At 40.1% G+C, this 70226-nt stretch overlaps 8 protein-coding genes across 14 annotated transcripts in view; all 8 read left to right on the forward strand.

Moving 5' to 3' along the window:
- The window catches only part of LOC137032286 (polymeric immunoglobulin receptor-like), a 4416-nt gene extending 2724 nt beyond the window's left edge, over window positions 1-1692 (forward strand). The window contains exons 6-7 of the mRNA XM_067404002.1: window positions 1-27; window positions 686-1692. The exon at window positions 1-27 is cut by the window's left edge and continues 8 nt beyond it. Of these exons, the coding sequence (XP_067260103.1) occupies window positions 1-27; window positions 686-793 (135 nt within the window). The 3' untranslated portion in view covers window positions 794-1692. The remainder of the gene's footprint in view (window positions 28-685) is intronic.
- An 8532-nt stretch (window positions 1693-10224) lies between these two features.
- Window positions 10225-13274, forward strand: LOC137032617 (polymeric immunoglobulin receptor-like). Its single transcript, XM_067404452.1, has 7 exons — window positions 10225-10445; window positions 10612-10932; window positions 11053-11376; window positions 11489-11515; window positions 11859-11954; window positions 12137-12171; window positions 12852-13274. The coding sequence occupies exons 1-7, from the start codon at window positions 10406-10408 to the stop codon at window positions 12957-12959; spliced, it is 951 nt and encodes a 316-aa protein (XP_067260553.1). The 5' UTR covers window positions 10225-10405; the 3' UTR covers window positions 12960-13274.
- Window positions 13275-17257: 3983 nt separating this feature from the next.
- Window positions 17258-25544, forward strand: LOC137032074 (polymeric immunoglobulin receptor). 3 transcript variants are annotated; one of them, XM_067403591.1, is made up of 7 exons: window positions 17258-17474; window positions 17593-17961; window positions 18092-18415; window positions 18537-18554; window positions 23768-23866; window positions 23972-24015; window positions 24179-25544. In XM_067403591.1, the coding sequence occupies exons 2-7, from the start codon at window positions 17646-17648 to the stop codon at window positions 24329-24331; spliced, it is 954 nt and encodes a 317-aa protein (XP_067259692.1). In that variant the 5' UTR covers window positions 17258-17474; window positions 17593-17645; the 3' UTR covers window positions 24332-25544. The 3 variants fall into 3 exon arrangements, with proteins under 3 accessions (XP_067259692.1, XP_067259690.1, XP_067259691.1); XM_067403589.1 differs by having other exon boundaries at window positions 17641-17961; XM_067403590.1 differs by lacking the exon at window positions 18537-18554 and having other exon boundaries at window positions 17641-17961.
- An 8538-nt stretch (window positions 25545-34082) lies between these two features.
- Window positions 34083-36172, forward strand: LOC137032460 (uncharacterized). The gene is made up of 5 exons (XM_067404224.1): window positions 34083-34140; window positions 34230-34559; window positions 35582-35680; window positions 35787-35842; window positions 35978-36172. The coding sequence occupies exons 1-5, from the start codon at window positions 34083-34085 to the stop codon at window positions 36170-36172; spliced, it is 738 nt and encodes a 245-aa protein (XP_067260325.1).
- A 1377-nt stretch (window positions 36173-37549) lies between these two features.
- Window positions 37550-41908, forward strand: LOC137032268 (CMRF35-like molecule 6). 2 transcript variants are annotated; one of them, XM_067403977.1, is made up of 7 exons: window positions 37550-37688; window positions 37778-38107; window positions 38559-38687; window positions 38836-39057; window positions 39179-39274; window positions 39410-39483; window positions 39567-41908. In XM_067403977.1, the coding sequence occupies exons 1-7, from the start codon at window positions 37631-37633 to the stop codon at window positions 39789-39791; spliced, it is 1134 nt and encodes a 377-aa protein (XP_067260078.1). In that variant the 5' UTR covers window positions 37550-37630; the 3' UTR covers window positions 39792-41908. The 2 variants fall into 2 exon arrangements, with proteins under 2 accessions (XP_067260078.1, XP_067260079.1); XM_067403978.1 differs by lacking the exon at window positions 38559-38687.
- A 145-nt stretch (window positions 41909-42053) lies between these two features.
- Window positions 42054-45193, forward strand: LOC137032965 (CMRF35-like molecule 1). Its single transcript, XM_067405015.1, has 7 exons — window positions 42054-42277; window positions 42367-42705; window positions 43482-43799; window positions 44081-44329; window positions 44453-44548; window positions 44686-44759; window positions 44854-45193. The coding sequence occupies exons 1-7, from the start codon at window positions 42220-42222 to the stop codon at window positions 45076-45078; spliced, it is 1359 nt and encodes a 452-aa protein (XP_067261116.1). The 5' UTR covers window positions 42054-42219; the 3' UTR covers window positions 45079-45193.
- Window positions 45194-46749: 1556 nt separating this feature from the next.
- Window positions 46750-57097, forward strand: nlrp3 (NLR family pyrin domain containing 3). Of its 4 annotated transcripts, XM_067403613.1 has the most exons (11): window positions 46750-46787; window positions 47506-47661; window positions 50479-50755; window positions 50917-50958; window positions 51127-52912; window positions 54134-54307; window positions 54384-54555; window positions 54741-54913; window positions 54983-55156; window positions 55650-55696; window positions 55768-57097. In XM_067403613.1, exons 3-11 carry the CDS (start codon window positions 50488-50490, stop codon window positions 56313-56315), a joined length of 3384 nt encoding a protein of 1127 aa, XP_067259714.1. In that variant the 5' UTR covers window positions 46750-46787; window positions 47506-47661; window positions 50479-50487; the 3' UTR covers window positions 56316-57097. The 4 variants fall into 4 exon arrangements, with proteins under 4 accessions (XP_067259714.1, XP_067259715.1, XP_067259713.1 ...); XM_067403614.1 differs by lacking the exon at window positions 47506-47661 and having other exon boundaries at window positions 46751-46787; XM_067403612.1 differs by lacking the exons at window positions 46750-46787; window positions 47506-47661 and adding an exon at window positions 49282-49399.
- Window positions 57098-63609: 6512 nt separating this feature from the next.
- Window positions 63610-70226, forward strand: part of LOC137032461 (nucleoredoxin-like protein 1) — a 7356-nt gene continuing 739 nt past the window's right edge. The window contains exons 1-2 of the mRNA XM_067404225.1: window positions 63610-63655; window positions 68943-69126. Of these exons, the coding sequence (XP_067260326.1) occupies window positions 63610-63655; window positions 68943-69126 (230 nt within the window). The remainder of the gene's footprint in view (window positions 63656-68942; window positions 69127-70226) is intronic.

Here is a 70226-nt window from a genome sequence, read left to right on the forward strand (position 1 = left end):
TCGTTTAATCCAGTGTTTTATGAACAGGTGAGTGATCAGAAACTGATTGTGATCATTAGTGGACCGTTTGTTTCATGAATTTATTCAGAGTTTTATTTCTTGCTTGACTCTGTAATGATGTTGAAACAGGATTTTCAGTACTTTGGTATGAATCTCCAGTAGCTGGTGTGTGAATGATCATATCCATGTGTTTAGCCCTGTGAACCTGAAAAATAGATTGAGATCTTTGAAGAGTCTGTTAAATCAAGCGTAGCGCCAGTTCTGTCAGGTCATGTCAGTCAAGCTCGCATCAGCTGACTCTCAGGTGACCGACGTCTACCTATAGGAATACGACGCCTATCATGGCATCCATATATAAGCTCTTCAGTATTATCAGCAGCTATCACATTTCTCAGGAGCAAATTACCCTCCTCCATCCCCAGCTCCTCCTCTCGTCAGTCAGGATTTGGCCTTCTGATTCCTGTATCAGACTAATTCTTGAATTTCATGTAGATGTTAAATTATTGACATTAATGATATCTGCATATGTTGGTTTTGTTCTGGTTACCCTCTTTGCATGAATCCACAGGGAGTTCTTGCCCAGAACAGAACCATACCGCCAATCCAAACCCTATGCAGTTATCAATCATATTTGACGATAGTTGTCCTGACAGAACTAACTAACTCTTGTTTCCTGTGACTGTAGATCAAAGACACTGGACTTCCCTGTAATCCAGAGGACAGAGACACAATAACAACTGTGGTTTACAGCTGTGTTGACTCAAGTGCTCTATCAACACCACAACACAAATGAGTTCATTTCAACTAATGTAATATGTATTCATAAACATTTTAAGAACCAAATCATCTTTATTCTTCTCATAATTTTCATTGTTTTACTGAAAATGAGTACTGCACTGTGTCATATTTGATCCTGATATGTTTACAGCTGACATACAGAAACATGGATCATTGAAATATTTTAAATGTATTCATTTTTAAAGCTGAACATCAGCAAACATGCATGTGCAACTGGAATTAACTACGAGATTCGCACAGCATCAGTAACTACACAGTTACTTCAGCCTTTAAATAAAGCAACATAACATCAGTGTTTCTCAGCTCATCACTGACTGAAGCACAGGCTCTCTTCAGCACAATGGTGACCCATTGATTTCTTCTATATCATTATGTGCAAAAAAAAAGTCATAAACCCAGTTTCAAAGACAGGGCTTAGACTAAGCCAGGATTAGGCCTTAGTACATTTAGGACATTGTTGATGTTTTATTGAGAATATTTGGTCACCATTATGGTGATCAGTGTTTAACAGTATATTAGCACAGTGTTTCCACTGTTGACCAACACCTCCTGCGAGGACTTCAGAAGATGCAATCATCTGGATCAACATGCACATTGCCCAATTTCTATATCCTAATTATTGTTAATGTAATTCATTTTTCCAGGAGCTCATTTCTTCTACCTTCAGTTAAACTGCTAACAGTGATTGTAAATTAATTGCCTAAATTATTACATTATTTGCTAACTGCATTCTTTAAATTATAATGTTGACATGCATTCTCTGTAAAGCTGCTTTGAAACGATATGTATCGTGAAAAGCGCTATACAAATAAATGTGAATTGAATTGAAAAAATTGTTTCCCAACCCTGTTCCTGGAGGCATACCAACACTGCACATTTTGCATGTCTCTCTAATCAAACACACCTGATTCAAGTCATCAGCTCATTAGTAGAGACTCCAAGACCTGAAATGGGTGTCAGACAAAGGAAACATGCAAAATGTGCAGTGTTGGTGTGCCTCCAGGAACAGGGTTGGTAAACACTGCATTAGCAACATGCTAACACATTCAGAAACACAATTTGCAAACATCACAAAATATATTCAAAATTGGATCATGAACAGTCGTATCGATGCATCTTTGAGAATCAACTTTTGTGCAAATCCTGTGTTTTACTGACCCTTGTGTGTAAAGCAGTGTAAAATGACTTGCACATACTGGTATATGAATTTATTTGGACACAATTCCTTCATAAATAAAGTTACACCACCGTGTGTCACAGACACGTCAGGTTCCTACGTCACCCAACCACAATGCTCACAGTCTCCTGAGTACTAATCACCGCCACCTGCACCTCATCACCTCACTCATCAACAGCACTACAAAGCACACACGCACACAGCACTCTATGTCCGGTCTTGTTCGCATATACTCCATGTGATGCTTACCTTAAGGACTCCTCTTCGTATAATTACCTGTCTCCAGCGTCTCTCCTTCCCTTCGTGTGCCTCGTCTGCTGTGTGGGTGTGTGTCAGCCAGCTCCAGATAACTCCAGCGATCTCTCAGCTCCAGCGTATCTCAACCTGCAAAAGAAAGGACAGTAACTATTCCTCATATCATCTGCTTATATCCATATATCATCAGTTCACTCACCTGTCTGTTGTTGCAAGCTCTACTGTGGTCAATAAAACTACCAATACCTGTTACTACTGTGTTCGTCTCCTGTATCCCGTAACAGAAGACCGGACCAACACCGTGACCCAGTATGAGCCAACCGGACCCATTCCAGGAACTGGTGGATGCGTTGCGACGCACACTTACCATCAATCCACCACCGCCAGCTCCAGTTACTGTCCCCTCACCTGCACCAGCTAACTCCAACACCGATGTCAACAGTTCTCCTTCACTACCGCCGTACGCCAGTCCCATGGCCAAACCGGCGCCCTTCTCAGGATCGGCGGAGGATTGCAGCAGATTCCTGCTGCAATGCACACTGGTCCTGGAGATGCAGCCGCACATGTACCCGAGTAATACTTCCAAGATTGCTTTCATCATTTCTCAGCTCAGCGGCAAAGCATTGAAGTGGGCCGATTCCATCTGGTCCCAGCGGGGCGCTGTAACCCAATCCTAATCGGCGTTTATTTCCCACTTCCGGGAAGTGTTCGGGAAATCGATCACGGATTCTTCAACTGGTGAGAAACTCTATAATTTGAAACAAGGATCAATGTCTATTTACGACTATGCTTTGCACTTCAGAACGCTTGCAGCACTCAGCGGATGGAATGAACAAGCACTTATAGCAACCTATCGTCAAGGACTAGAACCTCGGGTACGGCTGCATCTCGCTGCATGCGAGGACTCCATCGGCCTCGAGAAATTCATCCAGCTCTCCATTCGCTGCGCCACTCGCATGCAGGCGTGCATTCAAGAGCACCAGGACCTGGTACTTTCCAACACGCTCCTCTGTCGATCTGAACCCGTCAGCACTCCAGAACCAGCCCAAGATCCCATGGAAATAGAAAATTCACATCTTTCCTCCGAAGAACGCAGCCGTCGGCTGACCCTGCATCTCTGCCTGTATTGTGGAAACCCCGGGCATGTGATAGCAGCATGCCCCACACGACCACCGTGGCCCCTGGTGAGTGCTACAATTCCTGCTACTCATAAAATGAAACCACTCACTACTGTCGTCAATCTTACTGCCGCTACTGTCTCCCTTTCAGTGGTCGCGCTCCTCGACTCAGGGTCAGCCGGCAACTTCGTCTCCGGCACCATCTGTCGTCAGCTACGCATCAAAACCACACCGTCTCCGACCATCTACAAGATCAACTCAATAACCGGCAAACCCCTGAGTCGTAAGCGCGTCCGTACTGTGGCTGGACCTGTTACACTCCGTGTGGGTCTCTTGCATCAAGAGGAAATCCATCTGCTGGTTCTGGAGGATTCCACCGCTGACGTGGTTCTAGGGCGCCCCAGGTTGGAGCAGCACAACCCAACCATCTCCTGGAAGACGGGCGAAATCCTGAAGTGGGGCGACACATGCTTCTCTCACTGTTTGACTGCACTTCCGGTTCCACCGTCTCCTTCGCCTGACCTCTCTCTCAACGCCACGTCCATCGAAAGTCCAGTGGAACAACGCTCCATCGATATCCCCAAGTGTTACGCCCCCTTCAGCGATGTCTTCTGCCCGCAACGGGCTTCCAAGCTGCCTCCACACCGGCCATGGGACTGCGCCATCGACCTGCTTCCGGGTGAACCAGTGCCAAAAGGTAAGATATACCCACTTTCCATCCCGGAGGAGAAAGCCATGGAGGATTACATGAAGGAAGCCCTCGCCCAAGGTTACATCAGGCCGTCTACTTCCCCTGCTGCTTCCAGTTTCTTCTTTGTGGCAAAAAAGGATGGAGGCTTGCGGCCATGCATTGACTATCGCTCACTTAATAAAATTACTGTCAAGTTCCGATATCCCCTTCCTCTCGTCCCAGCGGCCCTGGAACATCTCCGTGGTGCCACTGTGTTTACGAAGCTGGACCTCCGCAGCGCGTACAACCTCATCCGGATACGTGAGGGGGACGAGTGGAAGACCGCCTTCATCACCCCTACAGGCCACTACAAATATCTTGTCATGCCGTATGGTCTGGTCAACGCCCCCTCCGTATTCCAGGATTTCATCCATGAGGTGCTCCGGGAGTTTCTCCATCGCTTCATTCTGGTGTACATCGACGATATACTCATCTACTCCCGGAGCCAGGCCGAACATCACCGACACGTTGCGGAGGTCCTCACCCGACTTCGTCAGCACAACCTGTTCCTCAAAGCAGAGAAGTGTTCTTTCCACCAACCTTCTGTCTCGTTCCTGGGTTACAACATGAACCACAGTGGCATCCGGATGGACGAGAGGAAGGTGGAATCCATCTCCAGCTGGCCAGAACCCACCACCATCAAGGAACTACAGCGCTTTCTCGGATTCTCCAACTTCTACAGACGGTTCATCAAGGATTACAGTTCTATTGCCCATCCACTCACCAGCCTACTCCGTAATAAGCCCAAGTCTCTGTCCTGGAACCCAGCAGCCACCAACGCCTTCAATCGTCTAAAAGAAGCCTTCACCACCGCTCCCTTACTCGTCCATCCAGACCCCGAGAAACAGTTCATCGTCGAAGTGGATGCCTCGACTACGGGAGTGGGAGCGGTGTTGTCACAGCAGCAGGGGACGCCAAGTAGACTCCATCCATGCGCCTTCTTCTCCCGCAAGCTCAGCCCGGCGGAAGTCAACTACTCCATCGGTGACAGGGAACTTCTAGCAGTTAAGCTTGCCTTGGAAGAGTGGAGGCATTGGCTGGAGGGAGCCAAACATGCGTTCCTGGTGCTGACAGATCATAAAAACCTTGAATATCTTCGGTCTGCTAAGAGATTAAACCCAAGACAAGCTCGTTGGGCCATGTTCTTCTCCCGATTTAATTACACCATCTCCTATCGCCCAGGTACAAAGAACGTCAAAGCAGACGCCCTCTCCCGTCTTCATGCTCCAGACGAAAAGACCGAAGAACCCGAACCCATCATTCTGAGCTCTCTCATCGTGATTCCTATTACCTGGTCAGAAGAGACCATCCCCTCCTCCAATGCCTCCACGAACCCTCCGCCAGGCTGTCCACCGGCTTGCTCTACATCCCACGGACACGACGCACTCCCACGATTCACTCAGCTCACACGTCACTTGGCACTGGTCACCCGGGGGTCAATGAGACCCTCTTGTTGCTAAAAGAACGCTTCTGGTGGCCAGGAATGGCTTCGGATGTCAGAAGGTACGTGCAGGGCTGTTGGGAGTATGCCATCTCCAAAAGTCCTCGTCATCTGCCATCTGGGAAACTCCTTCCGCTGCCCGTTCCAGATCGCCCTTGGTCACACCTAGGAGTGGATTTCATCACTGATCTCCCTGTCTCAGAAGGAAATACCACCATCCTAGTCGTTGTGGATCATTTCTCAAAGTCCTGCCGCCTAATTCCTCTCCCAGGATTACCCACTGCCATGGAGACCGCCGAAATACTCTTTAACCAAGTCTTCAGATATTTCGGAATACCAGAAGACATTGTCTCTGACCGAGGACCTCAGTTCATATCCAGAGTGTGGAAATCGTTCTACTCCCTCCTAGGTGTGGCCGTCAGCCTGACTTCCGGATATCACCCGCAGTCGAACGGGCAGACGGAAAGGAAAGTACAGGAGATTGGCTGCTTCCTCCGTACCTTCTGTCATGACCACCAGGACTCTTGGAACCAGTTCCTGGGTTGGGCCGAGTACGCCCAAAACTCTCTCCGTCAGTCAACTACTGGGCTCACACCGTTCCAATGCGTACTCGGCTACCAACCCCCACTGTTCCCCTGGGATGGGGAACCCTCCAACGTACCAGCAGTGGATTACTGGTTCCGAGAGAGCGAGAGGGTCTGGGACACCATCAACTGCAACGAGCCCTGCGCAGACGCAGGATGACAGCCGACCTCCGACGCTCCAACACTCCCGTCTTCCAGCCTGGTCAGTTGGTTTGGCTGTCCACTCGGGATATCAGACTGCGTCTGCCCTGCAGAAAGCTGAGTCCCAGGTTCATTGGCCCATTCCCCATCATCAAGCAGGTCAACCCAGTCACCTATCAACTCCGACTTCCACAAGGGTATCGTATACACCCCACTTTCCACGTGTCACTACTGAAAGCTCACCACCCTTCTGTTCTTCCCACAGGACCTGACGTGGCTCCCGCCGAGCCCCCCCTTCACTCATCCTGGAGGACGGAGCTGCGTATGAGGTTCATGAGATTTTGGACTCCCGACGTCGTGGTGGTCAGCTGGAATACTTAGTGGACTGGGAAGGATACGGCCCCGAAGAACGCTCCTGGGTCCCAAAAAACGACATTCTGGATCCCAGCCTACTCCAGACGTTCCACGACAGTCACCCTGAGAGACCGGCACCGCGGGGAAGAGGACGACCACCACGGCGTCGGGGTCCTCGGCCCTCTGGAGCGGGCCGTGGAGGGGGGGTACTCTCACAGACACGTCAGGTTCCTACGTCACCCAACCACAAAGCTCACAGTCTCCTGAGTACTAATCACCGCCACCTGCACCTCATCACCTCACTCACCAACAGCACTACAAAGCACACACGCACACAGCACTCTATGTCCGGTCTCGTTCGCATATACTCCATGTGATGCTTACCTTAAGGACTCCTCTTCGTATACTCACCTGTCTCCAGCGTCTCTCCTTCCCTTCGTGTGCCTCGTCTGCTGTGTGGGTGTGTGTCAGCCAGCTCCAGATAACTCCAGCGATCTCTAAGCTCCAACGTATCTCAACCTGCAAAAGAAAGGACAGTAACTATTCCTCATATCATCTGCTTATATCCATATATCATCAGTTCACTCACCTGTCTGTTGTTGCAAGCTCTACTGTGGTCAATAAAACTTCCAATACCTGTTACTACTGTGTTCATCTCCTGTATCCCGTAACACCATGTCTATAGTGACTCAGATGCCAGGAGTTTATGGAGACTTATGATTACTATTATAGCCGTTGAAAGATCTGCATTTCACCCATCCAAGTGCACACACACAGCAGTGAGTATTGAACACACACACCAGACATGTTTTTGCTGCAGAGCCCAGGGAGTGATTGGGGATTCAGTGTCTTGCTCAAGGGCACCTCACTTGTGGGTAATGAGAATGAGTTCATTCACTCCCTAACATTTCCTGCCATTACTGAGACTCGAACCTGCAAACTTTGGATTACAAGTCAGACTCTCTAACCATTAGACCACAACTGCCTAAGAGCAGAATGCAGGAGGAAAAATTAACCACTTACAGATGTATTTTCGTTATGAATTTTTCTTACAGCAACTGTTAAGTTATATTTGTGTTATATACAGCTCTCTGTTTATCATTGATCAGGTGTTTTATATTCAAAGTGATCATCTTACAGTAACACTAACCTGCAGAATTACCTTTAACTAATCAGTGTTTGACTACTAATTATTTTGTTTATATACTCTGTTTGTCTTATTCTGTTTGAGTTTGCTGCCCTCTGCTGTTTAAACATTAAACATGCAGTTTTGAACAATCTTCAGTTTTGACAGTTATTTATTAGGTAACAAATTATTGGGGGGTGGGGGACTATGAAGACTGATTTCAAGCCTCATTCGGATGCAAGCATCAGTGTTTTTCTGCTTTTCAGATTATATACACTGATCAGTAGGGATGAGCGAGTACAGCATTATCTGTATCTGTATCTGTTAACCATATGAATTATCTGTATCTGTACTCGGAGTGGGTGGGACCTAACCCGGAAGTGGGCGAGGCTTGTCTTGAAATGGGCGGGGCTTTAACCGGTATGTTATTTTAAGCATGCAATTGATATGGGTTGATCAGAAATTGTTATATTTATTGCTGATTATAAAAATATTTACAGGACAGCATCAGGATTGAGCTTCAGATCAATGGTTTTGATCACGATAGCAAACGAACTATATTACAGAACAAGTTTTGCAACAATGAAAACAAAACAATGCAGTGCAATTATGAAGTAAAATGTAATGAACAACATAACTTTCTTTTTTAACTTTTAATTTTTTTATGGTCAGTGTGATTTTTTTTATTTTTTTTTTGGGGGGGGGGTATTTTTTATTTTATTTTCACACCAGGTGTGTGTGTGTGAGTGCATGTGTGTGTAGCTTAATAATTAATTTGTAATATTTATAACACTAGCTTACTACCTTTATGTTTTTTATGAAATACAGCAAAAACGTGTCAGACACTCAGTGTCTGGTTCATAGGCGCTGATTTATGTTTCTGCCGGTGGGTGCCCAGTGGCCCACTTCCCCATTCGAATCTACCATCATATCGTTTTTCTTCATAAAGTTTAAAGAAGTTAATTAATAACTAGCTAGTTCGCTTCTTATTTAACTCAAATCAACGTCAGCTTGATGTTTTATTTGCATTATATCCGTGCAGCAATATGACAATTTCGACCCAAAAGCACATTCTTTTCACGAGCGTTGTCGCGAGTCATGCTCTCGCTTATATCTGGTGCAAGGAAAGTTTGAGTTGGAGCGCGCGCATGTATCTGATTGAGAGCAGAGCCATTTGTGCTCGCGCGCATCACTTGGATGCACTCTCGACGTTTGCCATTAAAATATCGCCATAGAAACGGCCTTAAATAATCTATTAAAAGGGTGAAGATCGTGTCTGAAAGCTACAATTGATTTTCTATTGGTTAAAATCAATGGAAAATATCTCGTATTTTTCCGTGGGTGCTCGACGTGTTTTTACACGGGATCGGCGCCTATGGTCTGGTTACTGGTTAGAGAAAGCTGAAGGTTTAAAAAAGAAAAAAAATCTCAGACAGGCAGATACGCAATGCGAGTCGCATTCTACCAAGCAAGCACCACGTCTGAACAAACCCACGTTTACCAGAACTCTACTGGTTAGTAAGTACGTATTATTAACGTTACAACCCGAAGTAAAAAGCTGAAGAAACCCTAAACATTAACGGAAAAGACCCGCGAACCCGAGTGACTGAGGGAGAGACAGAGAGCTGTTCTGTGTGTGACTGTGAGTGAGCAGAGCGAGACACAGCAACACAATACATCTGTATGTGTGTAGTGGAGGGGTGCTGTGACTAGCCTATCACAGAACGCTGACACAATCAGCTACCCAATGATGATTTTCATTCAATCCGAGCACAGATATTGACTCGTATTACTTGTATAATACTCGTACTCGGCAGAAGTGCTTTATCCGTACCGAATACTCGTTTCAGCCGAGTATCCGGCTCATCTCTACCGATCAGGCATAACATTATGAGCACCTTCCTAATATTGTGTTGGTCCACCGTTTGCTGCCCTGACCCGTCGAGGCATGGACTCCTCTAGACCCTGAAGGTGTGCTGTGGTGTCTGCACCAAGATGTTAGCAGCAGATCCTTTAGGTCCGGTAAACTGTTTGTTCAACACATCCCACAGATGCTCGATTGGATTGAGATCTGGGGAATTTGGAGGCCAAGTCAATAGATTCACCTGGCCATCATGTGATGTAAAAGAAAATGGGATTCTGCGGCTATGCAGCTCCATATGCAACAAACTGATGCACTGTGTATTCTGACACCTTTCCATCAGAACCAGCATTAACTTCTTGAGCAATTTGAGCTACAGTAGCTCATCTGTTGGATTGGACCACACGGTTTTCTAACACATCAAGTTTAAGGACAAAATGTTCATTTGCTTCCTAATACATGCACACACTAACAGGAGCCGTGATGAAGAGATGATCAGAGTTATTCACTTCACCTGATCGCTGTACATGACTGTAAATGTGTGCTCATTTGTGTGGCAGAAGCTTTAAACCTGCACACAAGACTAAAGAGCAGAAAGATGGTTTAACTTCCTGTGTGTCAGTGTCAGCAGGACTGTATTTCATCACACGAGTTTAGCAAGGAGGAAAAGGGAAGAGGCAAAGCTGTTTGATTTATAAAAATCTCTTTCAGAGCACAAGATAAAAACAGACGCGACAGAAGAATTGACAGTGTTTCTGACTGCTAAACACAATACAAGAGGATTTACGGCAACAAGTTCACAGTTTTATCATTTGGGATTATGAAGACCTTCCTCTTCTTCACTATCTGCCTGATTAAAGGTCAGACTTTCTTTTAATTTCACAGCCTGTAACTATTTACTCAACTGATTAAATCAAAAGCATTGTGATATTATGTATTATGCCTGTCTTTATTTGTGAATATGTAATTTTTTGTTAGTATGAGATCTTACGGCATTTAAAAGAGGAAGTGGATTTTGATTGACAGGTCACATGGGTGATGCTGCTGACGGCGTGCCTAGCATTGCAGGAGGAAGTGTCATCATCAACTGTGTATATAAACCTGAAAATGAGAAAACTAGAGAAAGTGCAAAAAGCTTTTGCAAAGTGTCTGGCAGTGAATGTACAACCATGACAGAAGTAAAGAATGATTTATGGATCCCAGAAGAGAGATTCTCTATGACTGATGATACATCTGTGGGCTTAATTAGTGTGTTCATTAGAAACCTGACCGTAAACGACAGAGGAACGTACAGATGTAAAGCCGGCAGTGCAACGATTCAGGAGATGAATTTTAATGTGGAACAAGGTAAGAATGAATATTTATTTAAAATATTACTAATTTCCTCTGTCACACCTTTAGATTTAACATTTATGTTTGGCAACAGGATTTGTTACACATTTTAAATTAAAATTCTCTTGTTTCCAGAGCCGTGTTGTGGGAGATCAGAGGATCAGACTGCTTATATATTAACTACAGCTGTCATCCGCTGCAAATATCCAGAGAAATATAAAGAACATCCCAGGCTATTGTACAAAGTTCAGAATGGATCATTAGAGTCTATTATTACAGCATATGGAGATTCAGTCAGCAGTGGGAGGTTTTCTCTGAATGTAAACGAACAGGAACATGTCTTCACTGTGAATATTACAGATGTGAGTAGAAGTGATGCCGGGGTGTATTACTGTGGAGTTCACCCCAACAACCCTATCTACACTCCCCTTTTCACAGAGATTCAGCTTCATGTTTCAGGTGAGAAACAGTTAGCAACGAACTGCATACTAAATGTACATAATGTCAATTAATCAATGTCATTTTGATTCTTCACATATCGTCTGTATGTGGACAACAATGGGAAATCAAGAACAAACAGATGCTCCAGTCCAGTCTGGTGAGTCCTTTAACATTAATATATCCCTCAGCATGTCACATAATAATCCTGAAAATTGATTAATGACAATTTAGAACAGTAAAGTTGAAATGATTTGCTGGTAAAGTGATAATGCTGGTTGACCAGGTGCAACATCCTGAAGGGAAAAGCATTCTGTAAATCATCTACATGGCTCTTCGAAATACTTGAGTCTGATCAGTGGTGGCTCGTTGTCATTTTAATAATGGTATCAATAATTTAGTAAGAAAGTGATTAAAATTAATGTTAATTTTATTGGATTTTTCAATATTCACTTTCTTTTTTTTACTGTATTTTAGACAGTGTTTCCTCTTGTGTTTTTCAGCTTCAGTTGTGATTATCATCATTGTGGAGGCTTTGGTTTTACTCCTGATAGCAGTTCCAGTGATTATAGTGACTGTACGAAATAAAAAGTCTAAAGGTAATATTTGACACTATATAAGTCATTTTCTCTTATGTTTCAGCATTTTGAGCATACAACAAAACACTGAAGATCACCTACTAATTGAGTTTGGGATGATGACATGTATGAGTATCTGAATGAAATTATAAAGAGTTGAAGCAGTAACCTGAGTAAGACTGTCATGTTGATGTATTTCACAGGTCTGCTGTCGTTTAATCCAGTGTTTTATGAACAGGTGAGTGATCAGAAACTGATTGTGATCATTAGTGGACCGTTTGTTTCATGAAGTTATTCAGAGTTTTATTTCTTGCTTGACTCTGTAATGATGTTGAAACAGGATTTTCAGTACTTTGGTATGAATCTCCAGTAGCTGGTGTGTGAATGATCATATCCATGTGTTTAGCCCTGTGAACCTGAAAAATAGATTGAGATCTTTGAAGAGTCTGTTAAATCAAGCGTAGCGCCAGTTCTGTCAGGTCATGTCAGTCAAGCTCGCATCAGCTGACTCTCAGGTGACCGACGTCTACCTATAGGAATACGACGCCTATCATGGCATCCATATATAAGCTCTTCAGTATTATCAGCAGCTATCGCATTTCCAAAATTACCCTCCTCCATCCCCAGCTCCTCCTCTCGTCAGTCAGGATTTGGCCTTCTGATTCCTGAATCAGACTAATTCTTGAATTTCATGTAGATGTTAAATTATTGACATTAATGATATCTGCATATGTTAGTTTTGTTCTGTTTACCCTAAGGGGGGTTATTGCTGCTCTTCCTGCTCTTTGCATGAATCCACAGGGAGTTCTTGCCCAGAACAGAATCATACCGCCAATCCAAACTCTATGCAATTATCAATCATATTTGACGATAGTTGTCCTGACAGAACTAACTAACTCTTGTTTCCTGTGACTGTAGATCAAAGACACTGGACTTCCCTGTAATCCAGAGGACAGAGACACAATAACAACTGTGGTTTACAGCTGTGTTGACTCAAGTGCTCTATCAACACCACAACACAAATGAGTTCATTTCAACTAATGTAATATGTATTCATAAACATTTTAAGAACCAAGAGAAATCATCTTTATTCTTCTCATAATTTCATTGTTTTACTGAAAATGAGTACTGTACTGTGTCATATTTGATCCTGATATGTTTAAAGCTGAACACCAGCAAACACGCATGTGCAACTGGAATTACCTACGAGATTCGCACAGCATCAGTAACTACACAGTTACTGCAGCCTTTAAATAAAGCAACATAACATCAGTGTTTCTCAGCTCATCACTGTGTAATCGGCCCAACGGCGGTTTTCCACAGGACGGGGAAGGTTTCTTGCGCTTTCGGTCTTTTCAGTGTGGCAAAGTAGTTTAATTCCAAATAGTCTTTTATCTGACTCCATGTTATTATGACCTTGAATTTAGTTTAGAATGTCAATTGATTATTGGTCATTTGTATAATAATTTAGCTTTACATTTGAATATTCTATTTAACTCTTTACTCTTATTGTACTCGTTCATTCGGTTCTCAGTGTCGCACAGGGTCCTCGCACTGGCCATTCATTAATATGCGGGCCCACGATCACAAACTCGTCAGTCTTGGTCACTAGACAGAGGTAATTGACTATACTAATAGAGTGCCGCTCTCATGCTTGCTTTCTCTAAAAGTATTTGTGTAGTCCCCTTAGATCTGTATACACTTGAATTAAAGTAACACTAACTCTAGTCAGAGGTCATAACCACTATTTACAGGGAAGTCGACCAATATTACTTCTCTTATAATAGCTTTGGTTTGGTTATGCCATGGTTTTACCATGTACACTTAGCTAGAGTAACGTTACAATAAACAGAGGTAAGGCTCACCCTATTTAGGTTGGTCGATCAACATTTGTTGCCCTAAACGGAATTCCCTTTTTAGCCTTTACAGTCTAAGTACACTTGAACTAGTGCCAAGCGTTAGTCTGAGCTCTAAAATCACAGTTAGTGTGCCCTATGCTCCACTCAACTGGACTTTAGTCCGTTACTAACCTGACGCAGATTTGCGGTAACAATGGATACATCGTAATCTACTGAAGTCAATAATTTCAGAGTAAGTCAGAATAAAATCAAATGTGACAATTTATTAGTCAGGTAAATGTATCATGCCAATTACATAATTCAAAGAAATCAATACAAAACATCAAATGCTCAGAAATAGAGTAAGATGCATACCTGACATGAAAAATACACATTGCTGAGTGTCCTGGATACTCAGCAATGTGGGCTTCATCTGAATACAGAGTCGCCCCGAGCCTTTTGCAAAATTTCCTTAAATACTCAGACCAACCCCCAATGTGGGGCATGAACTCACAATCAGAATTTGCATTGACTAGGGTCACAGACCTCGGGGGTTCGCACCTTGCTGTGGAACAGGAGGTAATTTGGATGAAAGACCCTGGGAAAGGGATGGTTGCAACCAAAGTATCCCTAAACTCTTAAAACCTTTAATACCTTTGGTTTACTTTCATGTAGATGAGACCATTGTACCAGTTGCACCGAGACATTTCAAACGATACCAAACATGACTGTTAATTCATTTGCATTGACAGAACATTATAATTTGTTATAACCTTTTTAAGTGAACTGAGTGATGGGAAGAATGTGTAAAGGGAAGGAAGTGGGGGAGAAGGAGCAAATGTGAAGGAAGGACAGGATGGAAAGAAGCATTCCCGCAACTTCACTCTGTGGGGTGTGGAGACAAATGGCTGTATGTGTTTGGGCTGTCCATATCTCAGGAGATCAAAGTATCTGAGGAACTGTTGATCTTACAACTGACTGAAACACAGGATCTACTCTTCAGCACAATGGTGACCCATTGATTTCTTCTATATCATTATGTGCAAAAACTCATAGGCCCAGTTTCAAAGACAGGGCTTAGACTAAGGCAGGATTAGGCCTTAGTACATTTAGGACATTTAAGTAACTTTTATAAATGTACCCTAGAAAAAAATATTACACAGTTTTAGGTTAAAACAAGTCATTATTTTACACATACTGTACATTATTGTTGTTCCTCTATGCCCCACCTTTACTGAAACGCGTCAATTTTTACAAAGCTCATTGTTCTGAAAAGCCCGGTGTGCTCTGATTGGCCAGCGATCCAGTGCATTGTGATTGGCCTGAATACCTCAAGTGGGTGATGAAAATGTCATGCCTCTTACCATATTTGGAACATCAGCTCCCAAAGCAATATTGACAGGTGATCATGTCTGTACTACCTTATCAATTCGAGCCCAGATCTGATCTGGAAAATGCAGATGTCCAAGCTGATCGATCTACTTGGATGGAATTGCCCCACTTTTTAGAATCAGCCTTTGAGGCCTTGTACTCTCCCAGTCCTCCGAAAAATGTGCAGCACACAGTCAAATATTTGGGTTGTGCTGTTCTAGAACAGTGTTGTAAATAAAGCTTAACCACTGTTTTCTAATTGTGTCCACTTTTGGAAGGCCAAATAAAGTAGTTTGGCTTTCGCATAAAAAAAAAAAACAGCATCTAAATTGACTAAATCAACATGCACATTGCCCAATTTCTATATCCTAATTATTGTTAATATGTAATTCATTTTTCCAGGAGCTCATTTCTTCTACCTTCAGTTAAACTGCTAACAGTGATTGTAAATTAATTGCCTAAATTATTACATTATTTGCTAACTACATTCTTTAAATTGTAATGTTGACATGCATTCTCTGTAAAGCTGCTTTGAAATGATATGTATCGTGAAAAGCGCTATACAAATAAATGAGAATTGAATTGAAAAAATTGTTTCCCAACCCTGTTCCTGGAGGCATACCAACACTGCACATTTTGCATGTCTCTCTAATCAAACACACCTGATTCAAGTCATCAGCTCATTAGTAGGAATTATCAACCTAAAGGCTGATCATCAGCATTATCACCTACTCATTAAAGGAAACATGCAAAATGTGCAGTGTTGGTGTGCCTCCAGGAACAGGGTTGGGAAACACTGCATTAGCAACATGCTAACACATTCAGAAACACAATCTGCAAACATCACAAAATATATTTAAAATTGGATCATGAACAGTCGTATCGATGCATCTTTTGATGCATCATCTTCTGTGCAAATCCTGTGTTTTACTGATCCTCTTGTGCAAAGCAGTCTGGTGTAAAATGACTTGCACATACTGGTATATGAATTTATTTGGAAACATTTCCTTCATAAATAAAGTTACACCACCGTGTCTATAGTGACTCAGATGCCAGGAGTTTATGGAGACTTATGTTTACTATTATAGCCGCTGACAGATCTGCATTTCACCCATCCAAGTGCACACACACACACAGCAGTGAGTATTGAACACACACCCAGCAGTGAACACAAACACCAGACATGTTTTTGCTGCAGAGCCCAGGGAGTGATTGGGGATTCAGTGTCTTGCTCAAGGGCACCTCAGTTGTGGATAATTTGAGTTTACAAGTCAGACTCTCTAACCATTAGGCCACATCTGCCTAAGAGCAGAATGCAGGAGGAAAAATGAACCACTTACAGATGTATTTTCATTATGAATTTTTGTTACTGCAACTGTTAATTTATATTTGTGTTATATACAGCTCTCTGTTTATCATTGATCAGGTGTTTTATATTCAAAGTGATCATCTTACAGCGACACTAACCTGCAGAATCACCTTTAACTAATCAGTGTTTGACTACTAATTATTTTTTTTATATTCTCGGTTTGTCTTATTCTGTTTGTGTTTGCTGCCCTCTGCTGTTTAAACATTAAACATGCAGTTTTGAACAATCTTCAGTTTTGACAGTTATTAGGTAACTAATTATGGGGGGGACTACAAAGACTGATTTCAAGCCTCATTCGGATGCAAGTGTCAGTGTTTTTCTGCTTTTCAGATTATATACACCAATCAGGCATAACATTATGAGCACCTTCCTAATATTGTGTTGGTCCCCCGTTTGCTGCCCTGACCCATCGAGGCATGGACTCCTCTAGACCCTGAAGGTGTGCTGTGGTGTCTGCACCATGATGTTAGCAGCAGATCCTTTAGGCCCTGTAAGTTGTTTGTTCAGCACATCCCACAGATGCTCGATTGGATTGAGATCTGGGGAATTTGGAGGCCAAGTCAATAGATTCACCTGGCCATCATGTGATGTAAAAGGAACTCTAATTCTGTGGCTATGCTCATTTGTGTGGCAGAAGCTTCAATCCTGCACACAAGATAAAAGAGCAGAAAGATGGTCATGGTCACTCACTTTGGTTTAACTTCCTGTGTGTCAGTGTCAGCAGGACTGTATTTCATCACACGAGTTTAGCAGGGAGGAAGGAAAGGGAAGAGGCAGAGCTGTTTGATTTATAAAAAACTCTTCAGAGCACAAGATAAAAACACACAATCAGACGCGACAGAAGAACTGACAGTGTTTCTGACTGCTGGACACAATACAAGAGGATTCACAGCAACAAGTTCACAGTTTTATCATTTGGGATTATGAAGACCTTCCTCTTCTTCACTATCTGCCTGATTAAAGGTCAGACTTTCTTTTAATTTCACAGCCTGTAGCTATTTACTCAACTGATTAAATCAAAAGCATTGTGATATTATGTGTTATGCCTGTCTTTATTTGTGAATATGTAATTTTTTGTTAGTATGAGATCTTACGGCACTTAAAAGAGGAAGTGGATTTTGATTGACAGGTCACATGGGTGATGCTGCTGGAGGCGTGCCTAGCATCGCAGGAGGAAGTGTCATCATCAACTGTATATATAAACCTGAAAATGAGAAAACTAGAGAAAGTGCAAAAAGCTTTTGCAAAGTGTCTGGCAGTGAATGTACAACCATGACAGAAGTAAAGAATGATTTATGGATCCCAGAAGAGAGATTCTCTATGACTGATGATACATCTGTGGGCTTAATTAGTGTGTTCATTAGAAACCTGACCGTAAACGACAGAGGAACGTACAGATGTAAAGCCGGCAGTGCATCGATTCAGGAGGTCATTTTTAACGTGGAACAAGGTATATTAACCACATTACTCATTTCCTCTGTCACACCTTTATATTTAACATTGTATGTTAATTCCTGAGACATAATTTTGAGGCAAAAGGATTTGTTACAGTTTTTTAATTAAAACTGTCTTGTTTTCAGAGCCGTGTTGTGGGAGATCAGAGGATCAGACTGCTTATATATTAACTACAGCTGTCATTCGCTGCAAATATCCAGAGAAATATAAAGATCATCCCAAGCTATTGTACAAAGTTCAGAATGGATCATTAGAGTCTATTATTACAGCATATGGAGATTCAGTCAGCAGTGGGAGGTTTTCTCTGAATGTAAACGAACAGGAACATGTCTTCACTGTGAATATTACAGATGTGAGTAGAAGTGATGCCGGGGTGTATTACTGTGGAGTTCACCCCAACAACCCTATCTACACTCCCCTTTTCACAGAGATTCAGCTTCATGTTTCAGGTGAGAAACAGTTAGCAACAAACTGCATATTAAATGTACATAATGTCAATTAATCAATGTCATTTTGATTCTTCACATATCGTCTGTATGTGGAAAACAATGGAAAATCAAAAACAAACAGATGCTCCAGTCATGTCTGGTGAGTCTTTTAACATTAATATATACTGCAGAATATCACAGAATATGAATTTCCTCTCAAGTCGTATTTACCACTGGAAAGCTTAGAGATAACTTTGATACCTAAGTTCCCGAGTAGGGAAGTTTGTTTAAAGTCCCCTGTGGTGAAAATCAAGTTTTGAATGTTGTTTATATGACTATGTGGTGTTTTTAATATATATTTAAGATATACCATGTGCAAATTCATAAGTCAACACCATTGCTGAGTATTTTCTCCTTAAAACTGCAGTGATCTAAAGACAGTCTCAAACCCGCAGTTTGAAATCGCTGGTGTGTGACGTCACAAACTACCTTGTAACCAATCACGTCAATGTTCCGGCAGGCTTTAGCATATCATTAACAGTGAACTAGCATGGGAGTCTCGAGAGAAGCCAGGTTATATATTTTTCTGTTGATATGAAAAATCGGTAGATTTTGCGGGTGTATGATGTATATTATGATGTTATGGTGATCTCTATGCCTTTCTCCACTGACGGTTGTTGAAGCGTTTCTTAGTGTCTGACGTTGTAAAGAGCAATACCATTGTGCAGCGTTTACCTCAGTAAGTTGACCGAGTGGATCTCTGAGCTGCCGTGAGCGAGTGGAGGCGGGGCTAATTATCATATTCATAGATCCGTGTATATTAAATGAGGCAATGGTGTAGAGTTACATTCAAGCTTTTTTAAGGCATGAAGAAATTTTTTCACAGGAAAAAACTTTAAATATGTCATTTTGGTGATCAAAGATGAGTTTTAAGTGATAAAATGATTGACTACAGGAGGACTTTAAACACGGGAGAGCGATTACTGCTGCTTCTTTATTAGTTTCTCCCACAAGTCAAGTCAAGTCAGGTCAAATTTATTTATATAGCGCTTTTACAATTGGTAATTGTTTCAAAGCAGCTTTACATATTAGAAGCACAGAAAAAAAGGGAAGTGGTTAAAAATAAGCTGTACAAACAAGCGTGGTAATATGTAACATATACAAGATGGTGCTACATTAAGCCAATGTCAGCTTACTTCCAGGGGTGGAAAAAACCCCCTAGGAGAAAAACCCAGCGTGCTAACACTGGGAAAAAAAGTCCTAGGAGGGAAAAAACCCCTTGGAAGATATATATAATATATGTAAATGGATATGTAGATCAAAATCTGAATTATACATTTTTATTATAGAGATTAAAAATAGATTATATATAAATATATGTAAGCGGATACGGGGATTAAAAATCTGAATTATAGATGCAGCCAGAACTGGGTCTGTAGGCCCATTGTCTCCTGGGCTACGTTGTAGGCAGGTCCAGACACAGGTTCTCCATCTGATCTGGATACGGCCTGGATCCAGCACCCGGCAAACCTCAGGATAAGCAGAGTGACAGATATTAGCGTAGATGCCATTCTTATTCTGATGTACAGGTATATCTAGCGTTATAGGAAATGTTCTCAGTTCCGGCCGACCTAATTATTGCAGCGTAACAATCCTTTAACGGATTTGAAAAATGTTAATGTATTGATAATGTGTTATGTGTATGCCAGGTTAAAGAGATGTGTTTTTAGTCTAGATTTAAACTGACAGAGTGTGTCTGCTTCCCGAACAATGCTAGGAAGATTGTTCCAGAGTTTAGGTGCTAAATAGGAAAAGGATCTGCCGCCTTCAGTTGATTTTGATATTCTGGGTATTATCAACTGGCCTAAATTCTGAGATCGCAATAAACGTGAAGGACTATAATGCATTAAGAGCTCACTTAGGTACTGGGGAGCTAAACCATTTAGAGCTTTATAAGTAAGTAGCAAGATTTTAAAATCTATACGATGTTTAATAGGGAGCCAATGTAATGTTGACAGAACTGGGCTAATATGGTCATACTTTCTGGTTCTAGTAAGAACTCTAGCTGCCGCATTTTGGACCAACTGTAGTTTGTTTAAAAGCCGAGCAGAACAACCACCCAGTAGAGCGTTACAATAATCTAGTCTTGAGGTCATGAATGCATGAACCAACTGTTCCGCATTTGTCATTGAGAGCATATGTCGTAATTTAGATATATTTTTTAGATGGCAGAAGGCGCTTTTACAGATACTAGAAACATGACTTTCAAATGAAAGATTGGTATCAAAGAGCACACCCAGGTTCCTAACTGAGGACGAAGATTTAATGGAGCACCCGTCAAGTGTTAGAGAGTATTCAAGGTTTTTTCGTGAGGAAATTTTTGGTCCAAAGATTAGGATATCAGTTTTTTCTGAATTTAATAATAAGAAATTTCTTGTCATCCAGTTTATAATGTCAGCTATGCATTCTGTTAGTTTTGTGAATTTGTAGGTTTCGTCAGGGCGCGAGGAAATATAGAGCTGGGTATCGTCAGCGTAGCAGTGAAAACTAACACCATGCTTCCTAATTATCTCTCCTAAGGGCAGCATGTACAGAGTGAAAAGCAACGGTCCTAATACTGAGCCTTGTGGTACCCCATATTTAACCTGTGATCGATACGACATCTCTTCATTAAATACTACAGACTGATAACGGTCAGATAAGTATGATTTGAACCATGCCAAAGCAATTCCACTAATGCCAATATAGTTTTCAAGTCTTTTTAGAAGAATGTTGTGATCGATAGTGTCAAAAGCAGCACTGAGATCTAATAACACTAATAGAGAAATACAGCCACGATCGGATGATAAGAGTAGATCGTTTGTAACTCTAACGAGAGCAGTCTCAGTACTATGGTATGGTCTAAATCCTGACTGGAAATCCTCAGAGATTCCATTTCTTTCTAAAAAGGAGCACAGTTGTGTTGAAACTGCCTTTTCTAGTATCTTTGACATAAAAGGTAGATTCGAGATTGGCCTGTAATTTACTAAATCTCTTGGATCTAGTTGAGGTTTTTTAATAAGAGGTTTAATAATAGCCTGCTTAAAGGTTTTTGGCACGTGTCCTAGTGTTAAAGATGAATTAATTATATCAAGAAGTGGACCTACGACCTCTGGAAGCATTTCTTTCAGTAGTTTAGTCGGCATTGGGTCTAACATACATGTCGTTGATTTTGATGATTTGATAAGTTTAGATAATTCTTCCTCTCCTATAGCGGCGAATGATTCTAGTTTTACCTCAGGGACACTACAGTGCACTGTCTGAAGCGAAACTGTAGATGGTTGCATGTTTTTAATTTTCTCTCTAATATTATCAATCTTGCAAGTAAAGAAGTTCATAAAGTCATTACTGCTGTGCTCTATGGAAACGTCAGCAGTTGAATCTCTGTTTCTAGTTAATTTAGCCATTGTGTCAAATAAATACCTAGGATTATGTTTGTTTTCTATTAAGAGATTTGAAAAATAAGTAGATCTAGCATTTCTTATAGCCGTTCTGTACTCAATCATTTTTTCTTTCCACGAAAGGCGAAAAACTTCTAGTTTTGTTTTCTTCCAACTACGTTCAGCTTTTCTAACAGCTCGTTTTAGAGCCCGAGTGTGCTCATTATACCACGGCGTTGGATTAGTTTCCTTAATCTTCTTTAGACGTAAAGGAGCGACTGCATCTAATGTGCTGGAAAAGAGAGAGCCAATAGTTTCTGTTGCAGCATCGAGTTCTTCTAAGTTGTCAGGTATACTAAGGCGATGAAACTGCTCGGGGAGATTATTTATAAAGCAATCATTAGTGGTAGACGTGATTGTTCTACAATATTTATGGCTGGGTGGTGGTTTTGTAGCCTTGGCTAATTGTATTATACACGAGACTAAATAATGATCTGATATATCATCGCTCTGCTGTAGAATTTCAACAGCATCAATATAAATTCCATGCGACAGTATTAGATCTAGGGTATGATTACGACAATGAGTGGGTCCTGACACGTGTTGTCTAACTCCAATAGAGTTTAAAATGTCTGCAAATGCCAATCCAAATGCGTCTTTATTATTATCTACATGGATATTAAAATCACCAACAACAAGGACTTTATCCGCAGCCAATACTAACTCTGCTAGAAACTCAGCAAATTCTTTGATAAAGTCAGTATGGTGCCCTGGTGGCCTGTATACAGTAGCCAGCACAAATGTCAACTTACATAATGTTACATAAAGCACCATCACTTCAAAGGAATTATATTTGAAATTCTTTTGAATGATTCTGAATATATTACTATAAATTACGGCAACACCTCCCCCTTTGCCTTTCTGTCAAGGATTGTGTCGATAATCATAACCTTGAGGACTAGATTCATTTAAAGTAATGTAATCGTCTGGTTTTAGCCAGGTTTCTGTCAAACACAGCAAGTCTAGTTTATTGTCTGTGATAATTTCATTTACAATAAGTGCTTTTGAAGAAATAGATCTAATATTCAGTAACCCAAGCTTTATCATTTGTTTATCTGATTTATCTGTGATTTTCATTTTTTGAACATCAATTAAATTTTTACCCTTAAAAGGTTTCAGAGGTTTTTTGTATTTACTAGTTCGAGGTACAGACACAGTCTCTATGTGATAATATCTAGGTGAAAGAGTTTCTATGTGCTGTGAATTATCTGATTTCTGTGACGTGAGGCGGCTAGCAGACAGTCGGTTTAGCCAGTTTGTCTGCGTCCTGATCTGGGCCCTGGTTTGTCATGTTTCAGCTCTAAGACTATTTGCCAAATTTCTAGAGAGAAGAGCAGCACCATCCCGGGAGGGATGAATACCATCTCTTTTCAACAGATCAGGTCTGCCCCAAAAGCTTTTCCAATTGTCTATGAAACCTATATTATTCTGCGCACACCACTTAGACAGCCAGCCATTGAGTGATGATAACCTGCTAACTATCTCATCACTCCGACGAACAGGAAGAACTTCTGCTGACATTGAATTTGCGAGTTCACACACCTCTTTAATGTTAATTTTAGTGATCTCCGACTGGCGAAGTCGAACATCATTTGTGCCGACGTGGATAATGATTTTAGAATATTTACGTTTAGCATTAGCCCAACACAACAGCCCAACACAACAGCTGCATCGCCTCTTCTTGTCGTTAAAGTTGTGCATATTTACATACATGAATAATCATTTGAAGCATATTTGTTGTTTTATACACTGTCAAAATAGCATGAATAACATCCCTATTCTTTCTGACAACAAAGCACTTGAACGCAACAAGCTCATAATCACTACTGGGAAATTCCCCATAGCATGTGAAGGCAGCATCAAATCTCTCATTTCACTGTTGTGTGTGTTTCAGGTCTCTACATCATCATTGCGGCGTGTTCGTGTTCGATTCTGTTATTAGCTGTTGGACTGAGTTTGTTATTGTTCAAGGGGAGATGTAAAAAGACAGAAGGTACAAACACAAACGCTCTGGTTTTATGAACTGAACCCAAACGTGATGCTGAAATCTTTTGACTTCTGTGCACTTTAATGGTTTCATCATGTTGTCCATCCACAGGTTCAGTTTCAGCGGATCAGAGGAACACGAGAGATGATGATGAGGTAAAACCGTGTGTTTCAGTCTCCATCTACTGTCTTTCTCTGTCAGCATGACCACTGCAGTACAGTAGTGCCAATACAATATAGAAACATGTTTGAGCACAAATGCAAGTCAGATTATAATTATATATCATGTTATTAAATATAATGAATATTTCCCTTTCAGGGAGTCACTTCTGCTTATTATGACGTGATTCAAGACTCTGCTCAGGAGTCCATTGGATTAAACACAGTTTACGCCACAGCACATTTACCCACAAGCCCCTCTGACAGTGATTTCTACACACTGACTGATAAGCCTCAAAACACCAAAACCTAAAGACACACCGTAATCTGTCCGTTCTCTCCTAATTCATTTGACTCATGCAGTTGGATATATGTTGTATAAACAAAGTTTTTGCAGGCTATTTTAACAGCCAACAGTTTGCTACTGTCATATCAACTATGTTGGCATAAAAATGTTTATATGAATAATGTCGTTCACTTTAACTTCACTTTAAGACCAAATTGTCCAAATGTGGGTTTAATGGCCTTTAAAGAGCACAGCAGTAAGATTATTTAAAGTTATGATTAATTTTGAAACCTAAAGTCATATAGTATCTTTTTCTCAATTTTCTAGCTTTTTTCTGACAATAACCACATTAAAAGAAAGTATGCAATTTGAATTAAAGTGTTAAAAGTCCAATTTTTACAGTACACAGTACTTTTGATTGATGCTTGATGTCTCTAGTTTGTCTCATTCTGACATGTTCTTGTTTATTAAACTGCCCTAAATCTCTTTGAAGATCAAAACTAGATTTATTTGTGTCTGTTAACCCTTTTGTAAAGAAAATATATTTTCCTATATATGAATGATCAATATATCAAATGATTTAATGGTATATTTGAAAATATAATGAATAATACATTGTTAATATGTTACAATATATTTACTCATATATCATAATGTATGCAATTTTATATTCAGTATACACTTCATAATATATAGATGCATGTGATATATTGCATTTATATTTACTCATGCAGTACAAACACACACATATATAGAGAAATATATAATGTAATATATTTCCTATATTTGATATGTATATTATGTTTCATATTTTCAAGCTACTTAACAAAAGAACACCTTCATGTACTTTAGTATTTAGTAAAGAGACTATCAGTGTGCTGAAGAGAACACAAACATAACCTGTTAAATAAAGTAATTATAGTCTTAATGGCGTTCAGCCATGTTCATGTTCAACCTAACCGCAGGCTGTACTCTTCAGCACAATGATAACCCCCAAAACTCACACACACTAGAAAACCTTTTAAATTACAAACATTAAACAGTGATCTCTCCCTATATAAATATTGAGCGAAACTCATGAAATAACATTTACTCTCCTTTAACAGTCAGAAGCAAAGCATGCTGGGAACTAGAAATCTGCTGTAACTCATTCTGTGAATGTGAGTGTATGTGTGTGTTCATATATCCACATTTATATGGAAACATGTATGTGTAATTATGTGCACAATAAAGGAAACAACTTTATGAATGTAAATCTATGTTTGTCTTCATTTATAAATATCTTATATGTATCAATAGCCATACATGGTCAATGTATGATATATCGCAATATATTTTGCAGAATATTGCCATGTATTTTTGTTCCATAAGGGAACTGGTAAATAAATGCATGTAATAAGTGTTAGACTGAATTTATTTAATAATGATCTCAATAGAGGGAGCTGCACCTGCTCACACTGTATCCATAGAGAGAGAGAGATTTTTCTATTGAACTGAATACTTTGGTCCAAAAATGAACAATTGAAAAGAAAATTCTTCACCCGGGGACAAGGACAAAATACTTAATAAATCAAAAAGATTAGCCAATGATGAACACTGTACAAAAAGATGAAAAACTGACTCTGCCTCAGAGCAAAAGGGACATCCCACCCCAACACTAGGATTGAGGTGTACCACATGTCTGTTTGTAGCTATTGTACAATCCTCCACTGGAGGTCACCTGTCTTCTTGTCAATTGGACATTTGTACAGGGTACGCCAGCAAGAGTCAGTTCCAAAAAACTGTGTCCATCTAGTTGTAGAACCTCCATTCAAAAATCGCATGTTGGAAACTTTAACACATATCAAGTAAAGAGATTTCTTTCCAGCAGATTCAAAACTTTCCAGAACTGGCGTCCTCAGAGACAACAAACAGCTTTCATCTTCCACCCAGTCTTCCACAGCTGCTCTTACAATGATTAAGGGAAAGATATAACCATGCCCCTCCACCCATTCATTTAGGACATCTTGGTTTTTCAAAAACTTTTCATGCTTTTCATCACACATTAATCCTGTGGGTGGCTGCAGTACACTCAGTTAATAGAAGCCACTAAATTATTAGCGACCAAAACTTGTCCCATGTAGGACAACTAGGGTAGCAACCATTTCCAGCGAGACAAACAGGTACTCTTTCCTCTAAACCCTCCCAATTTAACTTTTGAAACTCACTTGAGCCAAAATAAATACCTAAAATTTTCAATCCCTCTTTTTTCCATACAAGATCTCCTGGCAACCGTGGAAGATTTTCAAAAGAAAACTGTCCTGCCCAAAAAGCCGATGAAGCTTTTTCATACACATTAAGTGCATTAACCAGAGCCTTAATGTCTTCCTCATGATTAACAAAAACAGTCACATCATCAGCATAAGCACTTACAGTGATACTTGAACTCTGAGATAACCCAGGAACATTAAAACCAGACAAAGTTTTAAGTAAATTAATAAGAAGAGACTCAATAGCAATGCTATATAATTGCCCTGATAAAGGTCAACCTGGTCTAATGCCTCTTGAAACTGGGATTGGTCGGCTTAACCAACCTTCACAATACAAGCAGCACCTGTATACAGTAATTTGACCAAGTTTAAAGGTGCCCTAGACTGTTTTTTTACAAGATGTAATATAAGTCCTAGGTGTCCCCTGAATGTGTCTGTGAAGTTTCAGCTCAAAATACCCCATAGATTTTTTTAAATTAATTTTTTTAACTGCCTATTTTGGGGCATCATTAACTATGCACCGATTTTTTCAGCACGGCCCCTTTAAAAGATGCGCTTCCTCTGCCACACGAGCTGTCGACTATATTACAGCGCATTTACAAAGTTCACACAGCTAATATAACCCTCAAATGGATCTTTACAAGATGTTCGTCATGCATGCTGTATGCATACTTCGAATTATGTGAGTAAAGTATTTATTTAGATGGTTACGTTTGATTCTGTGTGAGTTTGAGGCTGTGCTCTGTGGCTAACGGCTAATGCTACACTGTTGGAGAGATTAATAAAGAATGAAGTTGTGTTTATGCATTATACAGACTACAAGTGTTTAAAAATGAAAATAGCGACGGCTCTTGTCTCCGTAAATACAGTAAGAAACTATGGTAACTTTAACCACATTTAACAGTACATTAGCAACATGCTAATGAAACATTTAGAAAGACAATTTACAAATATCACTAAAAATATCATGATATCATGGATCATGTGAGTTATTATTGCTCCATCTGCCATTTTTCGCTGTTGTTCTTGCTTGCTTACCTTGTCTGTGCACAGATCCAGCCGTTAATACTGCCTTTCCTTGTCTAATGCGTCGAATGGGCTGGCATTATGCAAATATTGGGGTCATACATATTAATGATCCCAATGTTATGTTGAGATCCGAGTGTTTTCCGGAAGTCTTTTAAAGAAATGAGATTTACATAAGAAGGAGGAAACAATGGGGTTTGAAACTCAATGTATGTCTTTTCCATGTACTGAACTCTTGTTATTCAACTATGCCGAGGTAAATTCAAATTCTGATTCTAGGGCACCTTTAAAAAAATTTCACCAATACCAAAAGCTTTTAAACCATTAAAAAAATAACTATTATCAACCCGATAAAAGGCTTTTTCTTGGTCTAAAGAAATGATACCAACTTTCATTTCAAAACCTTTACAAATGTCTAAAGTGTCCTGAATTAAAAACAAGTTATCCATGATCGTTCTCTCTGGAATACAATAAGTTTGATCTTTTTGTACACTTAAGTTTAGATATTTTTTAAGTCTGTTAGGAAGACACTTAGACAAAATTTTATAATCAGTGGTCAATAAGGCAACAGGTTTCCAGTTTTTTAAAAGAAATAAATCCCCCTTTTTTGTTAATAAAGATATAACAGTATGTTGACAGGATATAGGCAAAAATCTTTGCTGCATTCACAGAAAACCTCATAAATCTTCACCAAGAAAGCTCCAGAAACGCTTGTAAAATTTAGATGGCAGCCCGTCAATACCAGGAGATTGTCCAATACCAAGCTGACCAATTGCAGCAGTGAGTTCTTGAAAAGACAGCTCAGTGTCCAAGGCAGTCTTAGAGTCTGAGTCTATTTGAGGCAAGTCTTGAATCAGCTGTTCAGCACAATCAGTATCACAATGATAGGCAGTATACAAGCTGGAATAAGAAGTCACTGCATGAAGCCTCATCTCAGTGATATTGCTGGTTACCCTCCCATCAGGAAGGCGAAGACAAGCCGTTTGTTTCTGTTGTGCCACTTTGTGCTCTAAATTAAATAAATAAGCACTAGGTGCATCCATGTAATTAACAGAGACAAACCAAGACCTTACAAGGGCTCCCTTCATCCACTCATTCGAAAACAAACCCAATTCTCTTTTTTATTTTTGCAGGTTATTGAGCAAATTAGGATCATATCTATTTATTAGATCCAACTCCATATTTGATATATCCTTCTCAATTAACTGAATAGTTTCTCTTAATTTGTTAGTGGAATAAGCAGTGTTGCAGACAAAACAATTTAATATTAATCTTCCCTATTTCCCACCACTGTTTTAAATTTTCAAAAGTGTCTTTACACAATCTCCACTGCTGCCAAAAATTAATATCCTGAAGCAGTTTAGTGTTAAAATGCCAATTAGAAGACTCTTTTATATACTTGGACATACTTAGTTAGAGAAACCAGATGATTATCTGTGAACCCTACTGGAATGATTAAACAATCAATAATCCTACTACTAAAATGATTAGACACATAGATCCTATCCAGTCGAGCAGTACTAACGTCTAGGTTACTATTGTAACCCCCGTTCCCAGAAGGAGGGAACGGAGACGTTACGTCGATACTGACGTAATGGGGTCTCGCTAGGGAGCCCAATCACCTCCAAGGATACAAAACAAGCCAATGGGAATTGGCCTGTGAGATTTACATGCCGGGCCCCTCCCCCGGCATCCGGGTATAAATAGGGCCGGCATACTCATCTTCATTCATATTTTTGCTGAGGAGCCGAGATAGGTATCTGGCCGCTCAGCGGTGGCTCCAAGCTATGGCAGGGGAACGTAATGTCTCCGTTCCCTCCTTCTGGGAACGGGGGTTACAATAGTAACCTAGACGTTCCCATTCAGTCAGTCACGTTCGACGTTACGTCGATACTGACGTAGTGGGGTCCCGTGGAAAGCGCCATAGCAACTGAACCACGTTACGAGTGTTAGGGAGGCAGGTGCTGGCAGGCTGAGGCGTGCCAAATGCAAATGCGGCCCATACTCGCAACCCTCCAGTGCCCAGAGTAAGCCCAGGAATGTCTTCCATACCAGTGGGATGGAGAGGACAGGGTGTTACCGTGGAGAAGTCGAAGCTGCTGTTCCTACCCCACGGGGGAGAGTGCTTCGGAACTCAATCCCTCGTTTTCCAGCAACGACAAAAACGCCAGGAAAGTGTTCCCCGAGGAGGGGAAAGCTACGGAGACCACACCCTGCCCAAAGAGAGGTAACGTGTGGAAGACACATATGGACTGGTCTTAGAACAGTAAAGCATATGGAAGATCTCTGATTTAGGTCCTACCTTTCGGGAGGAACGACTAGCAACCAGAGACGGGGCAAAATGAAGCCGCCCAGGGAAAGACACGGGTTTACCGTCAGGGAAACCTTACCGTGGACAAACACATATGGGATTACCCGAGGGGAATCACAGCATATGGGCATCTAGCCCAGTACAAGGGCAGACCAACTGGGCATACACACGGGTACTGGACCTAGCGCCGGACGCCTCCGCCACGTCTGGCCGCCGCAAGATGCAGGAGGAACTCCACAGGGTTCGCCGTTACGGGGAACTGAACTGAGGAGCGGAAAAAGTGCTCGCATTCCCTCTCCCGAGGGAAATGACACAGCAAGCGAACACCCATGGCTAACTACGAGTAGAAAGCACACGGGTGGACACCGGTTCCACTCGGAGGTTATAATACCTCGCGAATGTGTTCGGTGTCGTCCAGCCTGCAGCTCTGCAAATGTCTGCAACAGAGGCGCCGTGCGCCAACGCCCAGGAAGAAGCAACACCCCGAGTGGAGTGAGCTCGCAACCCGAGGGGGCACGGCTCGCCTTGGGACTGGTACGCCAAGGCGACTGCATCCACTATCCAGTGGGCCAACCTCTGTTTGGAGACAGCCTTTCCCTTCTGCTGACCTCCAAAACAGACAAAGAGCTGCTCAGAGCTTCTGAAGCTCTGCGTGCGGTCCTCGTAAATGCGCAGAGCACGAACGGGACACAGCAACGCAAGGGCTGGGTCTGCCTCCTCCGGGGGCAGTGCTTGCAGGTTCACCACTTGGTCCCTGAAGGGAGTGGTGGGAACCTTGGGCACATATCCAGGCCGGGGTCTCAGGATAACCTAAGAGTAGTCCGGCCCGAATTCCAGGCACGAATCGCTGACCAAAAATTCTTGCAGGTCCCCAACCCTCTTGAAGGAGGCGAGCGCGGTCAGGAGCACTGTCTTGAGAGACAGATGTTTCAGCTCGACTGACTCTAGGGGCTCGAAGGGAGCTCCCCGTAAGCCCCTCAGGGCAACGGAGAGGTCCCAGGAGGGAATGAGGTGAGGCCTAGGCAGATTTAACCTCCTGGCGCCTCTAAGGAACCTGATGATCAGGTCGTGCTTTCCTAGTGGCTTGCCGTCGAGCACATCGTGATGTGCTGCGATGGCGGCCACATAGACCTTCAGGGTGGAAGGGGACAGCCTCCATTCCAAACCCTCTTGAAGGAAGGAAAGCACAACACCGAACGTGCATTTCCGGGGGTCCGCCCGGCGGGAGGAACACCACTCAACAAACAGACTCCACTTCATGGCATAGGCGCGCCTCGTAGAGGGGGCTCTGGCCGAAGTGATGGTGTCGACTACTGCGGACGGTAGGCCACTCAAGTCTGCCGCGTCCCGTCCAGGAACCACACGTGGAGGTTCCACAGATCGGGCCGCGGGTGCCATATGGTGCCCTGCCCCTGAGAGAGGAGGTCCTTCCTCAGGGGGATGCACCAGGGATGGGCTGTCGCGAGGAGCATGAGTTCCGGGAACCAGGTCCGGTTGGGCCAGTATGGCCGGCGGTCCCCTCAGTCAGCGAATAAAACAACTGGCAATGGGCGGATTCCAGAGAAGCGAACAGGTCCACCTGTGCTTCCCCGAACCGGCTCCATATCAGCTGGACCCCCTGGGGGTGGAGTCTCCATTCCCCCGGGAGCGTGAGCTGTCGTGAGAGCGCGTCGGCCGCATGATTGAGCTCGCCCGGGATGTAGTCGGCGCTGACTCCACAGAAGGAGATGGCGGGCGAGTTGCGGCATGCGACGGGAGCGTAGACCACCCTGGTGGTTGATGTACGCTACCGCCGATGTGTTGTCCGTCCGGACCAGTACATGCTTGCCCTGCAGCAGTGGTCGAAACCGGCGCAGCGCAAGGAGTACTGCCAGCAACTCGAGGCAGTTGATATGCCAATGGCGATGGGGTCCTGTCCAGGACCCTGACGCCGACTGGCCACTGTATATGGCACCCCAACCGGTGGCAGAGGCATCTGTTGTGACAACAACATGCCTGGACACTTGCACTAGGGGCACCCCGGCCCATAGAAAAGCAATGTCCAACCACGGGCTGAATGTGCGGCGACAACTTGGTGTGATGACCACACGGAGTGAGCCACGGTGCCATGCCCACCTCGGGACCCGGTCGTGAAGCCAGTGCTGAAGCGGTCTCATATGAAGCAATCCGAGCGGCGTGACCGCGGCTGCGGATGCCATATGCCCCAGGAGCCTCTGAAATTGTTTCAGTGGGACCGCTGTTTTCCGCAAGAACGAGGACGTGCTGTCATATTGACCGAGTCCAGCTCCACACTGAGAAAAGAGATGCTCTGCACGGGGCAGAGCTTGCTCTTCTCCCAGTTGACCCGAAGCCCCAACTGGCTGAGGTGCCTGAGCACCAGGTCCCTGTGTTCGCACAACTGCTCTCGCGACTGGGCCAAAATGAGCCAGTCGTCGAGGTAGTTGAGGATGCGAACGCCCACTTCCCTGAGCAGGGCAAGGGCCCCCTCTGCAAATTTGGTAAAGACGCGAGGAGACAGGGACAGCCCGAAGTATATGACCCTGTACTGATATGCCCGCCCCTCGAACGCAAACCGTAGGAACGGTCTGTGTCGAGGAAGGATCGAGACATGAAAGTACGCGTCCTTCAGGTCGATAGCTGCAAACCAATCCTGGGCGCGAACGCACGTGAGAATGCGTTTCACCGTGAGCATCTTGAACGGGAGCCTGTGAAGGGCCCGATTCAAGACACGCAGGTCCAGGATTGGTCGTAACCCCCGCCTTTCTTGGGTACTATGAAGTAAGGGCTGTAAAACCCAGACTCCATCTCGGCTGGAGGGACAGGCTCTATTGCGTCCTTCACCAAAAGAACCGCAATCTCCGCCCGCAGGACAGAGGCGTTGGGACCTGTCTCCGAGGTGAACAGAACGCCGCTGAACCTGGGGGGACGCCTGGCGAACTGAATCGCATAGCCGAGTCTGATTGTCCGAATGAGCCAACAGGATGGGTTGGGAAGGCGTAGCCACCCCCCAAGCTCCGTACGAGTGGAACCATTCAGACAACAGAAGTACCCACAGGGGGGGCAGCATGGAGCACTGTGGCCCAACTCGGGAGGCAGTGCATCCCGAAGTCGAGGCTGTGAGTGGGGTACAATCACATGGCTCCAAGTGGGCAGGGTGGCGTGGGAAGGCATTGCGTTCCCGGGGCGCCAAGACCCTGCCCATGGCGAAGGAAGGAATGGCTGAGAGAGAGGGAGCGAAAGCCCCAGCGCAGACCTTCTTATATGACCCAGAGGTTTTGGAAATTGCTCTTTTATTGAAAATGTGGCCAGCGGCGGAACAGAAAGAAAACACAACACAGGAGGGAGCGGTGCAGTCACCGTCTCCAAGGCAATCTCCAAAACCTCCGGGTCTCCCGCCTCAGGGCCGCTTCTTTGCCTTCTTCCTCTTGGAAGGCGGTTTGGCGGCCTGGGCGGGGGGCGTGGCCTTCCTGCGGGTGGCTTGAGGAGGATGGGAAGACTCCGACCTCACAGGAGCCGGAGCCGCAGGAGGACGCCCTCGGCGAGGAGCAGACGAAGGCACAGCCCGAGGCGGATTGGTGGCCTCATCACGCCTGGGCAAGATGTGCTTAATGGCCTCCGTCTGCTTTTGCACTGCCTAGAACTGCTGAGCGAAGTCCTCGACAGTGTCGCCGAAGAGGCCGGCCTGGGAGATGGGGGCGTCAAGAAAGCGCGCTTTGTCGACCTCCCTCATCTCAGCCAGGTCCAACCAAAGATGCCGTTCCTGGACCACCAGGGTGGACATCGTTTGACCCCGGGCGCGTGCCGTAACCTTCGTCACCCGGAGGGCGAGGTCGGTCGCGGCGCGCAGCTCTTGCAGCAACCATGGAAGGTCAATTACAGAGATCATTTTAACTTTTTTTTATTTTTCTCTGTTTTTCAATACTTTCTCACTATAGTAAGTGCTTCTTTAAACGGAACCGCTTCTTTTCACTCAAAAGATAAACCCTCACAGTCTTCTGAAGAAAAGTAACTGACTTTACATTATTTACATTATGTCATAGTTGGTGTAACGGCTAGGTCAGAGTGACTGGTCAAACGAGAGAAAGAGAGAAACTGAGAGTGAGTGTGTGTGTGTGTGTGTGTGTGTGTGTGAGAGAGAGAGAGAGCAGTTCTTCATGAAGTCTGTCCACCAGCAGCACACAGATAAAGCAGAATGATCCTCATCTGTGATCATAAACTTCTCATATTTAACCTGCTGCTCATCATGTCAGGTAAGAGTTTATTCTGTGTTTATTCTCAGCACTTGTTCTCAATCAGGTCCATGTTTGCTCTGAGCTGTTTCTCTCTCTTTGTGTTTTAGTGGTGGCATGTGAGATGAAGGAGATCTTGACTTTCACTGCTTATGAAGGAGGAAAAGTTGAAATGCAGTGTCCCTATGAGTCTGGATATGAAACACATAAGAAATTTCTCTGCAGAGGAAAATGTCCAATACACAATAAAGACATTCCTGTTGAATCTGGATCTGCTAAAGACGAGAGATTCTCTCTGACCGATAACACAACGAGCCACATCTTCACCGTCACCATCACTGATCTGAGAACAGAAGATCAAGGACAATACTGGTGTGCTGTGGAGAGAGGATTTATAACAACGGATCTCTACACAGAGATTCATCTGGAAATTAAACATGGTAAGTCAGAATATACTGTATGAGTGAATAGTTCATCAGTGCACACAGATATGGTGTAAAATACATAAGCATAACTAATATATCACTAATATACTGCAAAAGTAACATTACAGAAGTCTCTCTGTGTCTGTGAGAGAATGTATCGTGTGTTATAAAGATGTAAAGATGCGAGATAACAGAAACCACAGTATCCTCTGATGATGATGATGATGATGATGTTCACACCACACAAATACTGACCCGCATCACTTCCTGACACATGACACACTTTAACTTATGAAGAACAGGATACATTTACATTTTACAGCATTATCAGTTGACATCTTTCACTTCAAACGTCCAGGTTTTCCCGGAGGACAGTACTGATGTGTGAGATAAAGACACTTCAAAATACTTAAATGTGTTATTTCTTCTGTATGCATCTGAACATCACCTGCCATTATGAAAGAGATTTGAGGAACGATGTCAAAGAAGTGAGACAAAGTTTCTATCTGAAAAAACAGTAACGGTCGATTCTCTCTGAGGGATGAGGACTGTACTGAACAAATGTTGCTGGTCACACATACAGTACAGCGCTATATTTCCACCTCACCCCTGACATCAGAGAAGTGTTAATAACAGCTTTGACTCAGAAGAGTTCACAAGAAACTAAAGGCGTCACATGACTTTGTGCCACTATAACACTTCTTCTGAATGCATGCTCAAACAAGCAAACAATCCTACATAGTTTTTATTCTGCAATAACTGCATAAACAGACTGTCATTTAGGTTGTTTTCATCTATAGATTATGTAAGTGACATCATGCATTAAACCCAATGATCATCTGCTTCATTTCCATCAGAGAGGAACTCACCTGAACCAACCACAACAGCTTCAGATCACTCGACTGAACCAGCGGCTGTCACTTCATTATCACCACAATTACAACGAGGTACATATTCTGTTACTTAAACACATCTGATTGTCCAGATCTCCTCAAAAACAGGATATTTGGGGTTATCATTTTTTTTTTTTTTTTTAGGTTTTACAGCAGTCATCATTATGTTGCTGGTCATGGGGATACTGATGGTGTTTGGACTCTCATCGTTTATTTATTTCAGACTGAGTCAAAGGAAAGAAGGTGAAACTGTCTTTCTGTCAAAACACACATCATTTTACATGCTGAAGAATGAAGCGTTTTATTATCTGGATAATTTATTTTGTCACAATCTGGTGTCATGAAACAGGAGTGCGGTCGAGAGATGACGTTCATGTGTCGACTGAAAACCTGCTTACTGAAGAAGTGAGTTTCATCGTGTGTTTGAGTTTGATCTCAATCAGTTTGTAACCTCTTATTTGTGGACTGATAATCTTTATCATTGTCATTCCTCATCTCAAGTGTGTTTTACTGCGGTGACTCTTTCTTCTCTTATTTCAGGCCACTCATACCGTCTGTCATTATGAAGAGATCATTTGCACTAATAATCATGCTGGCTTCAGTTTGGGCCTTCCTGTGTTTGGTGAACATGACGCCTCTGACACTCTCACCTGTTCAGCGGTTGTGTTTCAAACCACAGAACATTCAGACAGGACTTCAGCACGACAGGAACTATATGCAACTCTTAGTCCATGACCATGTAAAACTGAGTGAAACTGTTTAGTTACATATCTGAATCTGATGAAAAATGTTTATTAAAACTTCTTTTGACTTGAGCGATGTGTTTTTGAAATGCTGTGTCAAGAAGAGAGACATGAGCGCTGATTAAAGACGTCCGTCGAGAGCGTGATGCAAAACCGATCCAATGAGATCCAGAATGGATTCGGAAACGGTAAAACTCAACTGTTTAACTCTAGGGGAGTTGTAAAATGAGCCTATTTTCAAAAAAAGTGGAGTGTTCCTTTAAGCCCGGGATACACTGCATGATTTTTGGCTGTCCCAGACAAAAGACTGCCATCGTGAAACAACCGTAGTGATTTCTGTGATCGTGGCTCTTAATCGGTGGTCCTATGTCGTACAGTGAGAGAGGTTCAAAGACGGCCGTTTTCCAGGTCTTGCGACCAAAGATAGCCTTAGATCATCTTCTGACAGTGTCAGAAATTCAGCATGATCATTGCACAGTGTGTTTGATGCTGCGACCCTCATCTACTGGCCAGCCAATGAAAATGTGACATGAAATCAACGCGACATGGCGCTAAATCTTAAAACTGCTTACCTCAAGCTCTTTTCCCTTCTTCTTTCGCCACACAAAAACTTCAACTGCCAAAGTGTGATTCAACATAGTGTTTTGTTTACTACTAGCACATGCTGATGACATTTTATTCTTCTATAGAAACTTGTATAGTAGCCTTATAGTAGACTCTTCTGTAGTTACACAGTGTACTGAGACCGACGGAAAATGAAAAGTTGCAATTTTCTGGGCCGATATGGCTAATAACTATACTCTTCATTCCAGCGTAATAATCAAGGTACCATGAGTGCAGCAGACGCAATGATATCATGCAGCGTCTCTCACAAATGTCTTCATGGTAAACTATTAAGTTGAATTAAACATTCAAAAAATCAAAATTGTCAATCGGTCATAGGACTGCACATGCGCATTAGTTTGATCCCATCCTGAAAAATACAGTTTTTTGTCATGATTCGAGTGTTTAAGAACAAAATTAATGAGACAGTTGTTGTCAGATTTCATTGGTGATTTCAAATATGAAATTTAATCGAAAGCTTGGAAAACAGCTTTGGAGAATTAGATGTTTCCCCATTCAAAGAGACAGGAGCTGCACTTGATGCCTGAGAGGCGTTTCAAAGATGGATGCTGGAGTGAAATGTTGTGCATGTTGTCTCTTATGATGATCAGTGTTGATTAAATATATTTTCAGTCAATTTATTTGTGTCTGCTAAAGGAAAATAAAAATAAAAGGAAGATTTAATTTATTCAACGAAGATGTTCAATAGAGGGAGCTCCTGCTGCACACACTGTATTCATAGAGAGGAGGAGCAACTGAGAGAGAGAGAAACTGAGAGTGTGTGTGAGAGAGAGAGAGAGCAGTTCTTCATGAAGTCTGTCCACCAGCAGCACACAGATAAAGCAGAATGATCCTCATCTGTGATCATAAACTTCTCACATTTAACCTGCTGCTCATCATGTCAGGTAAGAGTTTATTCTGTCTTTATTCTCAGCACCGGTTCTCAATCAGGTCCATGTTTGCTCTGAGCTGTTTCTCTCTCTTTGTGTTTTAGTGGTGGCATGTGAGATGAAGGAGATCTTGACTTTCACTGCTTATGAAGGAGGAAAAGTTGAAATACAGTGTCCCTATGAGTCTAGATATGAAACACATAAGAAATATCTCTGCAGAGGAAAATGTCCAATACACAATAAAGACATTCCTGTTGAATCTGGATCTGCTAAAGACGAGAGATTCTCTCTGACCGATAACACAACGAGCCACATCTTCACCGTCACCATCACTGATCTGAGAACAGAAGATCAAGGACAATACTGGTGTGCTGTGGAGAGAGGATTTATAACAACGGATCTCTACACAGAGATTCATCTGGAGATTAAACATGGTAAGTCAGAATATACTGTATGAGTGAAATAGTTCATCAGTGCACACAGATATGGTGTAAAATACATAAGCATAACTAATATATCACTAATATACTGCAAAAGTAACATTACAGAAGTCTCTTTGTGTCTGTGAGAGAATGTATTGTGTGTTATAAAGATGTAAAGAGGTGAGATAACAGAAACCACAGTATCCTCTGCAGATGATGATGATGATGTTCACACCACACAAATACTGACCCACATCACTTCCTGACACATCACATGACATACAGTTTCATTTATGGAAGAATAGTTCATAAAAAAACCCAGAAAATATAACTGCACAACTCAAATTATTAGACTTTTTCAAGTGTTTCATCCAGCCGTTCTAAAAAAAAAAAAAAAAAGCCAAATAATTTGAGATGCTATCAGCCATTTTACATGCTTACTGATCATCTGATTACTTTATAGCACTGGTGAAGATGCTGAACACACATCGCTGTTCACACATACGTCACTGTATTTTCACCTCACCCTTGACACTAACAGCTGCATCAGGGGAAGTACAAAGATCACATGATCTTGTGCCACTATTAGACTGTAAAAATGAAACTATTTTTATTCTGAAATGCATGTTCAATATATAAAATGTCTTGCCTGAAACAATATTAGTTTTTTTTAACCTCATCATATCTGAAATAGACTGCAGACTGTCATTCATTAAACCAGATGATTATTTGTGCTTCAGTCACATCAGAGTCACCTAAACCAACCACAACAGCTTCAGATCACAACAGGAAACCAGCAGATACTGCATCTAACAGACCCGTCACATCTGTATTTCCTTCATCATCATCATCATCTTCATCATCATCATCATCATCATCATCTTCATCATCATCATCATCATCTTCAGTGATATTGATGCTCTCATCGTCTAATAATGCAGCGTCATCAAAACCAGAACCAGGTATGAAGAGTTCAGTTGCTTACAGTTTTTAAATGCCTGTCCAGGGACTTTTTTCTCAAGTTTCATTAGAAATAGGACATTTAGAGTCATGATCACATGGTTTTGTTGTCTGTATTTCAAGGTTTTGCCATGATGGTCATGTTGATGGTCGTAGGGATCCTGACAGGGTTTGGATTCTCACTGTTCATGTACTTCAGATGGAGACGAAAGAAAGAAGGTGACCGTCTTTCTCATGAATCATTTTATTACCTCTCATTTTCATAGTCAAACTGAACTTCAGTGTCACAAAGCTGTCAAAATAAAGACCTTTAATACATTTTGACACAAAACAAAATCTGGTGTCACAAAACAGGAAATCAGCCCAGAGATGTTGTTCAAGGCCCGACTGAGCATCTGCCCAACAGAGATAATGAACCGAACAGAGACGTGAGTTTGAGTTTGATCTTTTATTACTGGATTATAATAATCTTCTCCACTCTAATTCATTTGTTTTTACTCTCTTCTGTCAGGTCTCTGATTATGAAGACATCAGTGACACTCTTGATCATCCTGTCTACAGTTCAGCTCTTCCTGTATTTGATGAACACGACGCCTCTGTTTATGCTTTAGCACAATTACCCAGCAGCCCCTCTGACAATCTCACCTACTCATCCATCATATTTTCAGCTACACATCACTCAGACAGGACTTCTGACGGGCAGGAAACATGTGACTACACCACCGTTAGACCATAAAGACTAAAGGTTGATTAAACCTGATTCACACCTAAAGTTATGTCTAGAAGACATCTTGGCACAAAGACGTCCACTGAGGAGCCAGAATGAAAGTTTCTGCACGTCTGATATAGACGTCAAAAAAAGATGTCTTTAAAAACTTTCATTCCAGCTCCTCAGTGGACGTCTTTTCAAAATATGTCAGTAGTAATGAAAAGATTTATCTTGAATGTTGTCATGGAAACTACCATGAATAAATCTTATTAAACAATTTAATAATGTTAAAAATGAATCTATACCTGTATGACATTACGCTGTATCCACATTGAACCAGTGGTTTGGGAAATGGATGAATGATTCAACTGTGGGCGCCATCTTCTGGCGAGATGCAGGAATTCATTCAGCACGACCCTCACAGTGCATTATGGGTATTCTCTAGCCGTTGAGCATATATTGGTTGTCCACTCGTTATTGTGGTGCATTGTGGGATTGAATGTGTGCACTCAATAATATCCAAGCAGGTACATCTGTACCAGCTCTTACCAGCATCCAGTTTGTGCTTGTCTAAATTAATTGCTAACATTTACAAAACGAGCCTGCAATAACAGAAATAAGCCTTTTTAATGCAAATAAATTAAATTAAATTAAAATGTTTAATGAAATTAGAAAATATTTAAGAGAGTTTTGTTTCATTTAGTTTTATACATTTGTTCTCATATCTATTTATTTTGCTCTAATAATCTCAAGTTTTACTGGATTCTTTACTTCTTTTATAGTGTGGGTCTAAGTGTACTTTTTAATGCCCTTCCCTCACTAACCTCCCTCCGTCTCATTCACTCAGATGTACGTCATCACTTATGTTGCATGAGTGCCCAGTACTGGCGGATCCATTGAAATGTGTTTACATTGAACGCCCTAAACCCTTGATCACTTGAACACACAATGAAGCTGATTTATTATTTACAGTTTTTTGACACTTGACTATATGGGGGTAAAGTGGGGTGGAGTAGATTCACTCAAGGGAAAGTGCTTAGGGAAGTATGTGAGCGTATGTCTAAAAGTGGAGTTAAACACAGTCCGGTTCCAGTGAAGGACTGTGACTTGATATAAAACCTTCAGATGACACAAAGTCTCTGTAAGTTACCGAAATCACACTTGAAACACACGGAGCTCATTCACAAAGCACAGTCGTGGGTCCTGAAAATAAAAAATAACAGAACTTTTTGAGTGTTCCCATATAAAGGATTAACAGCTGTATTCTGCTGCTGTGTGAATGTACTCTATTATATTTGGAAAGATACATTAGATACATTAGTGCTTGACCCCGGTTGTTACTTGAGGTAGTAAATTGTTGTTCACACAAATCTCTTTTGCACAGTCTTTCAGTCTTCTAATTTCATTCTTCAATGAAGGAAAATGACTGTTTTAGACAAGACTTACTATACCCCACTGTGAGCATGTTTACAGGAGTTTATTGTATGTAGTAAGTGCAGGTACATGTGTCATGATCACCAGTTGGAGTGCCCTACTTAGCCTCCCGAGGGCACTCCACCCCGGACCATTATCTCACCACTCGGACTTCAATTCCCATAACCCACTTCCCGGACTCATTATCACTTATTGCACCCAGCTGTCTTGTATTATGTTATTAGTGTTCTGTCTATTTATACCTAGTTTGTTTCTGCTTTTGTTATGGAAGTTTCGTTTATGGTCACTGGAATCACTGTTTGTTTTTCTTTGTTTTTCTTTGTTTTGCATGGACTGATCTGTGGATTTTGACCCTTGCCTGTTCTGATTACGTTTCTGGATTACCCGATTAAAGCTGCGTTTGGATCTAACCTTCTTGTCTCTGTTAAACTGTTTTGCTGTTCTTTCACATACAGTATACAGAAACATGTTGTCACGGAATGCACAGTTACTGCTTCTTTTGTCATTCTTTGTGTGTGTGTGTGTGTGTGTGTGTGTGTGTGTGTGTGTGTTTTCACCACATTTAGACATAACTGCAAAAAGAATGTTTTGTTCCTCTCATTATGGGCAGTAATGTCATTATTGGATCAGACTGACACCAAGTGGCCACATATGCAGGTTAAACAGTATAATGCTTTTGAATGATGTTTGTTATCTCTTAGTTATCAGTGTCGATGAAATATATATTCAATTGTGTTTCTGTGTACTTATTAAAAGTCCTAAATCTCTTCTGTGGTCAAGAGTGAATATATTAGTGTCTGCTTAATGAATACATGTAAATGAATTTACTAAATTTAATAAAGATATCAATAGAGGGAGCTCCAGGTGCAGACACTGTATTTCATAGAGAGGAGGAGCAAATTACAGAAACTGAGAGAGTGTGTGTGTGTGTGTGTGAGAGTGAGTGAGAGAGAGAGAGAGAGAGAGAGAGAGAGCAGCTCTTCATGAAGTCTGTCCACCAGCAGCACACAGATAAAGCAGAATGATCCTCATCTGTGATCATAAACTTCTCATATTTAACCTGCTGCTCATCATGTCAGGTAAGAGTTTATTCTGTGTTTATTCTCAGCACCTGTTCTCAATCAGGTCCATGTTTGCTCTGAGCTGTTTCTCTCTCTTTGTGTTTTAGTGGTGGCATGTGAGATGAAGATCTTGACTTTCACTGCTTATGAAGGAGGAAAAGTTGAAATACGGTGTCCCTATGAGTCTGGATATGAAACACGTAATAAATATCTCTGCAGAGGAGAATGTAAATTAAGCGTACTGAAAAGTAAAGACATTCCTGTTGAATCTGGATCTGCAGCTAAAGACAGGAGATTCTCTCTGACCGATAACACAACAGCCCTCAGCTTCACCGTCACCATCACTGATCTGAGAACAGAAGATCAAGGACAATACTGGTGTGCTGTGAAGACAGGATTTCTAAAAAAGGATCTCTACACAGAGATTCATCTGGAAATTAAACATGGTAAGTCAGAATATACTGTATGAGTGAAATATTTCATCAGTGCACACAGATATGGTGTAAAATACATAAGCATAACTAATATATCACTAATATACTGCAAAAGTAACATTACAGAAGTCTCTTTGTGTCTGAGAGAGAATGTATTGTGTGTTATAAAGATGTAAAGAGGCGAGATAACAGAAACCACAGTATCCTCTGCAGATGATGATGATGATGATGATGTTCACACCACACAAATACTGACCCACATCACTTCCTGTCACATCACATGACATACAGTTTCAATAATGGTCAAAAAGAAAGTATAATTGAGCAACTCAAATTCTTAGATTTTTTTCTTTTTAAAGTTTTGTACAATAGCCTTTTTCAAGGCATATTGTTGTTTCTAAGTATTTAAGTTGTGCAGTTAAAAATTCTCTTTTTTTATATATTTCTCTTTCATAACTTGTACCTCAAAATTTAGATGTGCGTTTATATTTTTTAAATCAGTTCATTTAACAGCTTGTCAGAGAGTTGCATTATCTGTTGACATTTAATGATACAAAAGTCTTTCTGTAGTCAAAGATGTTTTCATTTCAAATTCATTCCTTTATCAGTGTTTGTAAGCGGAGCAGCCAGTGACAGACAGTGTGAATGAATGTAAAGCAGAAACTGATCTGATAAGACAGCCAGTACTGTTACTATAACAGATCTGAGACTCAAGGATGGACGTCAGTACTGCTGTCCAATAAATAGATTTCGATACACTTAAATCTCTCATTTCTGCTCTGATTTAGTGTCTGTCATGTCTGCTGTGACTGGAGAGCATCTGAAAATCACCTGCGATTATGAAAGTGATTTGAAGGACAATGTCAAATTCATCTGCAAAGGAAGAGACCCGTCCTTCTGTAAGACATCAGCTATCAAAGTTTCATCAGAGAAAAAACATAACGGTCGATTCTCTCTGAGAGATGAAGAATCTGCAGGAGTTTTTACTGTGAAAATCACTGATCTGACACAAGAGGATTCTGGGATATACTGGTGTGGAGCTGCAGAGAGAGGAAAAGAGCACAAGAACAAGTGGATTAGAGCTATAGATCTGAACATTCATGACGGTAAGATATTATCAGTATTATTCCTCTGTGAACAGAACTAGTGAAGATACTGAACACACATCGCTGGTCACACACACACACACCCCTGTGTTTTCACCACACCTGACATTAGTGAAGCGTTACTAACACTGTGTCAGGGGAAGTACAAAGATCACATGATCTTCTGCCACTATTAGACTGCAAAAATGAAACTCTGTATATTTATTCTGAAATGCATGTTCAATATATAAAAAGTCTGTTGCCTAAACAATATTAATTCATTTTTTATTCTCATTCTGCAGACCATCATGCATTAAACCACGTCACATCAGAGTCACCTAAACCAACCACAACAGCTTCAGATCACAGCAGTAAACCAGCAGATACTGCATCTAACAGACCCGTCACATCTGTATTTCCTTCATCATCATCATCAACAACATCATCTTCATCATCATCATCAAAAACATCATCATCTTCATCATCATCATCTTCAGCGATATTGATGCTCTCATCATCTAATAATGCAGTGTCATCAAAACCAGAACCAGGTATGAAGAATTTAGTTGTTTAAAGTTTGTGACTTAGTAAATGCCTGTCCAGAGACTTTCTTCTCAAGTTTCATTAGGACATTTAGAGTCATAATCACATGGTTTTGTTGTCTGTTTTTCAAGGTTTTGCCATGATGGTCATGTTGATGGTCGTAGGGATCCTGACAGGGTTTGGATTCTCACTGTTCATGTACTTCAGATGGAGACAAAAGAAAGAAGGTGACCGTCTTTCACATGAATCATTTTATTACCTCTTATTTTCATAGTCAAACTGAACTTCAGTGTCACAAAGCTGTCAAAATAAAGGCCTTTAATACATTTTGCCACAAAACAATAAATCTGATGTCACAAAACAGGAAATCAGCCCCGAGATGTCGTTCAAGGCCCGACTGAGCATCTGCCCAACAGAGATAATGAACCAATCAGAGACGTGAGTTCATCATGTGTTTGAGTTTGATCTTTTATTAGTGGATTATAATCATCTTCTCCACTCTAAACCATTTGTTTTTACTCTCTTCTGTCAGGTCTCTGATTATGAAGACATCAGTGACACTCTTGATCATCCTGTCTACAGTTCAGTTCTTCCTGTATTTGATGAACACGACGCCTCTGTTTATGCTTTAGCACAATTACCCAGCAGCCCCTCTGACAATCTCACCTACTCATCCATCATATTTTCAGCTGCGCATCACTCAGACAGGACTTCTGACGGGCAGGAAACATGTGACTACACCACCGTTACACCATAAAGACTAAAGGTTGATTAAACCTGAATCACACCAAACTCAGAATGCAACTCCTCGATCTCACTTGCTTTGTGGTTTTTAAATCTGTGGACTTACTTTTATTTGGAATAAATCATTATTTGAGACACAAGATTGTTTCACATATGTTTGGTTACATTAATGACTGACCTTTATTTATATCCATAAGTTAATTAGTATTATAGAACAATAAACCAAGCAAAGTACATAGTGAGAAAGGAAATGTTGTGGTGAATTAATTTAATAAAAGTAAAAATAAAAATCAGAATGAAAAGCTGAGCAACAAAGTAGTGAATTCAGGTTAATTGGGACATCTTAGAGAAGTTTTACAGATGAGCAAACAATCTAAAAAATACATCTTGCAGATGTAAATGCGGACATCAAATAGACGTATCAGTGATGTCCGTGTGCTATCAGGGTCGCCGCTTCGTCAGGCTTTAAAATGTTTAACGCACGAAATGATGCTCTGATTAGGACTCCTGACAGCACACATTCATCTCAGACACGTCTATTTGATGTGTATGTTTTCATCTGGAAGACACATTTTTTAAAATATGCAATACCTCTCTAAGACGTTCCCTGTCAGATGTTATATAGACATTTAAAAAAAATGTCTTTAAGATGTTTATGATTTAGTACATATGTAAAGCTACTTTTTAAAAGATGACTATCAGATGTTTGTACATAGCAGATGTTTTCCAGATGAAGCGCTCTATAAAAGACAACTTGAAGATGCATGTGTACATTTCACAAGTGACTGTAGCAAAGGAAATGATCCATTGGATTTTTCCATGACATATGCTTTTCTTCTGGGAGTCATTCCATGATCTGGAGACCTGATATGAGCAGGAAGTCTGGGAGTCATAGCTTTGTGGAGGGAAAGGTGGTATATTTAGTATTGTGGTAGAAATTCCCCTATGCAAATGACTTAATCTTCTAATCAACACCCAAGCTTTGCGTCTCCTAATCGATGCTTACAAAATTTATCCTGTAGCGCATCTCCTAGTCAATGCCCTCTATGAACACTAGATCTCTAGTATTCCACTAACCTGCTGTGCAGCATAAACTAGCCAAACTCCAGACACTGCTTTTCAATATGCTTTAATCACAGGATCTCGGACCAATTTCAGAGAATTTCTTCTGACAAAGAGAGTACAACAGTTTTTAGGAGCATGGCAAGGGTGACATGATTCATTACATATTTTTTCTCCAACTTTATTAGGTCTAGCTCTTTGTTACTAAGTAAAAGCAAATGTGGATGATCATGAGGTTATATATAACAAAACTAGACACCGTCTAGTTGTCTAGTTTTGTTTCCTCTTGATATTTTCAGGCACACTAATGTTACTAATGTAGGGGCATTTAGTATTCAAAGGCATATAAATGTTATTCCTGCAAGAAAAACAAATGTAAGTTATGTTAGAATTAAGAATTAAAATGTCCTTACAGTATTTATTAGTAGGTTAATTCAGTAGTTCCACAATATTAGCTCTACAGTCAAACCATCCAGTCCTGAAATCTGGAAAAACTGCTGCACGTCTAGCGTTTCGCTGCTCACCAAAACAATAGACCCCCTTCAGGTCAAAGTCGAAAACGCGATTCCTGGCGTTATAATTCTGTCCCGTCAGAGAGGCTCATGGGAGGAGACTGTCGAAAGTAAAAGTAGCGGAAGCATTTTGAGAGCTGCAGGACAGGTCAGGTCTTTGTTTATTATTTACCAAACATTTGTGTTTCTTTTATCAATAATGTGAAAGCCTCTGTGTCCATGAGTATCGTTTAATGCTTCTTGAAACCAAAGCATTTTCGTCTTTGATGCAAATAAAAAACTAATCTTTGCATCCACACAGCGTTATGACACCAGTTTAAAATGACTAAACGTAAAAAAAAAAATAGCTTCAATAAATTATACATATTTGTGATTAAATAATAAATGCATAGTTTGTCGTTCACCCAAGTCTCTTTTGCGCGCGTTTGGTCTGGTAATCTCTTCCGTGCATTTAACCGCACACCAAAAGTGATACTAACTATCAAAGTCTGAAAAATCGCTCAACTCTTAGAGAACAGCGAAGTCCACACCACAACTATAACGACAAGGCGTAGAAGATCGATATCGTTGAAATCAGCTTTAGAGGTATTTGTTTTCTAGTTGCATAACGACAAAAAAAAAAAAAAAAAAAAAAAAAACATCAATAGCCTACTTCAATGCTCGCGCTGCAGTTATGTTCAAAGCGCGCGCTGCAGAAATCGAAATCTACCCTTAAGAGGTCGATGTTAGTTATCATCATTAAAAGCTATGTTTCGTTCTTGATGTGAAACAAATAAAATCAATTTAGTAAAATGAATATTCAACAATATTATTGATTTGACTGTACTGACGCTGTGTGAACTGAACTGAACTTTTTTTTTTTGCAGAACTGCTTTATTGATTAAATAAACTAATTTACTAACTGATGATCTGTTGAATCAACACTGAACTGACTTCAGCTGAACAAAAGCCGAAATGCATCATTTTCCAGTTATCACTGTAAAACAACCTGCTTTAAAACAATCTGTAAAGCGCTATAAAAGGTGACCTGACTTCCCTTACGAAAAATAAGTATACTTTAAATTAATTTTATTAAGTAGCCTATACTTAAGTAATGTTCAAGTATATTTTTAAGTATACGTTATGTAGTAACGTATGTGTACTAATATCAATGTACTAGTAGTAAACTTGTAAGTGTAGGCTACTATTTCAATACTGTGTGGGACTGAAATAGCCCACTTAGTATATAAAAGTATATTTTTATGTGTACAATAAGTGTAACAGTAGTAAACTTTAAATATTTAGAACTAGTTCACAACTACGTTTCTCATCTGTACTGCATCTGTACTACAAGTGAAATTATAAGTATAGTAGTAGTTTACTATTTTAATATTAGTAGTACATTTTTTGGTTTATGAAAGTACATTTTGAAGTATACTCTCAGTAAACTACTAGTTTAGTAGTTCTATACTGCAAGTTTTCTCTTTAAGTGAACATAGCATCATACTTATAGTTTACTATTTATAGTCAAACCAGAATTTATTCAGACACCTTCACTATTTCACACATTATCACAGTTTATTCACTATAGTTTAAGAAATGGTAATAAAATATGACAAGAACTCAGAGTTAAGATCAGATAACACTTAATCAGATAACACTTAATCAAAACATGGCCAGGTCAAAGTGTCTTAATAATTTTTGGTCCCAAATTTTTATCAGTTTTACTGATAGTCCACTGTAGGAAAGAATTCTGGGGTATAATATGTCTCAGTTTACTTTATTTAGCTATCCTCACTTAAATGAATTATAGTGTTCTGCACCCACAAGTAAAAAAAAATATATATATATATAAAAAATTGTATCTAGTGTCTGAATAATTTTTGGTTTGACTGATTATATTTGCACTTTAACTATAATACTATGTTCCTATTTAGGTATATTTTTTATACTTGAAATATACCTTTTTCTTTCCATTTTAAAAACATTTTATTCTAGCTTCATGCATCCTTTTTTTTATCAAAACTTGAATGTGGGTATTAATTTTTTTCAAAGACTTGGTCGAGATGGGATTCAGAGCAATCATCAAAACACAGATGGAGTAGATTGAGTCCATCAACACCAAAGTTTCACAGTCCTATAGCTCGTCTAGTGTTGACATTTCATTCAGTAACGTTAGGTAGTTTTGATTTACGTGCTGTTTAATATTTGGTGATTGTGCTATTTTACATTTACGTGAACAATCTTCTATCACTTGTTTCTGCTTCTTCTTCACCTGTGTTTTGATCGGCGATTCTGTACTAGAAGAAGTATAAAAGCGTTTTTTGTTTGTTTTTTTATAAATCAATGTTTTCAAACAATGTTAGTTTATAAGACAGTATGTAAAACTATGTGGAAAAAAGTTTATTTAATAGGCTACTCAATCAAAAGAGTAAACTACAACTACAATCCAAGTATACTTACAATACTTAATTATACTTTTAAGTATACTTATCGATCAAAAGATTACAAGTATAGGCTAAATATACTAAATATACTTTTCTGTCAGTAAGTCAAGTATACTTAAGTGCAAATTTAAAGCTGCTGTCCCCAGTTTTTCCTCTTTGTCGCCATCTCTGTTTGAAACATGCAATTGCAGTCATATGCGGAACAGTTATCTGTACGTGCGTTGTGCCTCGGCACAGCTCGTCAGCACGGATGAATCTAATGCTTGCTGTCAGTCACCGCACCGGTGTGGATACTGTAGGCCTACTTCAGAATCACAGATTCAACTTCTTGAAAGTATGACCAATATAAGAATTTTCACTGGAAAATATCATCTGAACAATTAAGTAACATGTCTGCCACTTTTGTTCTGACCAACTGAGGAAAAAAGCATTAGGCCTACAATAAATCACGCTGCCAATGATGATTAAATCTAACGATCGCTTAGCTCTGATCACCGTGCAAATTATTATTACTGTTATATTGTTCTCAAATTGTTAATGTTAACAACATCCGCACTGCGTGACTGTGTATTTAGTGTGTATTAGTGTTACCTGTAGATTTCAATTTCTGTATCCACTCCACAGTCCAAAGTCTTTTGCTTTTTGGCTACGGGTGAATCTCCAGTTGTCACTGATGATTGTCATTTTGACCTTTCTGGATTACAATCCGCCATCAAAATGATAAGTTTAATTATTTCAGCTGCTGTGAGAAAAGGCTATAAATGATCCGCTACCAGCAGCATCCTGACATGATTTAACTGAGCCTCTCGACGGGACTCCTTTCTGTTTACGGACGTGACGTAATGACGCACAGAGGAACTGCTGCATGCTTGAATTTCCCGTGGAAATCCGCCAGTTCGCTCTTATTATACAACATTATTACAAGCTTACCGTCGTGAATCGAGACAAGATAATTAGATAGTTTTGAACACTGGCTGGTTATGTACTTGTTCAAAAGTTGATTTTGGATCATTTTTAACCAAAAAAAGTTGCGGACTGCAGCTTTAAGTATATTTCTGAGAAGTACATAAAAAGTACTTATAAATTCTTATTTTTAGTTTAAAATAAGTATACTAATAGCACACTTGAATGAACTTCTTTTTCTTAAGGGTTGACCTGACTGATTTTGGATTTATTTGTCTGCATGACTATGAACATGTTTGTATAGGCCTAATGAGTACACGGTTTGTAAAAAATAACATTAGCTAAACAGCTCTCATTCTTATACCTTTATATTTGTTGCTCAGTAATTCAGGTCTGGGTGTGTTTGTGATTGTTAAAAGTGGGTATTTCATGAGTTTATCAGATATACAAATATTAAATTAGTTTACGTCAAACCCTAACTGTCATATCTATTCTCTTCATCTTATCCAGGTAGACAAGATGGCGTCTGTTCCAGAGCAGCTTCTGGAAGCAGTGGATGAGCTGGACAATGACAAACCAAAGAGGCAAAAAAGTGCAATTACAGCTGATGAACTGGAGAAGGCCGATGCAGTAGATGGATTGATGCAGACAGTCAGCCCCTCTCACGCTGCAGTCAGTGTTGATCTGAAGGCTGAAACAGGTGCAACTGTAAATTCTCCTATACTCACTGGAAACATCATCCAAGGCTCAGTAATCTTGAGCTTCAACTCAACCACTGGTGCTGTCGGTAAGATCACAGCACTATCACACATTTAACATGTCTCACTATAAAATACATTGCAAGTTTGCAATAATGTGTTTTTTTTAATCACTTTAATAAATGATTTGTGCTTAATGTGTTTGCATTTTCTCTGGCTTTGTTCCTGATGCTTGCTGCCATCTTTAAAGAGTTGCAAAATAGAACCAAGGGACAGACCTCTGAAAAACAAGGTACAAAACCAATAGGCACATTTTTATTCTGGTTATAAATGCATTCGACTTGGATTTACAGTATATCAATTACTAACCCTCTACAAGTTACAATTCCTAGCAACTCAATTATTTTAGGCAGAAGTCATTTGCATTGACAGCAATTGTTCTGTTTTTTATTTGTTCTAGATGATAATGTCTTGCAAGAAATCCTAAAAAGGCACAAAGACAACATGAAGGCCAAAACAGGACGTGTTTTTGAAGGCAAAAAAGACAACAAAATACATCTCAACAAAGTGTACACTGAACTCTTCATCACTGAAGGGGACATTACAGATGTGTATGATGAACATGAGGTTCTGAAGATTGACCGAGCCGTGAAAACGCCCAAATTTGAGGACACGCCGATCAACTGCAATGAGATATTCTGTTTATTGAGGCAAAAGGAGGAGGGAAACATTGTGTTGACCAAAGGCATTGCTGGCATCGGAAAGACATTCTCCGTGCACAAGTTCATCTTGGACTGGGCTGAAGGAAAAGCCAATCTGGATGTTGACTGTGTGTTTCTGCTTGCATTCAGAGAGATTAACTTGATTAATGATGGTAAAGAGGTCAGTCTGCATGAGCTTCTGCTGGAATTTTATCCTGAATTGAATGACGTGGAAAACACCAAGTTTTATAAAAAATGTAACCTGGCATTTATCTTTGATGGGCTTGATGAGAGTTGCCTGGAGCTGAATTTTAACTGTAAGCCAGTGAAATGTGTGAATGAACGGTCATCTGCTGATGCTTTGTTTACAAGCCTCGTTAAAGGGAAACTGCTTCCATCAGCACTCGTCTGGGTGACATCACGACCAGCGGCGGCCAATCAGATCCCTCCTGAGTACGTAGGATTGTTCACGGAAGTACGCGGATTCACCGACCAGCAGAAAGAAGAGTACTTCAGAAAAAGGATCAAAGATGAGACTCAGGCTTCCAAAGTGATTTGCCACATTAGGACATCTCGTAGTCTTTACATCATGTGCCACATTCCCGTGTTCTGCTGGATCACGGCCACTGTTCTTCAGGATGTTCTCATCAAGAACAACGGGCAAGATATTCCCTCGACACTCACCGAAATGTACATCCATTTCCTGCTGATACAGATGAATATAAAAAACCAGAAGTACGAAGAGAAACTTGAAAGAGATCGCACAAAAGTCTTGGTCTCAAATAAAGAAATAATTTCCAAGTTGGCAATGCTGGCATTTGAACAGCTGAAGAAGGAAAACGTCATGTTCTGTGAGAAGGATCTAAAAGCATGTGGCATCAATGCAAGTGAAGAGTCCACAGGATTGTGCACTGAAATCTTCAAGAAAGACTCTGTCCTGCATGAGATGAAGGTTTATTACTTCATACATCTCAGTGTGCAGGAGTTTCTTGCTGCGTTGCACGTGTTCCTCTGCTATTTGAAGCAGGATATGGATGAGCTGGCGTTCTTCCTGGAGAATGTGCGTCCTAAGAAAGACCAAATGCTGTACATTTTGCTGAAAAAGGCGATTGATAAAGCCAAGATAAGTGAGCGAGGGCATTTCGACCTCTTCCTGCGTTTTTTGCTGGGCATTTCTCTTGAGTCCAATCAGAGACTCCTCATTGGCTTGCTGGACGAAGCACTGGACAGTAGAAAATGCATTGATAAAACTATCCAATACATCAAGCAATTGCAAAACAACGACAAATGCCCAGATAAATCCATCAACCACTTCTTCTGCATACTGGAACTGCAGGACAGAAGCCTGTACCAACAAATCATGAAATATCTGAGATCAGAAAGTGGCCAGCCAAAAACAGTGTCCAAGTCTAACTGCTCAGCTCTGGTCTATGTGCTTCTGATGTCAGAAGAGGTGCTGGAAGACTTCAACCCAAAGGCATTCAACAGCACATATCCCGGATGCAGGAGACTCGTGCCAGCCGTGAGATGCTGCAGAAAAGCCCTGTAAGTAGAATCAAATGACAAGTGTTATATTACATTCTGTTTTATTTTTCAACATATCATTTTAGGGCTAAAATCATGATTTTTTTGGTCAGTATTGAAATTATGATTGTTTAACAAGATTATTGGTGGGCAATATGATCAAAGTCTTATTTTACTATATGAGTAATTTGGTAACACTTTACAATAAGGTTCATTAGTTAACATTAGTTAACATGAACTAATAATGAACTGCACTTATACAGCATTTATTAATCTTTGTTAATGTTAATTTCAACATTTACTAATTTATTATTAAAATCTTGTCAACATTAGTTAATGCACTGTGAACTAACATGAACAAACAATGAACAGCTGTATTTTCATTAACTAACGTTAACGAAGATTAGTAAATACAGTAACAAATGTATTGCTCATGGTTAGTTCATTTTAGTTAATACATTAACTAATGTTTAACTAATGAACTTTATTGTAAAGTGTTACCAGTAATTTTAATTATCTGTAAAATTTCACAGTTATCGACACTTCAGCAAAAACTAATACTAGGTTAAGTAATGTAAGAAAACGGTCCTCAAAATGATTACATACAGTCAGCAATACAATGAGAACAAATAAACTAATTAGAAACAAAATGGACAAATAAATACAACAGAACAATAATACAAATTAAATAAACAATGTTTTAAAGGGTTAGTCATTAATTACTTAACCCCATGTCGTTCCAAACCCGTCAGACTTTTGTTCATCTTCGGACACACATGAAGATGTTTTTTGATGAAATCTGATAGATGTCTGTCCCTCCATTGACTGCCTTTGCAACTTGATTGACATTTCAAAATGTTCATAAAGAGATCAGAAAACTAATCCACATGAATCGAGCGGTTTAGTCTAAATATTCTGAAGAGACTCAATCACTTTTTATGATGAACAGATTTTATTTAGGCTTTTACATATAAACTTTGATCAGTAAACATGAACATATTTTCAACCAAACTTGAATGACGCATGAGAACAAACCTCTTGCAGAAGCTCAAACATGCTGTATAACACACAAGAATGGACCTCATTGGTTATGCAATAGGTTTGAGCATTCGAAAGAGGTTTGTACTTGTGTGTCATTCAAGTTATTTATTGAATTTTGAATTTTAATTTTATTGTGATTTGTATTTATTGAATGTAAAGGTAAACTCTTCATGATTAGTAAACATATTGCCATGTTTACAGGTTTTCAGACTGTGGACTGACAGAAACTTGCTGTGAAACTGTGGCTTCGGCTCTCCAGCTAGAAGACTGTCCTCTGAGAGAGCTGGACCTGAGTCACAACTACAGTATCGAGGCAGGAGTAAATGCGCTTTCTGCTGGACTGAAGAGCCCACACTGTCATCTGGAGACACTGAGGTCATTACAATTCCCATTGATGTGTAAACAATTACTGGCTAGCCTGAAATGTAATGCTGATATTGTACTTGTTCAGATTGGCACAGTGTCATTTTGGCCAGGACAGCTGTATGAAGCTTGTCTCTGCGATCCAGATGATCTCACGTCACCTAAAAGAGCTCGATCTCAGTGGCAGTGATCTGCAGAACTCTGGAATCCATCACCTCCTAGATGGGATGGAAAATACAGTGAGAAAACTTCAAGTTCTAAGGAATGTATTGGCCATATTTAGCATTACAGCAGTTTGAGCAATTTGATGAAATAAACAAACAAAGTCATTAAAGAATTGTTATTTTTGGGTGAAATATCCTTTTGACACTATCCATAACTTTCTGTAATAAAGTATATTAAGAGACAGATGTTTAACAGAAGATCATTTTGAAATGTTTTCTTCAGGTTGAGCTGGTGTAACCTCACTGAGAAGAGTTGTGAGCAGCTTTTGTTGATTCTCAGCTCAGCTGTACCCCTGAAAGAGCTGGACCTGAGTAACAATGACATTCAGGATTCAGGAGTGAGGCTGCTCTATAATGGACTGAAGAGTCCAAACTGTCAGCTGGAGATACTGAGGTAAAAGTGTTACTTTAGCTTATTTCTTTGAGAAATGCAGTGTTGCTTATTTGTTTTGTCCATATGTAGATTGTCTGGCTGTATGGTGACAGAGGAAGGCTGTGGTTATGTGTCTTCAGCTCTAAGTTCAAACCCTTCATACCTGAGAGAGCTGGATCTGAGCTACAATAACCCAGGACAATCAGGAGTCCAGCCTCTCAATGACAAACTGAGGGATCCAAACTACTCACTGCAGATACTCAAGTATGTTGTGCGTCATGATGTGATGTTCATTTTTTGCTATTTGCTGCTCAAGAAACATTTCTGATTATTATCAGTGTTGAAAACAGTTGTGCTGTTTCATATTTTTGTGGAAACTGTTATACATTTTATTTTTCAGGATTATTTGATGAATAGAAAGTGACTTTAAAACTGACTTTAAATTCTTAGACTAATGTTTTGATTCCAAACATCTAAACAGCTTATTTTTTTATAAAAATCATTTAAAGCCACAATATGTAAATTTTCACCGATAGAGGTCGATTATTCAAAACAAAGGCATAGCTTGACAAAGCCTTGATTTCACAGAATCATGGGATGTGCAGAATCAGGAAGCATGTCTAATGTGACATTTAATTCATGGTTTATTCATTCAGTTCATTCATTTCTTGTAAATCAAACTCATGACCTTTTATTATTTGCTTTCATTCTTGTAACCTTTTCTTAATTTTCTCTTCATCTTCATTGACTTCTGCAGAACTGATCCTATGGGTGAACACTTCATCAAACCAGGGATAAGAAAGTGTAAGTGAATCATTCTCCATCTGTCTGTGTTTCTCTCTGAGACACTAATGGAAGTGTTTTCTGTCTCACAGATGCCTGCAATCTCACACTGGATCCAAACACAGCTCACGTGGAGTTGTGTCTCTCCAACGGAGACAGAACAGCAACACGAGTGAGGCAGATTCAGCCGTATCCAGATCATCCAGAGAGATTTGAACCTGTCCAACAAGTGCTGTCTAGAGAGAGTCTGTCAGGCCGCTGTTACTGGGAGGCTGAATGGACGGGTCCGGAAGGGACAGTCGGAGTGACGTACAAGGACATCCTGAGGAAAAATGATGATCTTTGTTTAGTGGAGGCCACCAGTCAGCTTGGAAACAATGATGTGTCATGGAAAATTACCTGTGGATCTTTTCCATATGTTTCTCATGCTACAGAAGACATTAATATAAAGACTCCGACCTCTCGTTCATGTAATAGAGTAGGTGTTTATGTGGACACGACAGCTGGAGTTTTGTCCTTTTACAGTGTCTCTGACACACTCACACACCTGTACACCTTCCTTGCATCTTTTAAATATCCTCTCTATGCAGCATTCAAGGTGGAAAGAGACTCCACCTTGTCCTTTTGTCAGATGTTGTAGCCTGAATGCCTCTTCATCTTACCATGTGTGCACATTTATCACCAGAACATCAAATCGAATTTGATAAGATTTTATCAACATAATTGTTGAATGGCGGGACTTAGCTCACCTGTCAATCATCATCTATGATGCTGCAGAATGAAGCGAGAGACAAACTTGCCTGAGAGAAATGGGAGAAATAACCTCAATTTGTGTGCTATTGTGTGCGTCTACTAATTCTGAGTACCCGTTATAATCATTAGATAATCTTTGTTAATCGTAGTATTTGATTATGGGTCAATTTTGCATTTCTTCGATATTATTGAGTTAATCTGAATGAACAGTGTTAAAGCAAACTAGCGCTGTGTGTTCATGATTATATCATCGCAGTTTGTGATATCTTCACCTTGTTCCGTATATGTTTATTCTTGTCACAATGCTACTATGCTGAGAGTTATTCATGTCAAGTTTATATGGGAGTACTGTATAGTGCGCTGGGTGATATTTATTGCCAGTATATGGACACTTTAGGTTTCAACGTGCCGATTATGTCTACATAAATGATGACAGCGCCATACTGCATAGTATTTTTCCACTGAAAGTTAATACTCTATACTGTAGTTAGGTATACTATAATATTTTATAGTGGAATTTGATGTGTAATGTGATTTAATTTATATAACAGTCAAGACATGTTATGATGATTATTTCTTTATTTATTTTTCATTGTAGTACCTTACATCTACCCACAAATTCTCAACCTCCCTCTCATGTACCTCTTTATAAACATCTTCACTGTTCAATAAACCCCTTTGATTTAATCTGATTGCCTTGATCCATTCCTGTGTTCTGATCGACACACCAAGAGGAAGGCTAGAGACATTAGAACCACCTTAGATTACAATCCTTTTTCAACTGCTTAACAATAATTGCAAAGGTTCTACATTTTACTATAAACGTATAACAACCGAACCACATTTTCAGAAATTACTAAGGATTTGCCTTTTTTGGCATGCACATTTTTTATTAAAATGCTTTATTTTTCTTTATGAAACTTGCACTGAGCTTAAAGTCTCATTTAACACTTATTTAAGTCTCATTTGTTCACATAGTTAACCTACACAGGGCCTATAGACAGAGCTGGGTAGTAACTGATTACATGCAACCAGGATTACGTAATCAGATTACAAAAATTAAGTACTTGTAATTAGATTATATTACATTTTAAAATACTTGTAATCAGACTACAGTTACTTTTTTATATTGATTATTTGATTGCATGTTATTCTCACAATGGCAGTAAAATAATCACAATAATTGATTCTCCTTACTACTACTTTTTAATTTTTTATATTTTCCTCTCTAAAAAAGTCTGCTTATATGTGTTAAGATCTTCCAGGTTTGTGGAACTGCTGTAGGACTTGGCCTATTTATTAGCTCAATTAATTATCAAGAGGGGTAATTGAGTTACAGGGAATACGAATCGAATCAACTGTAATTGATTCACTGTAAATTATTCAGAATTAATATTTAACACTTCATCAATTATTCGTCCAGCGAAAAATTGAGGTTAAAGTATTTTACCAATTCTGGATAAAATATTATTCTGTGGCCAACAGTAACAATATTTTATTATGATTATTATAAGCAAGAGGTAACTTTTAGGATCTTTTGAGTTTAAGACAGTAATTTGATACACAGCACAAGAAACTCGTATATGTGAAAATCAAAACAAGCTTTATTGACTACTTCTAATGATTACAAGAAACTAAGGCTAAACACACACACATACATACACACACACACACACACACACACACACACACACACATTCGCGGAGTTGATATGAGTTATGAAGAAAGTCCCAAATACTAACTAAACATCGCAACCTGAGGAAAATCACAAAAGCAGAGCTTTGGCTTGATTCTTTAGGTTTAAAGGAGTTTCACCAGTTTCCAGCAAGAGAGAGAAGTTTGCTTGTAGCCTACATGATTGGTAATGCATATGTAACTGTCCGTAATTAATTTATTTGCCAAACGACGGTAATTTTCCCTAAATCTGCCAGTTACGGAGACTTCCGGGTAAGCTGATCTACAGCAGCTTTTGCGCCTTCGCGCTTTTGTTATGGAACGTCATCATTGTCGCGCGTTCTCATTGGTTTGCTGGTCTATTGCAAATTACATGGGCAGGATAAGCTATGAGCGGAACGCTCGCCCAAGAGGAAAAAATAGCTGCTGCCAGATCTCGATCACCGAAAACCACATTGTATTTGATACAAAACTAACTAGACTTAGCCAAATGGGGGGAAAAAATCATAACTAAAACTATTTTCATAGTATTTCATTTTCTCCATAGAGATTTTTTTTTTTATGAAAACTTAGTTAAAATAGTTTAAGGATGTTAATCGATATCATTTTTGTGTTTGCATAATTTCAACTTTTTTTTTTAAAGAATAGCCTACTGATATTTTTATTTATTATAGCCTACTTATATTTATTATAATTACATTTTATTTATTTTTTTATTTATAATAGGCTGCTAATACTAATTGTTATACTTTTTTAAATTATTAATTTAAAAGGTACTTCTGGCATACATTTAAATTGACGTCATGGTGTTTTTTATTTGTCGTGTCTGATTAAGATCTGTGTCCTAAACTGATACGTTGAAGTATGTCATTTCTGTGACACTAGCGGCACCTAGCGGATTACAAAAATACAGCATATTCTGCAAACCCCCCTTTCGCATGTTGCGCCTCCGTCGACTCAAACGTCACAAAAGCTCTTACAGGTACTTGTGAAGGCACGTCTCAACAGGTAAATATGGGCTACTCTCAATAAAAGTTTCAACATGTTAGAAATACTTTTCGCTGTGTTGCTATTTGTCATGAGCAAGCAAATGAGTAAACTAACAATGTCTAGAGAGAACGTGAGCATCTCGCATATTAGCTATAAACCCATTCAACATAACTGCATTGGCCACATTTATTTACATGACGCACCACACAGCATACCCGGTTAAAAAAGTCACCGCTTGCCACTGCTATACAGTCATTGCTTAACTCAACACTGCAAAAACTGCTGTTCTTACTTAGAATTTTTGTCTTGTTTCTAGTCCAAATATCTAAAAACTCTTAGCTCAAGAAGCATTTTCTTGACAATTAAACATTAATTTCTTGGTTTTAGGAAAAATAAGTCAAAATAAGTGAACAAAACAAGCTAAATAATCTGCCAATGGGGTAAGCAAAATAATCCTAATCCAAACTGAAAACAAGATTATATCTTTAGTAAATCCTAGATAAATCAGATTTCATAGTATTTGTGTCTCAATACTCCCAAAAAATGAATATGCAGCACACGGGAACAAAACTGTGTGTATCCTCATTCATTACACAGACACACAATATTACAATTAGGCATGAATCAGTTACTACAGAATCTCTGGAAACATTAACTGGAAATAGCCTACCTGTCAGTTCATGTCATGTGATGATAAAAACAATCAACAATTAACTAACATTATTTGAACCTCTTTTCTTTTGCTGTACTTGCCATAATAAACAGTTACAGCAACCAAAGAAAAACTAATATTATAAAGTTAAGTCGAACTACCCAACTAATGCAAACACCAGTCTCCGTGATGGTGACATCAAACCAAACTATTACTTTCAAATGACATCGGCATCTAAATCTCTTTTTATCTCAATAAGAACTTTTATACACATATGACAGAAATAAAATCAACCTGGTTTGTAATGTGAAGCTGGTAATGCTGTTTTTGGAGTTGTTTAATGACATTGGAGCTTGACATAAAAACAATTTTGTGTTTAGACATCTACCTGATTTTCATTTCCGATCAAAATTTGACGTCTAGGGATGACGTTGGAGTCCACATCTAGCGCCCGATGGGAAAGTTCCCTCTAAAAAGTTATAAGGATGTTAGGGGATAATGTTCTAACAATGCTATCACGAAACATTTTTACAATGTTTTTAAATAATGTTATCCTACCTTTTTAGGAGAATATTCTGGGAACAAAAATAAAACTTGCCGCTGAAAACATTACCAGAACATAGCATAATGTTCTCAAAACATTCTTATAACAATAACATTTCGGTAGCACTTTATTTTACAGTACGTGTACTTTCCTGGTACATATACACTCACCTAAAGGATTATTAGGAACACCATACTAATACTGTGTTTGACCCCCTTTCGCCTTCAGAACTGCCTTAATTCTACGTGGCATTGATTCAACAAGGTGCTGAAAGCATTCTTTAGAAATGTTGGCCCATATTGATAGGATAGCATCTTGCAGTTGATGGAGATTTGTGGGATGCACATCCAGGGCACGAAGCTCCCGTTCCACCACATCCCAAAGATGCTCTATTGGGTTGAGATCTGGTGACTGTGGGGGCCATTTTAGTACAGTGAACTCATTGTCATGTTCAAGAAACCAATTTGAAATGATTCGAGCTTTGTGACATGGTGCATTATCCTGCTGGAAGTAGCCATCAGAGGATGGGTACATGGTGGTCATAAAGGGATGGACATGGTCAGAAACAATGCTCAGGTAGGCCGTGGCATTTAAACGATGCCCAATTGGCACTAAGGGGCCTAAAGTGTGCCAAGAAAACATCCCCCACACCATTACACCACCACCAGCAGCCAGCACAGTGGTAACAAGGCATGATGGATCCATGTTCTCATTCTGTTTACGCCAAATTCTGACTCTACCATCTGAATGTCTCAACAGAAATCGAGACTCATCAGACCAGGCAACATTTTTCCAGTCTTCAACTGTCCAATTTTGGTGAGCTCGTGCAAATTGTAGCCTCTTTTCCTATTTGTAGTGGAGATGAGTGGTACCCGGTGGGGTCTTCTGCTGTTGTAGCCCGTCCGCCTCAAGGTTGTGCGTGTTGTGGCTTCACAAATGCTTTGCTGCATACCTCGGTTGTAACGAGTGGTTATTTCAGTCAAAGTTGCTCTTCTATCAGCTTGAATCAGTCGGCCCATTCTACTCTGACCTCTAGCATCAACAAGGCATTTTCGCCCACAGGACTGCCGCATACTGGATGTTTTTCCCTTTTCACACCATTCTTTGTAAACCCTAGAAATGGTTGTGCGTGAAAATCCCAGTAACTGAGCAGATTGTGAAATACTCAGACCGGCCCGTCTGGCACCAACAACCATGCCACACTCAAAATTGCTTAAATCACCTTTCTTTCCCATTCTGACATTCAGTTTGGAGTTCAGGAGATTGTCTTAACCAGGACCACACCCCTAAATGCATTGAAGCAACTGCCATGTGATTGGTTGATTAGATAATTGCATTAATGAGAAATTGAACAGGTGTTCCTAATAATCCTTTAGGTGAGTGTATAGTAATTATGTTGTACATACAGGTAAAAGAGTGGTAACACAAGGTACTTACCTGACATGTATGTACATGGAAACTAATAAGAAACACTGCTGTACTTTCCAATGGTACATACATGGTAACTACTTTGTACTGTTGGGTAATAACAGGTGCTTACTTATAGTGTCCGTATATGTTAACTAACAGACACATTACTGTACTTACTAATGGTATGTACATGGTAAATATTTTGTACTTACAGACAAGTGTGGGTAATAACAGGCACTTATTTATGGTAACTTGTAAAACACATTACTGTACTTACTAATTGTTTAAAATGCTTAAGCTTATTATTGCAAAGGTTAAAGAGCTGGTAATTCCTATGTAATGTTTATGTACAAGGATGCACTATATTTTACAGTCCTATTTCATGTACTTATTATGAACGTACTAGTGAATATACCAGTTAGTTAATGTGTAAGTTACACCTGGTAAGAGCTGGTAATTCCTATATAATGGTTATGTACAAGGGTTCACTTTATTTTACAGTCCTATTTCCATGTACTTACTGTGAACGTACTAGTGAATATACCAGTTAATTACCAGTATACCAGTTAATGTGTAAGTTACACCTGGTAAGAGCTGGTAATTCCTATATAATGGTTATGTACAAGGGTTCACTTTATTTTACAGTCCTATTTCCATGTACTTACTGTGAACGTACTAGTGAATATACCAGTTAATTACCAGTATACCAGTTAATGTGCAAGTTACACCTGGTAAGAGCATACGTAACTTTCAAAGACACAAAACGTACATTTTTGTAAATGAAAATAATTTTATTAAAAATATAACATCAAAATGATATCCTACACCTACCTTTAAACCTAAGTTACCCATAAACATTTATTTAAATAAAAGAATGACAGACAAACAAGCGTAATCACAACAATTAATTTATTGCGAAAATGTCATACCAAAAGTAGTTCAAATGATGATGAGTTGCAGTCGCAGTCCTCTCTGGCGGTAAATAATAGTTTTTTACAGAGCAGAATATGATGAATTCGGCTTCTCTACGTGAAGGCGCACACTCATTCAAATGTCAATCCACTGAAACACGGCATGTCGCAATCTGTGACGAAGCAGGTGAACACTGTCGTAACGCTTCTCGAGGGTGGCGCTACTTTCAAATTTAAATTATAACGAGCGCGAGCTTTGACTGTGACGGTCGCTGCTGCTGAGAATGAAGATGAAGATTGATGGATAAAGGGCTGAATTTGGATCCGTCCCTTACAAATATATGGATTCTAAAGATATGTAGTACAGCAAACAAATAAAATGGGTGTGATTTGTGAATATATGTTGTGTTTTGATTATCTTATGGTTGTGTTGTCAGTCGCTGCATAGAAGAAAACGCCTTCTGTCTCACAGCAAACAAACTAAATATTACAAGTCACAAACAGAAATGTTAGAGTAAACTGTATTCAAAAAATGTGACTGAAAACATGTGTTGATATGACAATTGAATACATACAACAGATTTAAAACATTAATCCCAAGATTTTATTACAGGGGAATTCATTTACATTAAAACTTTACGTTACATGATTTATTATTGCTGTTAATACGTAAGTATTTTTACATTTTAGTCAGTGTTGTACGTTTTTGTGTGTATGAAAATGTATGTGTGGTTAAAGGGGCTCTATGTAAGATTTTTACTTTAATAAAGCATAAAAATACCTTAATATGTTTGCAGATATTTAGGAAACATGCTAAGTTCACCTACTTGTTTCTCAGAAAAACAATGTTACAGCCAGACATTCTACTTTGAAAATGTGCGTTCAGTGTCGGAATGTCTGTTTTTGTTTTTGTCTGTGCGAAACCTTGTGCTGCAGTTTATCCAATAGTATTTCAGCATCACAGTTTGCCAGTTGGCAGAAAACACTGCGTATTGCAGCCATGGAAACCAGCAAACAAACTGGGTCAGAGAATCAGGCAATAGAGGGTATTCGTCGACGTCACTTTCCCACCGGAAACGCGCTCCCTCGGCTGGACTGAGTGGCAAAAGAACCTGCTGCGTGACTGGATTTAGTAGAAGAAACTGCGAAAACGCGAGTAAAACTAACGAATTACACTAAAGGTTGGAATTGAATGTGTTCCTTACAACTTGTCAAATAAAACTAATCCATGGATATTGACATGCAGCCAGGAGTCGTGTTTCATGACATTTATATGTGCCTGATTTCGACGGTGGGGAAATACATAAAGCAAATCTGCTTGTGAATATTTTATATAACTACAATATAGGTAGGTTTAAATCCGCGTAATCACTTATATCAATGTTATATCGTCATATTGTCCAGCCCTAAAACATATAGTTTTATAGTATAGTTTTTGTCAGTGTTGTTTATTTAAAAACACAATTATGCAGAATATAAGATCGAAAATATTTAATTGATGAGTTGTCAACATAATATAGGGGAAAGTGGGGTGAGTTGTGCCAGTTTTTACTCAAAGTGACTTTAAAGTGAGGCCATGGCAGTAATGCCTTCAACTTAAGAATGTAGATATATTTCAGAATGTGGTGCATGCCTGAGAACAATAACTTTGGATCTGAAATAAATTGTTTCAGAAATATAGCTTTTGGAAAAAATGTGGTCTTGTGGCACAACTTGCCCCTGGTGCGGGGTAAGTTGTGCCTTTGGGGAGAATACGTAGGGGTAATTTGTGCCAGTCATTTCTGAAGTAAAACAGAACATTTTAATGTTATGAAATGTAATGCTATATGAAAGCAAGACAAATTCAATACAAAATTACTCATTTAAGGTTTATTTAGATATTGTCACCCTATTACACTGTTGGAATAGGCTAAGTCATATTTTGTAGTTTTTGGGAAAACACAAAAAACTTAAATTACACAATATATGATATTTGTGAATCATTTCAGGCAAAAGGCTTTGGCAATAGATGCCTGTTGACATACATAGAACGCTGTCTCTCAATTATAAGAATAACATATAAGAATATGCCACGTTCCAAATTATTATGCAAGTGACATATCAGTAAGTATCAGTAATAAACATTCAGATTTTAGTTTTTCTAAGAAAATGTTTGTTTGTTTGTTTATCCATGTCTTATAACTGGTATCAGTCTCAGACAAAATAATTTGCCAGGTCTGTGCTTAATCCACATTATTAAGCAAGTCACAGTTTTCATGCAAAATGGGGAGGAAGAAAGATCTTTCTGAAGATGAAAATACCTGTTTGCTGCTAAACACTGGCTTTTTTTATAGCTGCCCTTTTAATACAATTAATTTTTTTTGACAGGAACTTTCATTAATAAGCCTTTATCTGACCGAGTTCTGCTGTGCTCTAAATCACTCACAAATCTTATGATAATTCGATAATCTCCATTCAGTTTTCACACAATATTAGTTGTTTTCATGCCTTTTGCACAACATTGGACCATTTCATGCTTTTCATCTTCAGAAAGTGCGTTTTATAAGTGTGTGGCATGATGGGTTTTGGTCTAAAATCAAGAATGTCACATAGTTTAACTGCTAAAATGTAAGAGTACAATGTACAATTACAAATTAATAATATGTTGAAAATAATCATACGTGGGGGTGAGTTGTGCCACTGGCACAACTTAACCCAGGCCCTCTGGCACAAATCACCCCGGACCCACAAGTTTGAAAAACTAGCATGATCCAGCAGTTAAGAGCTAACATCATGCTAACTGTATAGACTCATTGTGTAGCCTGCTAAAGCATTAAAACGTGTGAAATGTTTACAAACTTGTCTATAATTGTTCAGACACTACAATCAAAAAACCTTGATCATAGAAATTTTACTTTGAAAGGGAAAAAACAGTTTTTTTAGCTAAAATGTGCTTATCTCTCATGCCATGTGTCTCTCTTCTTTGGAGGATGAGTAAAATGGATGCCTTTACAAAATTATGTGGTCACATGACCAATTTCTTCTATGGTTTTCCAGAAACAATGGGTGGAACTACTTCCCCCCTGGCACAAATCACCCCACTCTCCCCTATAACAATACAATATATACGGTATGATTTTACCTCAGAATCCAACATTTTGACACAAAATGATAACTGCAAATCCATGTTTCTCTGCCTGGAGTTCAGATGTTTCTGTGAATTGCAGTGATCCATTTGCTTTTTTCTGTTGCTTTCTGATTTTTTTTTAAATATATGCCTCAGGTTTTGTGTCAATGCTATTTGTACAGTCAATCACAAAGCTCTTTCCGTTTTGGATGTGTTTTGTGTGTTTTTCCCGACATTCACGCCGAAAACCAGTGCTGCCGCTCAGTCTTTTGCCTCTCAGGGCGTGACCGCAGCCGTAACGGTCGACGGTGACGTCACTTGCATACCCTCTATAACGTCAGCTGCGCGTTCTCGCTCTCTTCTCTGTCACGGACCGGTTAAGTGACACCATAGACTGTAAAAAAAACGGGTGACGTCACCCATAGGGTTCTGAACATCAGTTTTGACGCGCAAATGAGGCCGCGGCCATCTTAGCAGCGCGTCACCGCACGTCACTCCCGGATAACTGAAAATGGGCAAAGAGGCGGGACGTAGTTGGAGTGCATGCGACTTGTTGCTGAAACCACGCCCGCCTAGCATCTCTATCTTATACTATCTAAAATATTAATAAAGATAACAATATCATTAGAAAGTAAGGTTTACTGTCAATCTACGGTGTTTTTTTACGTTAAACGTTATAGATGCTCTAACCGGTAAGCTAATTAATTTGTGTGGGGTGTGCAAATAACACAAAAAAATCAACTGGGACTTCATACCTTTAATGAAATAAGAGATCGCGAGATGAATCCAATCCGTTGCACAATGTTCTCTCAAACTAATGAGCACGTTTCCAAAGTATAATTTTTCAAAATAGTGCAGCAGTTTTAGTTATATCCAAGCAGTGCTGTCGGAGTGGTATATCCTCCTGGTATTGTAATTTTGTAGTAACGTTAAATCTCAGGAACAAAACTTTTAGCCAATGCCACGACAATCCAACAACGTGTGTTCCGCATGCGAGCACATGTACACAGACTGACATCTGTCTCGAGTATGCAGCAAGCCATATATTGTATAAAATAATCCAGAAAAAAGGCACAAATACGGCTGAGATGCCAAATTCAGCGGCTGAAATGAGCTGCTGAGGTAACATGACGGCTCAGACAGCAGCGCCAATCCACCTGTCACTCAAGTGACCACGCCCTTAATTATGCAGAACTTTAAGGCTTAATATAATTTAAACGGATGAGTTATAAAAAAATTCACCCCCCTCAGTTGTCATGAAGGGCAAAATGAGCAGTATAGACCAAAACTCAATTTGAACCAGAGTGTAAACATGTTTTTTTCTGCTGTAAACTTGGCTGTTTTAACATTATGGTCAATGAGATTCTGCTCCCTTTTGCAGCCTGTCCCTAGCGGCCAGTCGATGAATCGCAGTTTAAATTACTTCCGTATTGGCTTCACGAGAAACTGGGGGGAGGTTGCCGCTTGAGTGACACACACACCCGCGCGGGCGCCTCCTCTCTGTCTCTCGTCTCTCGTCTCATCATTCGCTCCAGTAAGTAGTGCTTGACCCTTTTACTGTTTGTACACAATGATGACGTAGCAACGTATGCGCGCGCATTTTGGCAACGGAAGTGGTGTTGTTCCCCATAGGTTCTAACGTGTTAGCAACTCCGAAAGTTATATATATATCTACAGCTTCGCGAGCGGATTAAGCAACACAGACAGATAAAGTTATTTTAAAAAGTTGACTTTATCAAATCCGGCTATCAGATCCGTGTAGTCGAGTGGATAGAAGACGTTAGCAGATGGCCAAATACAGTGGCCAGATATATATACATAAACCAGGGCTCTCAAGTTTTAAAGACAGGCAAGAATGACAAATATCCAACAACATGACATGATTTTTAAAGTGACCAATAACATCGACGATGTAATACACTATAATTTATTTAGTGCTAATAATAAGCCTATTTGGAGAGAGAGATGTTTAATGTGACAAAATGTCAGTCATCGTGTGATAACGAAAATATAACTAGGTCTAGACTACTGAGCAGGTGTTTTCAGTGAACAGGCTGTAAAACTGTTGACTAAGTTCAGACACTCATGAAAAACTGATGCTGATTATCTGGGAAACATTCTCTAACAGCAGTCAAGTTGTCATTGTTTATGTCAAACAAGCTGTGAATTTGTTGTAACATTAAAATAGGAGATCATGACTTATTCTGTGCTCAGAGTTCCAGTGTTTTCCTCTGTGGGTGAACGAGGATGATGGTGAACAATTCCAGGATATGCTTTTTTTTCATTGGTTGTTGCGTTAAATCTTACCCAGATACAATAGTGTTATTTTCTGATTGGCTGCTGTGTAGCCTCTTTCTTTTTTTGATTGGCTGATAAGTGGCAGGCTACTCCAGGGGAGACGCGCTTGATTCCTGCCCAGCGCAGCGGCATTAAATATATGAAAAATAGTTTTTCTGCGTGAGAAATACAATGTGTGGCGGGAGTGCGTGACAAAAGACCGAAATGAGATACTGTCACGCTCAGTGCGTTACATTTGAGAGCCCTGAAAAACTTTCAGAGTTGCTAACACGTTAAAACCAATAGGCAACAACACCACTTCTGTTGCCAAAATGCGCGCGCAACTATTTGATCACGTGGGCTGTAAAAGGGTCAATAGAGTGCCCCAGGGATGACGCATTTTTGTAGGCAAAACCCGGAAGCGATTTAGCATTTTAGGACTTCCGGTTCCAACGCCGTAAAGTCTATGGGTTTTTTGAATGGGTTTTTGCTAAATCGCCTGAAATAAAGTCTGTGGTTAACAAAGCCTCTAAATATTTTCACGTTTTGATCTATGACATTAAACACACCAGTTATAACCCGCTTGTGATTTTTTAAAACTTTTACTGTGTCTTCAAATCGGCGGTTGCTAACAAATTGCTAAAAGGGACTACTTCCTTTGGCAGGGAACTTTAGACGTCATCAATAAAAACGGGACATTTGGACAGCATTTCTCATGAAAAAGTGGATAAGTATTCATACACAGCGCATATCATAATCAGCAAGCATTTTATACAGCTTTCATACAGCTTTTATATCTGACCACTTTATTTAGGCTTCAAAATCTATAAATGTTGTGTTAACTTGTAAAGATTATCTTGATAGACAAAATGTGTAAGTGTCATAACCCTTTGTTAAACACAGAGCTTATTTTCTGCGATTTTCCAAAAGTCTATGGGAAAAATGAATAGGCTTTCAGTCGAGAAAGACTTTCACTTTCTTCAAGAAGCTGATGGACGAGTTCTACGTGGAGCGATCGGCCCAGCTGGTGCTGCTGTACATCTCGCTGGACTCGTCCGAGGAGCAGCAGGAGAAGTTCCTGAAGGAGCTGCCCAAACGCTGCCTGTTCCTGCCCTACGAAGACCCCTACAGGAAGTATGTGCTTTTTGTTCAGAATAGCATACTAGCATGCAAAATATGAGTACAGTGATTTCTAGTACAGTGGTTCTCTAACAGCGGTGGTTCTCTTTTAATTACTTAAAATAAGACATTTTTTTGAAGAGCCATTTGTGAAAAACTACAGACCTATTCTGCTTGTACATAATATGTAGCCTACTTACTATAGTAATTTAAATAACTTTTGCGAGCAAACACAAAGTTTTTCGGGGGAACATAAAATCCCCTGGTAGGGACGACAACACAACCTGGTCTCATGACGAAAACGTACCCGTGAGTCGCGAAATACGTATCAGTGAGTACATATCGCCGCAGTTCCAATGTGAAATGTCCACTGAGCGGCGCCAAAAGCGTGTTCCTTTTTTTTTTTTGCCCACTCCAACTCCGTATCGGCCGAGCTACCAAGCTTGGTTGCGGCCAAAAAAAGCGAAACGCATAGAGCCGGAAAGTCCAAAGTACGTTTGTTTTCACTCCGGTAAGAAGCGTTTTGAAGTCGTGACATGATATTGCACGAGGAGACATCAAAACGAGTCTTTATGAATCCATAATCCGACCCCGGCCGTCATCGAAAACCGTGTGTGAAAACGAGCAAAAGCGCTCATTGACGTTTTACTGGCCTCTTGCGTTCGTTTCTGTTGGAAACTGCAGCCAGACGTACGCGCCGGTACGTAATTTTGTGTCTTGCAAAAACGTGCCCACGGGTACATCTCTCCAATGAGACCAGGTTGCGACAACAAGCTTCTTCCCTGGGTTGTGACATCACTAACCCTAAAATTTACATAAACCCCGCCCCCGAGAACACGTAACAAAGGGGGTGAGGTCATGCTGGGCTGCTTTAGAGAAGAGGAAGAGTTGTGTTTACGCCGAACTGCTTCACAAACAAGGGTCAATTCAACGCTGGATTTGCACAAAAGATGAACATGACGGCACATGCTAGTGGATGAGTTGAATCAACTCCACAGCAACTACATAAATTTATCCACTAACCATTCAGAAACGTCCAGTTTCATTCTAAAAGTTGTAACTTCTTCCTGAGTCTCTCCATCAGTGTCGACTCCGGTTTGAACAATGTAAGGCTG

This window comes from Chanodichthys erythropterus, chromosome 12, assembly GCF_024489055.1.
Source record: "Chanodichthys erythropterus isolate Z2021 chromosome 12, ASM2448905v1, whole genome shotgun sequence".
Classification (NCBI taxonomy): domain Eukaryota; kingdom Metazoa; phylum Chordata; class Actinopteri; order Cypriniformes; family Xenocyprididae; genus Chanodichthys; species Chanodichthys erythropterus.

Coding starts and splice junctions, on each gene's coding strand:
- LOC137032617 (XM_067404452.1), top strand. CDS start 10,406: ATGAAGACCTTCCTCTTCTTCACTATCTGCCTGATTAAAG. Junction 10,933..11,052: donor GAATTTTAATGTGGAACAAG/GTAAGAATGAAT, acceptor TCTTGTTTCCAG/AGCCGTGTTGTGGGAGATCA. Junction 11,955..12,136: donor ACGAAATAAAAAGTCTAAAG/GTAATATTTGAC, acceptor TGTATTTCACAG/GTCTGCTGTCGTTTAATCCA.
- LOC137032074 (XM_067403589.1), top strand. CDS start 17,435: ATGAAGACCTTCCTCTTCTTCACTATCTGCCTGATTAAAG. Junction 17,475..17,640: donor CACTATCTGCCTGATTAAAG/GTCAGACTTTCT, acceptor TTTGATTGACAG/GTCACATGGGTGATGCTGCT. Junction 23,867..23,971: donor GAGATGTAAAAAGACAGAAG/GTACAAACACAA, acceptor GTCCATCCACAG/GTTCAGTTTCAGCGGATCAG.
- LOC137032460 (XM_067404224.1), top strand. CDS start 34,083: ATGATCCTCATCTGTGATCATAAACTTCTCATATTTAACCTGCTGCTC. Junction 34,560..35,581: donor TCATCTGGAAATTAAACATG/GTAAGTCAGAAT, acceptor TTTTTTTTTTAG/GTTTTACAGCAGTCATCATT. Junction 35,843..35,977: donor AAAACCTGCTTACTGAAGAA/GTGAGTTTCATC, acceptor CTCTTATTTCAG/GCCACTCATACCGTCTGTCA.
- LOC137032268 (XM_067403977.1), top strand. CDS start 37,631: ATGATCCTCATCTGTGATCATAAACTTCTCACATTTAACCTGCTGCTC. Junction 39,275..39,409: donor ATGGAGACGAAAGAAAGAAG/GTGACCGTCTTT, acceptor GTCACAAAACAG/GAAATCAGCCCAGAGATGTT. Junction 39,484..39,566: donor ATAATGAACCGAACAGAGAC/GTGAGTTTGAGT, acceptor CTCTTCTGTCAG/GTCTCTGATTATGAAGACAT.
- LOC137032965 (XM_067405015.1), top strand. CDS start 42,220: ATGATCCTCATCTGTGATCATAAACTTCTCATATTTAACCTGCTGCTC. Junction 42,278..42,366: donor CCTGCTGCTCATCATGTCAG/GTAAGAGTTTAT, acceptor TTTGTGTTTTAG/TGGTGGCATGTGAGATGAAG. Junction 43,800..44,080: donor AGATCTGAACATTCATGACG/GTAAGATATTAT, acceptor CTCATTCTGCAG/ACCATCATGCATTAAACCAC.
- nlrp3 (XM_067403612.1), top strand. CDS start 49,316: ATGAATCTAATGCTTGCTGTCAGTCACCGCACCGGTGTGGATACTGTA. Junction 54,556..54,740: donor TGAGAAAACTTCAAGTTCTA/AGGAATGTATTG, acceptor AATGTTTTCTTC/AGGTTGAGCTGGTGTAACCT. Junction 54,914..54,982: donor TGTCAGCTGGAGATACTGAG/GTAAAAGTGTTA, acceptor GTCCATATGTAG/ATTGTCTGGCTGTATGGTGA.